Consider the following 51,410-nt stretch of genomic DNA (forward strand, 5'->3'; position numbering starts at 1 on the left):
CCACCAAAAAAATAAAATATTTAGGAATTGAGTTAACCCAGGATGTGAAAAATCTCTATAATGAGAACTACAAACCACTGCTGAGAGAAATTAGAGAGGATACAAGAAGATGGAAAGATATCCCATGCTCTTGGTTGGAAGAATCAACATAGTGAAAATGTCCATACTACCCAAAGTGATATACAAATTCAATGCAATTCCCATCAAAATTCCAATGACATTTCTCTCAGAAATGGAAAGAACTATCCAGACATTTATATGGAATAACAAAAGACCACGCATAGCCAAAGCAACGCTGAGCAAAAAAAAATAAAGTTGGAGGCACAACACTACCTGACTTTAAACTATACTACAAAGCTATAACAACCAAAACAGTATGGTACTGGCATAAAAACAGACACACTGATCAATGGAATAGAATAGAGAATCCAGAAATCAACCCACACACCTACAGCCATCTGATCTTTGACAAAGGCACCAAACCTATACACTGGGGAAGAGACTGCCTCTTTAGCAAATGGTGCTGGGAGAACTGGATATCAATATGCAGGAGAATGAAAGTAGACCCACACCTTTCACCACACACTAAAGTCAAATCAAAATGGATTAAAGAATTAAACATACACCCTGAAACAATAAAACTTCTTAAAGAAAACATAGAAGAAACACTCCAGGAAGTGGGAGTGGGCACAGACTCCATGAATACAACCCCCAAAGCATGGGCAACCAAAGGAAAAATAAACAAATGGGATTATATCAAACTTAAGAGCTTCTGCACAGCAAAAGAAACAACAGAGTTAAAAGACAACCAACAGAGTGGGAGAAAATATTTGCAAAATATACATCCGACAAAGGATTAATATCCAGAATATACAAGGAACTGAAACAACTTTACAAGAAAAAAACAAGCAACCCAATTAAAAAATGGGCAAAAGAGCTAAGTAGGCATTTCTGTAAGGAAGATATACAAATGGCCAACAGACATATGAAAAGATGCTCAACATCACTTAGCATCCGGGAAATGCAAATCAAAACTACACTGAGATACCCTCTCACCCCAGTTAGGATGGCTAATATCCAGAAGACTCTGAATGATAAGTGGTGGCTAGGTTGTGGAGAAAAAGGAACTCTCACACATTGTTGGTGGGACTGCAAAATGGTGCAGCCTCTATGAAAAATGCTATGGAGGTTCCTCAAACAATTGCAGATAGATCTGCCATATGACCCACTATCCCACTGCTGGGAATATACCCAGAGGAATGGAAATCATCAAGTCAAAGGTATACCTGTTCCCCAATGTTCATCGCAGCACTCTTTACAATAGCCAAGAGTTGGAACCAGCCCAAATGTCCATCATCGGATGAGTGGATAGGGAAAATGTGGTACATCTACACAATGGAATACTACTCAGCTATAAAAAAGAATGAAATACTGCAATTTGCAACAACATGGATGGACCTAGAGAGAATTATATTAAGTGAAACAAGTCAGGCACAGAAAGAGAAATACCACATGTTCTCACTTATTGGTGGGAGCTAAAAATAAATAAATAAATTCACACACACACACACACACACACACACACACACACACACACACACAAAACCGGGGGGTGGGAAGAAGACATAACAACTACAATTCCTTGAAGTTGGTACGACAAGCAAACAGAAAGGACATTGTTGGGTGGTAGGGAGGAGAGGGAGGAGGGAGGGAGGTTTCGGTAATGGGCCACAATAATCAACCACATTGTATATCGACAAAATAAAATTAAAAAAAAAATTTTTTTTGCCATTTCTTGGTTTTGCCCAGCAACTTGCTGAATATAAGTTTGGCTGCAAACTAATAACAAAAATAGCTAATGCAAAATAGCTAAAAATGGAAAACTAACAAAAATAGCATCTCTTGCAGTTATTTCACATAAATCATCTCAATTTGTCTGCACAGAAATTTCCATAGTTATCGTTATAATCCCCATTTTATAGATGAGGAAACAAAGGCTCCAAGAGGTAAATCTTCCTAAGGTCATATAAGTGAGCAAGTGGTGGAACTGGCCTCTTAGCACTGATGCCTGTTGGGCATCTTTGTTGCCTTGAAGGGCAGAATATGTTTCCATTTTAATTACAGGAAAACTGAGGTTAGGTGGTAAATGGCATATTCCAAGTCATGAAATTTTTAAGATGGAGTCAGCAAAAGACCCCTGGGTTTCTGGACCAATGCAGAATAATAAGTGCTCTTGTTCCTCACAGCATCGTAGTGAGAAAAATTCAAGGGAGACTGTACACATGCTAGCACTTTGAAGCTGGTAAAAAGCTACACAAATATGAGGGATTATAATTGTCGTGTGTTCGTACTTTGGGTATTAAAGAGATTCTGTTCTTAAGGAGACTTTTTATTAGCGCCTTTCCCCCTGCCTTCACTGCCAGTGTGTCTGAGGATCATGTTGAATCAACCTGAGGGGGGATTGGGAGAGAAGTAAAAACACTGATGGAGGTGATGCTATGTGTTGTTAATAGGATGTTTTGATGTAAAAGGGCTGCAGCAGTTCTAGTTTGCTCGGCTATGAGCAAGTAAGCATTGTGTGATTGGTCTTCTGCTTTATGGTGGCAATTTCATTTGGGAATCTCATTTTGCCCCCATATAGTTCATAGGTTTGATCACTAGTCATCCCTGCTAAAGAAGATCAATGTGTTCTACCCCTACATGCTTCCCAGAACAGAATGATCCGCCCAAGGGGAATGGGAGGTTGGTGGGATGGAGCCATGGGAGCCTTTAAATACCAATAGCTAGCACATATGAGCCAGGGACTGTGGTAAATACTTGCTTCCGTGCATTTTTCACTCATAAGTATTTATTGAGTACTATCTGTAAACTAGTTACTAAGGAAACAGCAAGAACAAAATTAAGTCCCTTCTCTCTTGGATTTATGAGGGTACTTCAAAAAGTTCATGGAAAAATAGAATTAAAAGATAATATGAATCTTTCCATGAATTTTTAAAGACCCTTCACATATTCTAGCAGACAAACTCATAAATATAAATAAGACAAACGCAGTAAATTCTCAAAATCTCCTTTTGTTTTAGGTTTTCACTGATTTTTAGTTTTTCTTCCTATATAAATTATTTTTGTAAGTGCCTATATAAATTACTTATGCTAATTGTTTACGATTCATTTAATGTGGAAAAACCTAAGAAAGAAAGTAAAAGTCCAATTACTGTGAAAACCATCACAAACCTTTTCGTGACCATCCTTTCACATACATGTATGTACATAATCTTAGGTAAACAGGATTATCTTATATATCCTGTTTTTAATTTTAAATATTAAGTGCTTTTATCATCTTCATTTTATAGACTATTAATTGGAGGCTTAAAACTTTAAGTATTAATAATATGCCTAAAATCCCACAAATTGATAGGATATAGATGCTAATCCCCAAATGAAATGTTAAAGAATTTTCTTTAAGCCAAAGTCTGGATAGGATTTGATTGAGATTTCAGACAAAGGACTCCAAGGGAAATACATTCCCTAACAGAAACTGGAATTAGGAGTCGACTAAAAATAGTTCAGTCTAGAAACGACTAGGGCGATGGGCGGGCAGCGAGGGCCGACTTGGGTAGTTATTTTGTTCTCTTCCCAGAAGGTAATTTTAGAGCGGCCCAGGATCCAGTTTCTAAACAAATGTTTTTCTACCAAGACTGATACGGATCAGGTATACCTAGGGTTGCCACTAGTACTCAAAACGCTTCAGGCCGTTAAAAAAGAAAAGAAAAAGAAAAAGTAGCTTTTAATCTCATCTGCATACCTTTTTGTTGCAATTGTACAGATCTGCCTAGATTTATAGCACATGGCGGAACAGTAACAGCTCCCGGGGTATTAATTATCACATTATTAAAACAAATTTTCGAGCGTCGACAAGTCCCTTCGGGGATGCCCAGCGGTGGGCGGCTTGGAAGCAGTAGGGGGCGTTCAAAGATTGTAAATGTTGCTAGGGAGAGACAAAATATGGAGGAGCAGGGGTTCTAAACACCTAATTCAAACCATACCAGAGTTCCGTGGGTTCGAGGACAGGGTGGTCAGCACAGGGTCCGCTTTTTTAAAACAGCCTCTGACCACGTGGCGGCCGGCCCACACGGCTACTGGCTCTCAGACTCTCACGCTTGGCTTTGGCGCCGAACCTTTCCCCCCGTGTGGACGCGACCATTGTCTCTGCGCTCGGAGGGAGTATGGGCCAACCTCACGGTCAAGCCTTCTCCGAATGAAGCTTCCTACTAAGTATAAGAAGAGAGTCAACTAAAAACTTCCAGATCCAAATGAAATCCATTTAAGGACCCCGTAGAAGGCTGGTTTTGCTAAAAAAAAAATAGCAGGCCTGAAGCTGACTCCCCCTACACTCTGTGAGGGCTGCGAGAGTGGCTGCGTCCAAGGCGCGGACTCCGCCTCCACGGGCGCCGCCATTTTGTTTGGCTGGAGGGGAAAGAGCCGCGCTTTCGGGGAGGCGTCTCGTGGACGCCTCTCCAGGTCCTGCGACCGCGCTGTGGGTGCTCCGGGGAGAGGGCTTCTCCCCGGCTAGGGGCGCAGAACCATGTACATAAAACAGGTGAGGCCTACGCGTCCCTGTCACCCTTCACGGGCAGGTGAGGACCGCTTTTTGAGGCGGGGGTGTCGCGGCGCTCCCCGAGGCCTCACCTCTGCCTGCCCGGTGGACAAGGCTCGCGGGGACGTGTAGGGGAGGGTCGAGATTCCATCTCTGCGAGCGCCCGGGCTGCGGGGACCGCCGAGAATTGGGGCGCCCTTCTGTGGCGCGGGCCTCCCCGCGGAGTGCTTGTCTAAGGGAGGCAGGACCTCCAAGAGGTTTGGAGGGGCCGGGCCTTCCCGGGCGGCCGAGAGCTGAATGGGGGCGGCAGCAGGCGGGCCCATGCGTGAGATGTATGGGAAGGCGGCCTCCCCGGCCCGGGGGTGCCTCTCGGAGCTCAGGCTGGGTTGTCAGCTGCAACCGGGGGCCTTTCCCCTCCCGAGATTACCCGAGAAGTAAAGGGGCTCCTTCTTCTTGCAGTAGGTGTATCGCCTTTTCATTCAGTTGTTTACTTCTCTATATAGCCTTCCCGCGCAAGAGTCCACTACAAAGATGAGCCTATTCACAGTTTTGGAAACATATTTCTATTGGATATGTCGGACTCTTAACTCACTTTCTTGAAACGTTGAGACTTTTTGGCCGGTTTGTCTTACTGAAAGGAGAGCTCACGGGTCTCAGAATCATGAAAGCTGAGGCCAGTCTGCCTGCTTGATGTCCTTTTACTATAGGATTGCAGTGCTTAGTGTTCCGGTTAATCTATGCGGTGTTCTTGATTTTGAAAGTCCCATAACAGGTTACTAACTGTAACTCCTAGGGGGAAAAAAAATTTGCAGTAGCAAAAGTTACTGAAAAAAGGACTGTTTTTAGCAGATTTTTAATCACCACTTTTCAAAATGAGTTTTTTTTAACATGAAACTGAAAGTTTTCCATCAGGCATAAAATGCAAAACAAGAAAGGAAAGAAATGCAAAAGAAAAATGTTAATTTAGAAGTTCTTCTCTTTTGTGTGTGCTCTCAAAAATAATCTTTTTTTTAATTAGGTGATTATCCAGGGTTTTCGAAGTTACAGAGATCAAACAATTGTAGATCCCTTCAGTTCCAAACATAATGTTATTGGTAAGTGTTCCTGGTTTACTAGCTCATATTTATAATCTATACAGATCTATAAATTCTGTCTATATATAGGCTTAAGGAATTGTCCTTGAATATTAAGTGCATTTATGTATATCTTCCTCAATGAAATAACTTCTATATATTTTATTGTACCGATGAATTGCTTATTTTATGAACTTAAAATATTTGGACAAGACAATGTTAAGTTACTGATTTTTATTTGGGTGGCCTTATGTGTGTCAGAGTATAACTTAATAGGTTTAAGTTTATAGTGAATGACACTAAATTTAATGTTTTAGCCATGCTGTTCTTCATAAATCCTATTCTAGTTCAAATGCCCACTATTGCCTTGTTTCAAAGATGGTCATTCTTTATTCACAAATTAGATTTTTCTCAGATTTTTTTTTTCTCGTCAGTGTCTAAGGATAGACCATGTACCTTGGTTGGAAGAAAATAAATTTTGGAGCATAATAGAATGGGGTTCAAATCCCAGTTCTGGCACGTATTCTTTTTCTTTGAGAAGCTTCAGTTTTCTAATTGTAAATTGGAGATGATACCTGTCTCTTACGGCTGTTGGGAGGATTAAATGAGAAAGCATATGCAAGTGCAGCGATAAAGGGCTAATGGTGATTGCCATTAACAATGTTTAGTCATGAGAGATTCTTCAGATTATAATGTTTATTTTGTTGATACAGCTAACAAAAATGTTTTCTGACATTCTGCTGAATTTTTAAAGGATAGGTGAAACAAGTGCTTGTAGACACCAGAAAAAGACTGTGCTGTTGATACAGTTCTTCTCTACAGTGTCCTCATTACAGGGAATATTAGTTTGCTGGGGCAAATCATAACAAAATACCATAGACTGAGGGCTTAAACAACAGTGATTTATTTTCTCACCGTTTTGGAAGCTAGAAGTCCATGATCAGGATATATCATCTAACCCTGATTACCTCCCAGTAGCCCCCGTCTCCAAATACTATCACATTAGGATTTAGGGTGTCAACATATGAATTTCAGGGGGACGCAATCCGGTTCATAGCACAGGGTAAGATTCATATAGAAAATCAGTAAAGGTGAAACTGAATGCTAATGTTCCTAGAAGACCCTTTTTTTTTTTGTATAAAATAATAAATGCTTACCTATTTATCTTTTTATTATTGGTATGGACTCATTGATTATTCCCCTCACCAATAATTCATAATTCATTTGATTTTTTTGGTGCTCACATTGCCCTAGATTTAGCCCCCTTCAAGTTGGCTCCTTTGTCTGTTATACTTCTTTTTTTAAAATGCACTTTCTTACTTTCTGGCATAACACAAATGATCTCTTTAGGATTTACTTTGCATTAAAGGTGATAACTTAAGGCTAATTTGCTCAGGATGTTTTGGTCAAGATTGTGAGAGATTGGCATAGTTGTTCATGGCTCTTAATCCCAAAATTTCACTTAACAAACTCATTAAATCAAAAGCTTTTCATATCCTTTTATGTGTAGAATTGCTTATATCTGAATTTAGATAGTAAAAAGTGCCTTAAATTGTTTATACTTTTGTGGTTTTGTGAGACTATACATGATATATAGGGTTGATCAGAAACAGTTTAACATGAGAACAGTTTGGGAATTTAAAATGATTAAGTATTTTAGAATGTTAGCGATATGTGAATCTTTAAATTGTTAAAAATAGTGTATACAATTACAGTAGAATTGTATATCCATTTTAATGGTTATAAATTATGAAAGTCAGGTGGTATATTTAGTTATTTCTATTAATTTTGAACTATTGGGAAACAGCATAAGTATCAACAATGAAATACCTTTTTGAAAAGACTATCTGAAGTCTATATAAGAATTGCACTTATTTGGTGATTAAAGCTGTTTTGTTTATTGGTTTCTTTTTGTTCACTTTTCTGTTGTATTTGATTTCAATTATTAAGATGTTATATTAGAAAATTGGATTTTAAAATTTTGAGTACTTTTAGTGAACAGTTTTAATTTTATTGGTTTTTATATAAAATAACATAATTTTAAAAATTTTATAGTTGGCAGAAATGGATCCGGAAAAAGTAACTTTTTTTATGGTAGGTATTGCTTTTTGAGTTCTAAACATTTCAAGACCTAGGTATCTTAATGTAGTTTATTAAAATCATTGAATATCTGAGATTATGTCTGCATGAAACTCAAGAAATACTTATATAGGGTTGCAGTTCAGTGTAGACCTTAAGGATCTGAGTGCTACTCTATATCCAGTGACTAATCAGTTATGAGAGACTGGGCAAAACACTTACTCTCAAATTATTTTCACTTTAAAAATGGAGATGTTTGCTCTATCTACCTTAGATGGGTTGTGAGAATCAAATGAGATAATACATATGAAAGTGCTTTTTAAACTTGGATGTAGTATAGAAATGTTATAAATGCATAAATAAAAAATATATAAATGCAGTAAAGGATGGAGGGATATAAAAAACTTAAGACTTTACAGAGACTATTGCCAGTTTGAAGATAGTGAATAGAGCTTTGAAAATTCTCTCTAAAGATAAAATGCATTTAAGTATAATAATGTTTCTGTTAACAATTCCTTTGGGGAGGAAGGAAAAAACATTTTAACAGAATTAGACTGATAAGGAGTAGGTTGAAAAATTTGAACTCCTTAGATGGGCAGTGCTTGAGGAAAATGGGGATTTAGAAGACTGATTTAGTTAAGAGCAAAGGTTTTGTCCCTTCTGTGTACACAAATCTGAAGGGTACTCTATACTCTGTATACACTATAGTGGTTGTAATTTGGTGGTGGTGAGAAAGTGGATTAGAGTGAAAGTATATATTTCAGAATCTCTGGGGGGCAGGGTGCTGGTGAGGGCAGTTTGAATCTATCCTTCCCCCCTCCCTTGATTATAACCAGTCTGCACCCCCAGCACGCAGATCAGTGTGCTCATGAATGAGCTTTCTGTCTATGTCTCTCTCACTCACACAGAATATCAAAAGTCTCTTTTGGGTGGACTGGGACCAGGATAGCTGAGTGTTTCATATCTTGGGCAAGGTGGTACTGTTAGGTACTCTATATGGAAGCAGGAGTTGCTCCTTACAGAAGATAAGGTCAGTATAAGCAGTGCAGTAGAAATTGGGAATCTGAAACATTTTATTTCCTTAACTTAATTTCTTTTGACAAAGTATCCAATTAAGCATATTGTCAGAATACATTCTATTTGGTTAAAAATTTTAATTTATATCATTTTTGTCTGGTAGAGTAAAAAGCAAATATAGTATTAACCTAACCAGTCAGTGTATACTGTATTTTGAGAGGCAAGAATTCTACCACTGAGCCATCAGTGCAATACTTTATTTTGATCAGTAGGTAGATATTCTGTATGTCTTTTTTCTTGTACCTCAGTGTTTTCTTTTTATTTTCTTGCCTGAAATGTTTTATTGAAAACTTCTTAATATTTTTCTTATATTATTTCCTACCAGATTAGTCCTGGTATGTAGGCAGATTTTCTGCATTCCTTTTGTCTGTATGAAATAGGTAACTCTATCTGCATTATTACCTGACACACTATTCTATTAGGGTATAAGTCATAAATCCTTTTTTAGACTATACTAATAGTTATCTTTTTGTATTTCTAGCAATTCAGTTTGTCCTTAGTGATGAGTTTAGTCATCTTCGTCCAGAACAGCGATTGGCTTTGTTGCATGTGAGTGAAACTGCTTTAAGACATTGTTGATATTATATATTTAAAAAAATACATTTGTTCAAGCTTCAGATCCTTTGTGAACATGACACAGGGTATCTCTTAAGTGTGCTATTCTGCTATTAAATTTAGCCTACTATATTAATGCTGGATAAAGACCTAAATTTTACAATATGTTTAGAAGAAAATTGGAAGATTTGCCTATAGATGGGTATGTCTTTTGTATAAATTTAAGGATGTGATCTGGTCAGGTTTAAAGCAAGTTTGCTAGAGAGAAAGTTTGAGATTGGGGATTAGGAACTTAAAGACGCAGAATCAGAAGTTAATTGGGGCATAGAGAAATAATCATTGCACACTAAACAACATACAAGTTATCTGTTGTTATTTTTACCATGTTTGTACTTAGATAGTAACATTTTCTAATATGAAAAACAGTACAGTGTATTTATAGTAATGCAAGTTAGAGTTTTTCATTAATTATGAATAATTAACTAAAGTAATTTTAGGATAAAAAATTACAAAAGGCTATAATAAAATGATATATTTTATCTTTTTTCTGGTATATCTTAACAGTCTCTCTCACACTTGTGTCTTTTTGCTTAATTATTATCTTTTTTTCCTTTCTTCTTCAATTCTAATTTGTAGCCCAGTAATCAGGACTGATTCTTTGTAGAAAAATTTTTTAGGTTTCTCATATTGGTATTAAAAAAATTAATAGCCTCATTAGGTATTAGTCTTCATTGTATTGAACCACTACCTAATAACAGTTTCCTAATAACTAGGTATCTAGGCTTGGTACCTAGTTGTGTCATAGGTTGGTCTAAATGTGATATGTCAGAGGTGTGTATTTCCATAACAGATTTAAAACTATATAGAATATCTCAGATGTTAAAAAAACAGATTTTCAGTAATTAGCACATGATTTCTAGGGTTTCTTTTCAGCATTAAGATAAGAATATGAGAAAAGCCTCAAGGTGTATTAGATATTAGCAAATAGGTAGAATTAGATGGCTGTGAGGTCTTGTGGTCTAATAAAGTGGTCTGCAGAATAAAACCTAAGTATGTCTAACTTTGACATCTCTTGCACAGTTCTTATTTTTTATTCAGAATCAAGAGCTCTTTGGTTGAGAAGTTTGTTATCGTATCCAATGTTTCTGCTCTTTTGGCAAGAGAGATACAAACTGGTCTGGAAGAAAATTTTCTCCTTTGAATCAGGCTTTTTACCGTGCACTAGACTTTAAGAAATGTTTAGACAATATGAAAATACCACTTAAATGGCATATTTCCCCATTTTTCTCATGTTTTAGGAGGGTACTGGTCCTCGTGTTATTTCTGCTTTTGTGGAGATTATTTTTGATAATTCAGATAACCGGTTACCAGTAAGTAACTGTTTTTTCTTTTTAGTAATAATGTTGAGAATTTTGTTGGTTTAGCTAATATTTTTCATACCTTGGAACATTTATACTTCTATTTAAGCTTTTATAATTTAGCTTATGCTGAAAATAATTATAGTTTATGTGCAGATTTGGTCTTTAAATTATAGTGAACATTCTTTTTTTTTTTTTAAGATGACCGGTAAGGGGATCTGGTGTTGTCAGCACCATGCTCACCCAGTGAGCTAACTAGCCATCCCTATATGGGATCTGAACCCGTGGCCTTGGAGTTATCAGCACTACACTCTCCCAAGTGAGCCACTGGCTGGCCCTAAATTATAGTGAACATTCTGAAAAGCAACAAATGAATGTGTGCAAGCTGTTGTGGAAAAATGTCTTTGTCATGAGTATTGAGTGTAGCATTGTCTTTAGTGAGATAATTGAAATTTTAAAATAAATAGTTATGGTCAAGGATTTTAAATGACCTTATTTAACTTAGAAGTTTTCTGTTTTACTGTTAAATTAACTTTGGGCTTTTACATTTTTTCCTTAGATTGATAAAGAAGAAGTTTCGCTTCGAAGAGTTATTGGTGCCAAAAAGGATCAGTATTTCTTAGACAAGAAGATGGTCACGTAAGCATTTTTATTTACATGTACAATTTCTTTAAAAACGGTAAAAGTTTTGTTTTTACTAGCCTCATATTCAACAAATCAGTATTTAAAGCATAAACATAAGAATCAGAAGGTTCTCTGAGGCTGGTACAACAAATCGTTTAATGACTGCTCTCTAGTCTCTAATGTGAGTTAACCCAGGAACTAGTGTACTCACTCTTTTGCTGATTGTTTGGTACCTTAAAATTATTTATCTGAAAAAATAATTTCAGTGTTTATCAACAGGAAAAATGATGTGATGAACCTTCTTGAAAGTGCTGGTTTTTCTCGAAGCAATCCTTATTATATTGTTAAACAAGGAAAGGTAAAAAAAAAAGTATATCTTTCTTTTTATTGAATTTGTTTTCTGAGTATATTCTTCACTTGAATGATGATTTTGGTTTGTTCTAGTAAATCTGGGATGAAAATGGACCTTACTGTCTTTTGTTTTCATTGGTTTATTTTTTGCTGAAGTTAATATTATCTTTTACATGCTTATAAAATACTAAATAGATCATTGCATATTGTGATAGAAGTATTACAGCAGATTGTTCAAATGGGTCATGTTTTCTTAGTGACTTGAATTACTTTCTGTACTGGAAGATATTGGTTTGTGGAAGTTAGTGATCATATTTAAGACTACTATAGAAATTCTATAAAAATTACATTTGAAAAAATTACTTTCTAAAGTTAATATTTTATATTATTCAGTTTATCATAGAATTAATATACTGAAAAGCTTACATAACCAGAAATTACTATAATGCTACATATAGAGATTATATTTTTTGTAATTTTTAGCAGCTAAGCTGTAAACATTAGCTGATTGTTCTGCTGCCTCCTCATAAACTTTCAACTGTATCTAAGATAATTTCTTTTTCTCAGAGCTTAGAGTGCAATGTCCTAATCATTTCATGTAGTATTATTTTGGACTAGGGGAAAATTCTTGAAAAATGTCCACTTCTTATTTCATACTGGAGGCTTTTTTAGATATAGGTTGGAAAGTTAGCATTCAGAAGTGATTAGGAAGAGTGTGGAGTTTCAGTTTTGGGAAATATGGTACTGGAAGAAAAGTTTTTGAAAAGACTGTGTTTACTCTTTACGGGAGAGAAACTTTTTTAAAAAGGAGGATGATAGGCTGATTTGAAAGAGCAATTATCTGAGTCTTCCTCCCCGCCCTGACTCAACTTAGGCCCTTTTATGTCATTTCAGTTCTGCCCGTATGTTATTTCACATAAGCCATTCACGAATACCTCATCTAAAAACGTTGCCTTCTCCCCAACCTTATATGCTTTATTTCCTTCATCTGTTTTATTTTTCTTCCTAACACTTAAATTATACTCTTATGATATGCTTACTTCCTATTTTTTCACGCTAAGCTCCAAGAGGGCAGGACCTTTTCTGCTTCATTCTTTGCTCTTTTCCTAGTGTCCCGCAAAGTAACACATATGTTGTAGGCATTTGATAATTTTTAAGTAAGTAATTGAATGAATAAACATGTTTAATTGGGGCGCCCAATGATGAGGATCTAAAGGATGATTCTTTGGGGGAGTGTGTGTGTGTTTTGTTTGTGTGTGTTTGTGTTTTGCGGCTGGTCAGTACAGGGATCGAACTCTGGACCTTGGTGTTGTCAGCACCTTGCTCTAACCAATTGAGCTAACTGGCCAGCCCATGATGTATATGTTTTTGATAAACCATTTTTTTTTAGTTCAGAGCTGGGGTTTATTAAATGTAAAAGTGATAGAGTAACTGTCACTTTAATTTTTTAGTGCAGTAGTAACATTTTTGACTTTTAGTGATGCTTGTTAAAGTTGCTTAGCACTTAGGTTGTACCACTCTTTATGTTTAAAGCATACCATTTTTATTGTGCTTTTAATATTATTGTAGCTTTTAAAAAATGTATAGTTAATATGATGTCCCCTTGTAAAAATACTTTGTTCTTTGAGAATGGAGCTTATCTTTATCGTTATCATATTGACTAAGAAAAAATGATGGTGTGGGATACTCCTTCATTTGTAAGTTAGTCTTATTCATTAAGGAGGCCTATGAATGTATCACTTCTATTTGGATTTTATTTGGTAAATTTCATTTAAGTAAAGCAGATATAAATATTTGGGTGTGTGTACTATACAAATTGCTAATTATGATTAGCCAAATTATAATCTACTTAAAACTTAGCATGTGAATATGTATATTAAAAATCCTTTCAAGGTAGACTTCGTGTTCTTAAAGAGCAGTCGATAGTTCTGTAATGATTATTTTTCTAAAATTTTTAGATCAACCAGATGGCAACAGCACCAGATTCTCAGAGGTTAAAGCTATTAAGAGAAGTAGCTGGTACTAGAGTATATGATGAACGAAAAGAAGAAAGCATCTCCTTAATGAAAGAAACAGGTAAAATAAATGTAATTCTGCTTATTTCTTTTTGTTGCAAATTACTTTGTCATTGTATTAGAACAATTAAAAAGCTATGTCTCTTCTCAGGAATATATTTTATAATAATTTGCCTGTGTACAAAATGGAGAGAAAATTAGTTTGAGGCAGTTTAGGGCTTGAGATTTCTAATAGTTCATCTTTTTGAATAAAGAGGTGGTACTGTTAGATAATAGGGACTTTGTAGGTGACCTACTTTTGCCTCTAGCTTCTTCATCATTGTTAGTGAGGACAAGAAATGTGGGTGCATTCCTCAAAAAATAATGTAGTATATGTTAGCACTAGGTTTAAGTCATTCAGGTACAATTAAATGTAAAACTTTGAACTTAGAATCTTCATTGGTACATTAATTATGGAAACCCTTCTCTGCTTTTCAAGTGCTGTGTCATATCATGGCTTAGAGTTAGATAGTCCTGGGTGTAAAATCTGACTAACAAGTAAGTGACATTATGACTTTAGTCTTGATCTTTGGACTAAAGTTTCCCCATCTATAAAATCATGTTTTGTAGATTGTGGTGGTGAGTAGAGGATCAGTGTAGCACTATGATGGTAATATAGTAGGTATTCCAATATATGGCAGCTATAGATTATGCTATTAATAAAAACTGAGAATTGGTAAAACCAATGATGCTAGTAGTTTTGTGGGATTTTTGGTTTTGTTTTGTTTTTTAACGTTGTGGGAAGGCACACTGACTTTTACAAAGGAAGCTTAAACTGAGAGCCTTACCACATGTAATATAAGAATCATTGTCACCATGTGTAAATTTGTTCTTTGATGCTTTTCATAATAAAGCATCTTAATTGCCATTTTAGTATCTTACATTTGATTACTATTTAATATCAAAGAAATATTGCTGTAGTTCTTAAGAGCAAATTTAATTTGTGGTATATTTTAGAAATGATGTTATAATCATAAACATTTTATTCAACTCCTCCACCTTCTCTCCATGTTTTTTTTTAAGAGGGCAAACGAGAAAAAATCAATGAGTTGTTAAAATACATTGAAGAGAGATTACATACTTTAGAGGAAGAAAAGGAAGAACTAGCTCAGTATCAGAAGTGGGATAAAATGAGACGAGCCCTGGAATATACTATTTACAATCAGGAACTTAACGAGACTCGTGCTAAACTTGATGAGGTAAAATATTTACCTTTGACACTTAAAATCAGATTAATTTTATTTTTATGAATATGTTAAACTCATCTTGTATTCACACTTTTGAGTGATTTTTTTTTTTTTCCTTGTCTTTTTCGTGACCGGCACTCAGCCAGTGAGTGCACCGGCCATTCCTATATAGGATCCGAACCCGCAGCGGGAGCGTCGCTGTGCTCCCAGCGCCGCACTCTCCCGAGTGCGCCACGGGCTTGGCCCCTTACTTTTGAGTGATTTTAATTAGAAACTTATAAATTAAAAAACTCCTCCATGAATTCATTAGTCAGCAGATTTTTTTACTTGACGTTTACTGGAAAATGCCTAGACCCATGTGGTTCTTGCTATGGTTGTATCTGAAGTATAATCAGACGATGGTGTCAGGCAGACCAGATGGGAGGAGAATTGCCTTTAGCTTTGTGGATTTTTTTCCCCTTGGCTTTTAAGAATGAATTTTATAATTAGTATTGCTGACAATTTGTACAAAAATTTGTTTTAGGTAATTCTTGAATTTTCTATTTAAAGAAAACTTTAAAAAATTTATTTGTAAATGTCTTTTAAGTGAATGGTTACTTTTAGGTTATTTTAGCAGACATAAAAAGATTTTACTAGGTATTATTAAATATTAAACAAACATAAAACGAGTTAGAAATGGTAGCCTTTTTTTTCCCCCCAGCTTTCTGCTAAGCGAGAGACTAGTGGAGAAAAATCCAGACAATTGAGAGATGCCCAGCAGGATGCAAGAGATAAAATGGAGGTAAGATTATAAACAAAGTTCAGGTTAGTTTATATTTTTTGACCATAGTAAGCCCTTTTGTACCAGAATTATGATAAGGTAACCACAAGGGGGACTCATATTGATTGAGTATTGGAAAGACAGAGTAGTAGTGAAAGTGTAAGTGAAAGAAAAAGAAGGGACAGAATTAATGGTGTCTCAGTTCTGCTGTTGTTTGTGTAATTGCCTGACTTAATTTATTTTCTCTTCAATACTTTTTGAATAGGATATTGAGCGCCAGGTTAGAGAACTGAAAACAAAAATTTCAGCTATGAAAGAAGAAAAAGAACAGCTCAGCGCTGAAAGACAAGAACAAATTAAACAGAGAACTAAGTTGGAGCTCAAAGCCAAGGATTTACAAGATGAATTGGCAGGCAATAGTGAACAAAGGGTGAGTTAAAATGCTAATAACAAAAGACATAAATGTTGAGGTGAGTAGGAACTGCAGAAGACAGCCCTCTTGTCACAGGGTGCATGCTTGCATTTTTCTGTAAAAGCTTTGCCACATTAATATAATTTGCACTAAAGTAGCAACTTAGTACTAGCTCTGTGTTTTACATTTTAAAAAATTTTATTCTGCAGGATCAGTTTTCTCATGAGTTGTTTTATGAGAAAATATTTTATACTAGATTTATAAGTTAAGCCAAAAATTTTAAGCAGATTGCATTTTCACTTACCTAATGCTTTATTTACAGAAACGTTTATTAAAAGAGAGGCAGAAGCTGCTTGAAAAAATAGAAGAAAAGCAGAAAGAACTTGCAGAAACAGAACCTAAATTCAACAGTGTAAAAGAAAAAGAAGAGCGAGGAATTGCTAGGTCTGGGAACTTTTACCAACACTTCAACTTTCCATATAGTTCCTTTATAGAACCTACATAGTTATGGTTTAAGAAGGTACAGTCATCCCTTGGTATCCATGTGTGATTAGTTCTAGGACCCCTGTGGATACCAAAATCCACAGATACTCAAGTCCCTTATATAAAATAGTGTAATATTTGTCTGTAACCTACACATATCTTCCATATACTTTAATGATACCTAGGTTTATAATACCTAATACAATGTAAATGCTGTGTAAATTGTTATACTGTATTGTTTTGGGAACATTGACAAGACAAAAGTTTGTACATGTTCAGTACAGGTGCAACCATTTTTTTCTCCCTGAATATCTTCTATCCACAGTTAGTTGAATCTACAGACGGAGAACCCCAGATATGGAGGGCCAACTGTACTAGCACGGTAATTAAGGGCAAAAGTTAAATGGCCACTTAGAAATAATAATAGTCAATGTTAAACAACTGCCATGGGCCAAGCATCACTATACATATATTGCCTACATTATTTCTACTCAAAAGTCCTAGGAGATTGACATTATCCCCATGTTATTTTATTTTTTGGCAGCTGGCTGATATGGGGATCTGAACCCTTGACCTTGGTATTATAATATGATGCTCTAACCAGCTGAGCTAACTGGCCAGTTGTATCCCCACTTGAGATTTGACAAACTTGAGGTTCTGGGAGGTTGAGTTGCCTGAGATAACATAGTTAAGGGTTGGGCTTTTTAAAACATGCATCATGGTTTTGGGTTTTTTTTACCCAAATGGCATCATATTGTATTTTTCATTCTGTAGCTTTTTTCACTCAGTGCTTTAATATCTAGACATTTTAGTACCTGTAGATTGGACTTGCCATTGTTGATTTCACATGATTTAATATGTTATGTTTTTATGCCACTTATATTTAGCGCCTGTTTATATCCTTTACCCACTTTTTCCCTGAGATATTTTTTTTTTTACCATTTTATGTAATCTGGACATTAATATTCTATTTGTTACAAATGTTTTCTCTCATCTTTCTCTTGCCTTTTAACCTTTGAATGTCTATATGTAAGGAGTTGAAAATGTTTATGTAGTTAAATATAGTTGGAGCATTTTTGAAAGTTCCTGAGATGGGGCGCTAGAACTGCCTACATTTACTGCCTAACCCAGACCTGGAGTGAACACAGGGTCTGCCTGAAATAGGGTATGGGCTATTCGTGATTTTGAAGTTTAATATTCTATAAAACTAGCTAATCCAAAAAGCTCTACTGTATAGTGATTGCTTTTTACACTTAATTCTTTCTTTGTGTAATTTTTTTAAATGGCTTATTATTTCTATGTACATTTGACATTATTGACTGCAATTAAGTTTATTTCCTGTTCTCCTTTTCAACCCATTCTCTTCTCTTATGTAGATTGGCTCAAGCTACCCAGGAAAGAACAGATCTTTATGCAAAGCAGGGTCGGGGAAGCCAGTTTACATCAAAAGAAGAAAGAGATAAGTGGATTAAAAAGGAACTCAAGTCTTTAGATCAGGCTATTAATGACAAAAAAAGACAGATTGCTGCTATACATAAGGATTTGGAAGACACTGAGGCAAATAAAGAGAAAAATCTGGAGCAGTATAATGTAAGAACTTTTATACCTGCTTTGTGAAAATCTTTCAGAAGAGATAAACATATACAGTTTTATTTACTTTACGTTTTATTTTTAAACAAGTTTACATTGCTACTCTTAAAATATACAAGACAAGTACTTATTTAGAAAAGGCCAGCACAATGTAATATATGAGGTTACTTCAAAAAGTTTGTGGAAAAATAGAATTAAAAGGTACTATAAATCTTTCTATGAACTTTTTCAAGAATCCTCATACAAATATAGTTCTCTTTTTCAAAGAATATTTTGTCCATGTTAGTAAGTATTCATGGAGATTGTTTTAAAGTTTATTTTTATAAATTAGTGTGTGTACCTGATATACTCTTAATTTTGGACATATTATACAAGCCTAAAAAAACTTTAACTTATTTTTTTAATTTTCCATTTTTTTGTATTCTATCATAATTACCTGTCAATTTATTTTATTATTATTTTTTTTAAAAAGATGACCAGTAAGGGGATCTTAACTCTTGACTTAGTGTTGTCAGCACCACGCTCTCCCAAGTGAGCTAACCAGCCATCCTTATATAGGGATCCGAACCTGTGGTCTTGGTGTTATCAGCACCAAACTCTCCCAAGTGAACCACGGGCCAGCCCTTACCTGTCAATTTAATAACTTATTGCAGGATATATTTTTTGTTAAAATAATGATTTTTATAAGCATTTTCTAAATGCATTAAACATTTATTATGCATGGTTAGCCAACATTTCCTGAAAAATGGAAGTAAAAGATAAAATCATCACTTCCAGAGTAAGAAAGATCTCATATTATTTCAAATGAGCAATGGAGGAAAATTCTTTCTTAAATGATATGCATAGCTACGTATAGGTGAGCAGAAGGTGATGGAATTGATGAGAAGGGGAGTGCGTACGACAGGTGCAGGGTGAGGGGGGTATATATTTACATACACAAAAGGAATCTTCTTACCCCATGAGATCTATACCAGTTGGTTGGCTTACCCAAAAAAAACCACTAAAAGCATAAAATCCTTAAAATATATATATGTATATGTGTGTGTATATACACATATACCTTAAGCATTTTATTTTAAACAGATAAATATACATTCATGTACCAATCTTTTGATGTAAAGCTCGAGTTTTTTTTTTTTTTTTTTTTTTTTGATGGCTGGCCAGTATAGGGATCTGAACCTGTGACCTTGGTGTTGTAAAGCTGTGCTGTAATGAACTGAGCTAAGTGGCCAGCCCCCAAGATGTTTTTTTTTTTTTGAGTATGAGTAGTGATTGGAGTTCACAGAACATTTTCTTATATGACCACACATGTAAATGAATACATTTCTCATTAGAGTTGGATGAGATGAGGATCCAGGATTTGATCTAGGATTATGTTATATTTAGTTGTCATGTTTCTTTTATTTGCTTTAATCTGAACCAGTTCCTCATTCTTTCCTTGACTTTTTGTGACTTGACATTTTAAATTATTTTATTATAAAGCACATGTATATTTATATATGCTTATATGTATTTATTGTGTATAATTATTTCTCCCTAATCTTTTATAGTTGATTTGCCCATTTAATTCAGGTTTTAGTGAGTCATCTTTCAGCATGTCCAAAATCTCAATCAGGTTTTTAAAGAAACAACTCTTCTTTGTACTTGTATTCTCAGTCTACTTAGTACTTTTTTTTTTTTTTTTAAGATGACCGGTAAGGGGATCTTAACCCTTGACTGGGTGTTGTCAGCACCATGCTCTCCCAAGTGAGCTAACCGGCCATCCCTGTATAGGGATCTGAACCCATGGCCTAGATGTTATCAGCACCACACTCTCCCAAGTGAGCCATGGGCTGGCCCTATACTTAATATTTAATATAATTACATAGCCAAAACAAAAACATAGTGGGAGCAAACACAACTAACTCTGTAAGCATAAACAACTCAACTGGTAGGTGAAGTGACCAGAGGTAATAGACAGTAGGCTATTGGTCTTGAAAGTCCAGTGTGTTGTGGGTCTTAGTCAGTATATTTTGTGCAGGGAGTGGAAAACAAGGGTTAATCTAGCTAGTCGGTTATGTGCAAACTGGTTAGTGTAGTTCCAACTGTGAGCAACACGTTCTTTTCTTTTCTTTTCTTTTCTTTTCTTTTCTTTTCTTTTCCTCTCCTCTCCTCTCCTCTCCTCTCCTCTCCTCTCCTCTCCTCTCCTCTCCTCTCCCCTCCTCTCCTCTCCCCTCCTCTCCCCTCCCCTCCTCTCCCCTCCCCTCCTCTCCCCTCCTCCCCCCTCCCCTCCTCCCCCCTCCCCCTCCCCCTCCCTTCTCCCCCTCCCTCCTCCCCCCTCCCTCCTCCCCCCTCCCTCCTCCCCCCTCCCCTCCCCTCCCCTCCCCTCCCCTCCCCTCCCCCTCCTCTCCCCTCCCCCTCCCCTCCTCTCCTCTCCTCTCCTCTCCTTTTCTTTTCTTTTCTTTGTGGCTGGCCAGTATGGGGATCCAAACACTTGTCCTTGGTGTTCTTGGTGTTGTTATAACACTGCATTATAACCAACTGAACTAACCGGTCAGCCCTTACATATCATTTCTTGAAATAACGAAAATGAGTTTTGTCTTGAGTTCATGAAACCACCAGCTTTAGCGGATAATCTTTTTGGGAAAGTGTGGTGATAAAACAAAATTTTCCAGTGAGAATCTTTATTCTTTCTCAAGCTTGAAATTCATTATTTTTGGATATTTCATCTGCAGCTTTGGTTATCAAATGACTATGACGATGAAGCCTGTCCTTTATTCTGGATAGAGATGATTTTACAGTGCTGATTGTATTATATAAAATAACCTTATGCTTTTTTGTATAATCCTTAATTAATTATTCCACAGTGTATTTTTAACATCTGCAGTGTGAAAAATGGAATGTCTTTTTTGTTGTTTTGTTATGCTTTATTTCATTTCTGTAATACAAGTGCCACATTCTTATCTAACTAAGTTTAGACTTTACTAACTGATGTTAAATTAGTATATCTTGACCCCAGCAACTGTTATGGAGAAGGGAAAGAAACTCTTAGATTCTGATGTAAACTAAATATTTTTCTTTTTTTTTTTTTTAGGCTGCAATGCATAAGTCTGCAAAACACATACGATTTCAAGAGTTAATATAGATAGCTTACTTTATTACTGGTTCTAAGTATCATATGGTGGTCTCAGAAAGGGAACTTTAATTTTCACATATACTTAAAAGAACGTGGGATTTTAGAAGTGCTGTATGCTTTAATGCTAGTTACTAACACTATAGTCTTTCAATTGTTTAGACCTATAAAAGATGAAACAATTTAAAAAGCAGACTCTTCTAGCATATAATCAGATGTCTTGGGTACTAATTAAATCATTGCTGCTTGAAAAGTTTAATTTTACAAAGGGAATTTGTTTACTTTTTATGAAAGTTTCAGATACCATGGAGTCCTAAATTTTTCATGTGCAGAATGTAAGGGTTATGAGTCATTCTGATTATCCAAGATTCTATGAATCAGTTAACAAAAATTTGAGCAAAATATTTTCATTCTATTTCGTCTGATGCAAGGTAAAAATCATGATAAATTTATATACATAATTAACTTTTTTTTGAGTTCATTAATTTTTTTTTTATATTCTATGATGTGGAGCTGTTGGGGGTCAACGGGAGAGGGGCAGGGGGAAGGAAATAAAGTGGGAGAAGGAAGAAGGAGGAGGGGTGGGGTTGAGGCCTGTGGTACCCCCCTTCATTCCCGAGGTGTCTTGGTCATTGCTGGGCTGGGTGCAGATGTCGGGGTTGTGGCAAAGCCCTCACTCTCCCACTGCCCTAGCTCGGGAGCCTGGGGTGCTTCTGGTGGCAGCTCGGTGGTTGTCGCTGGGCTGGTTGTGGGTGTGGGGAAGGCATGGCTGAGGCCTTTAGTGCTCCACCACCCCAGCTCTAGAGAGCCCAAGGCGCTTCCTGCGGCAGCTTGGTACTCTCGCTGGGCTGGTTGCAGGGGGTGGGGGGCATGGCTGAGGACTTTGGCCCCCACGGCTCGGGCTTGGGAGAGCCCAGGGTGCCACCTGCTGAGGCTTGGTGGTTGTTTCTGGGCTGGTTGTGGGTATCGTGTGATGTGGCTGAGGCCCCCAGCACTTCCTCCTCTCTGGCTTGGTAGCCCGGGGGAATTCTGGTCCTTCTAGATTTTATAGGTGTTCTTTGGTGATGTGAGACCTTTACTAGTTAATATCAAACTTTGACTCTGGTCTGTGGGTATTTTGTTTTTTCTTCCAGTTCTGTGTTGGATCATTTGCTGTTCCTGCCACTTAAACTCTGCACTGGAACTAATTTGTTGTCCTTTGCTTACTTCTAAAATGGGGGAACTTCTTGTGGGGACCAGCACTTGAGCTCTGTGGTTGAGCTAAATTGTTGCTTTGCTGCTGATTCCCTGGGGAAGGCTTTTCGTGCAGCTCAGGTTTTTTGTTTGTTTGTTTTGTCTTTTTTCGTGACCGGTAAGGGGATCGCAACCCTTGGTGTGGTGTCGCCCGCACCGCGCTCAGCGAGTGAGCGCACCAGCCAGTCCTATATAGGATCCAAACCCGCAGCTGGAGCGTTGCTGCGCTCCCAGCACCGCACTCTCCCGAGTGCGCCACGGGGCCGGCCCGCAGCTCAGATTTTAATGGTTGACTTTATAGGTACTTCGGGCTCTCGTGAGATCCGGTACACCTGGGTTGTGTAGAAACTCTAGTCTGGGCCTGAGTCTTTCCAGCAAATTGCACCCCCTGCAGTTCTGTATTCCTGACCAGTCTCCACTGAGTGGTTTTACACTGATTGGAGGGCAGATCAGCTGTCCATGCTGTGCCCCAGTGTTCTCCACCTCCTGCACTTCCCCACCGCCTGCACTACAAACACTTCTCATGGGGCGAGCTGCATACAGGTACCTTGCGGTGACTCACTGGCCTCTGAGTGGCTCCTTTTTTTCAGTTGTTATGGCTCCTCGTTCCTTTGTGGGTCTACAGAGCCCTGCTGGTCTGGGGGGCCACCAAGGCCCTCTTCTCACCTGCCACCTCCAAGCAACTTCATCCAAAGGGCACAGCTGTGGCTTTTGCCAGTTCCTGATCCATGCGCTCACCCTCCAGCCTTGAAGCAGCCGGGACTCGAAATGGTTGGAGTGGTTCTTTCTTTCTTTCATTGTGACTTCTCCCACCTTCATGCACTCCATGTGTCTCTCCTCCTCTTCTCCTGATCTCTAGCGGTCCCAGCTTGGCTGTTGTTGCTTTTTAGTAGTTGTAAATTGATTGATTTGTGGGAGAGAGTGACACTGGTGACCGTCTATTCCACCATTGTGACCGGATCTCTAAATTTTATATGTAATTTTTTTTTTATGTATTTCAGACTCTTTAGATTATTTTAATCTCTCACTCCATTTAATTTTATTGACATTAGAAATCTTCATAAATAGTTAAGTTGTCTTGTTTGACTCACCCCCACCCCTGCCCTTATTCCACCACCCATCCTTTGGCAGTGGTTCTGATTGAACAGAAAGATGCTAAGCATAAGATAATTGGTTCACATTGCCTGAGTGAGTTGACAGAAGATAAAAAAGAGTATTATATAGTATTTTTGCTTATGTTACTACTGAGGACTAATACTTTTTAGTACTCTGTGGGAGTATTTGTAATTATTTTGATGCTTGCTAATAACTAGTTACAAACAAATGAATGTTATCTCATTATGCACAATACGAAGTGTCCCCCCGCCAGCCCCCAAAAGGATGGTTGATCTTTAGATTTATCTTGCTTATTTTATTGCTCTTCAAGGATTTTTGGGGTTTTTTGGTCCTTGATTCCCCAGCTCTTGGAACAGTGTCTCTCGTACGTAGTGGTGGGCTTTTGGTAACTATTTACTAAATGGATGGGTGTCAGTGTCCTTAAACTTTAGCCAAAGAGAATAAGGGATTTTTTAAATTTTAATATAATTTACTAAATTAATGAATATAATTCATTAGCTATCCTTAAGAAAACAGTATCTTACTTTCTTATAGCTTCTACCTATTCAATGTTTTCTAGCTCATTGTTCTTGATTGTAAAATAGTCAAAGATATCTTTTGTGTTGTATATGGGTAGAGGGGGCAGTATGATAACTATACTCTATTATTTTGAGAATGAATGAATGTATTTTTTAAAAATTGTGGAGTTTATATTATAGAAGTAATAAGGTTTAGATCACTAATGGACAAATTAATTTCATTTTAGCAATGTTTTCTAGAGTAATTCATTTTATGGTTTGTCTTTCCTGGTGATGCACTCTTTTCCCTAAAGACAACTTTTAAAAATTGAGATTGGATTTTTCAGCAGCTTCATTGAGGTGTAATTGACATACAATAAGTTGTACATATTTAAAGTGTGTCATTTTTTGAGTTTTGACATATTTACACTTGTAAAACCATCACAACAATTAAGATAATGAACATGTGTATCACCCAAAAATGTTTCCCATACCCCTTGGTAATCCCTCCATCCCTCACCTTTTGCCTACCCCATCCCATTCTTTTGCAACACTGATCTGCCTTCTGTCACTATGGAGTAATTTGATGATATTGAATTTTGAGTTTGAATTATTTTTATTCCCATAGAAACTGGATCAGGATCTTAATGAAGTCAAAGCTCGAGTAGAAGAACTGGACAGAAAATATTATGAAGTAAAAAATAAGAAAGATGAATTACAAAGTGAAAGAAAGTTAGTATTGACTAAAATATGCCTTAATGTAGTTATGCTAGTTACTGGCTTTTACATGGTCTTTAAGTTATAAATTAACTGTTCAGTTTGATTTCAGTATTTTATTCTAAACTGTACCCTCTCTTATGTGTTTAAAATTAAAAGCAGTCTAATTTTTATTCATTAGTTACTTATGGAGAGAGGAGAATGCAGAACAGCAAGCACTTGCTGCTAAAAGAGAAGATCTTGAAAAGAAGCAGCAACTTCTTAGAGCGGCAACGGGAAAGGTGGGCAGGTTCTTTTCATTACCTCTGTTTACAATAAGTCATTGAGTCACTCATTATTACATTAGAATTTATTTGCTAAAAAGCTGTAGGTCACTGGTTCTGGGGATTAAATAGGAGAATAGAATTTCCAAATCTCATATCTATGAAATGATAGTAAGCAGCCTTACTAAGCACTTTTGATTTTTTTTTTGGTGGTGGGCTGATATGGGGATCTAAACTTGTGACCTTGGTGTTACAAGGCTGCCCTCTAACCAACTGAGTTAACCAGGCAGCCCAGCAATTTTGATTTTTAGGTGAAGTCTCTTTTTTAATAGTAGTGACATAGAACAGAACCCATAACATAAGGTGTTACATGTAGTTGGTATATTTCATGGAGATGATGTGTTTGTTGGGAAGGAGATGTTTAATTTAGTCTTTGGTATATTTTTAAATGTATGGAGGAATTGGCTTATTTTTTTATCAGCAGGGGTGCCATTGGCGACATTATTTTAATGTCTGTCACATAACAATTTACAGGCCATTCTAAATGGAATAGATAGCATAAACAAAGTGCTAGACCACTTTCGTCGAAAAGGAATAAACCAGCATGTTCAAAATGGCTATCATGGCATTGTGATGAATAACTTTGAATGTGAGCCAGCTTTCTACACGTGTGTGGAGGTCACTGCTGGAAATAGGTGAATTTTTTTGCTTTATATTTAGGGTTCTTACAGGAAAGAGGAAATAAGAATAACACAAGAAACATCTTTTTGTAGTTTTAGTACAATATGTCTTATCTTTGTGTCCTTGGTTCCTTATTTAACTTTCTGATTAAAGAAGCAGATGCTATGTATTTGTTCCTAATTATAAAAGCTAGAGCTTTCTCCTTTTTGGGCTCTCTTTTTCTCTCCCCCCATTGGAATTTTCTAAATAGCCTTTTTTTTTTTTTTTTTGCATACAAATTGTATTGCATAGAAAAATGAATTATTTAATGCTTAAATGTTTATAGCACTTTAAAGTCTAGCAATAAACATGTGTCTTATTCTGTTTATATGTAGGTTATTTTATCACATTGTTGATTCAGATGAAGTCAGCACGAAGATTTTAATGGAGTTTAATAAAATGAATCTTCCTGGAGAGGTCACTTTTCTACCTCTTAATAAGTTAGATGTCAGGGATACTGCCTATCCTGAAACCAATGTGAGTCAATGTGTGTTAAAGTATATCTCTTTTTCATTAAGTTACTTTTTACCATATAGTCTGTTTAACACATGCTAGTGCCCAGGCACTGTACATTGGGATTCACTGGTCTGTGAGATAAACATGACTTTCCACAGAGCATAGTGCCTGGGTGGTATTGGGGGGAGGGAGGTGGACGTCACAACCATGACATGAAACAAGTCATTGCTAATGTGTGAAGTATTAAAATGCATAAGTACAGGATACTTTAAGAGTATGTCTGGGAGTGACAAAATTAAGGTTAGGGAGTTGGAGAGGAATTCCCTGAGGAACTCTCATTTTAAGTGTATATTTTTAAATTTTCTGGATGTACTTTTAAAATAGTTTATAAACATAATGAAAAATGGCTATCAATATGATAGACTTTGGAGGCATAATGTTGCTTTTGTTACTAGCTAAAATACTCTAAATGGATTAAAAATATTCTTTAGACACCATTCTTTAAAAAATGTAATTGCTTTAAGGTATTTGATTTCAAAATGTTGATGCTAATTGCAGTGGTTTTTACCATCCTTTAAGGTTAAAGCTGAAGCCCTATGAGAATGATCAATTTAAGTGGAACATTGAGAATCTTATAAGCCACTAAAGGATCAAGGTTTTTTTGCTTTCAGATCTATAAATTATCTTTGAAGTTTTGGAGAGGAAAAATTGAGTCTCACTAACAGATGTTGTATGAATGAAACAAAAGAATGCTTGTTGTGTGGTTCCATTTACACTACATAAACAGAAGTAAGCTTAGATATAGAACTAGAAAGAGGTGCAAGGAAGTGATTAGCACAATATCATGATACTGGTTAACTCCAGCAGGTAAAGTTATTGTAGGTTACCACTGTGTGAATAGGAAAGGTGTACATTGGTGGTTTCTGGGGTGTCAGCAGTGTTCTGTTTCTTGTGCTGCATGATATATTCATGTTCTCTTTATAATCATTAATTTAAGCTTAATGTACGTACTGCATTTTTTTTTTTTCTGTATATAGGATATATTTTATAATTTAAAAAATTGTAAAAATCCTGTTCTAACAGTTTAGGAGAGAGGAAAAAATGGCAGTAAATTTTACCTGAGGAAATATAGCCATTCTGTGTGAGAAATACTGTTCTAAATGTTTTGTATATATTAACTCATTTAGTCTTCATAACTTTGTAAGGAAGATACTGCTACTATTGCAATTTTGTAGGTAACGTAACTGTTATGTAGAGAAGTTGATCAGCTTGTCCAGAACACACATCTAATGTGTGACAGAACCAGGATTTGAACTTGGACAGTCTGGCTCCAGAGCCGTTAAGCTCATTGTCACTATGTTCTACTATTGAAAACCTTGATAATTATATGAACAAAATTATCAGGATATTTGAGTAGAATGATTCTTGTAACCTCTTCAGTATAAAAACCAGTAGTTTTGAAGTATAAGGCATTTGTGTTTATTTATATTTCATAAAGATGTAGTTCGTAATTATGCTAACAGTTTTTAACTGTGTTGTGATCTTTTTGCTTGCTGACAAAACATTTATTTTTAGGATGCTATTCCTATGATCAGTAAACTGAGGTACAATCCCAGATTTGACAAAGCTTTCAAACATGTGTTTGGAAAGACACTTATTTGTCGTAGCATGGAAGTTTCAACCCAGCTGGCCCGTGCTTTCACTATGGACTGCATTACTCTGGAAGGTTTGTAATACTAATTCTTAGCTTTGAACAAATAAATTCTAATAAATCATTTCACACGTGTAATAATATGTCACTTGAACTGTATTCATGTCTGATGAGAGTATCTTATATATTCAGAGTTATTTTGGTTTTAATAGTATTTGAAAATTAATGTTCAATTATTTCATCTTTTTTAAATAGTTGGTTTGTTCAAGTGAGAGTCTAAACAGGGTCCATGCTTGTTATTTATTGGATTTCTCTTAGATTTAGTACTTTGGTCTATATTAGGGGTTCTTAAGGTTTTTTGCACTGTGGACTCCTTTGGCTGTTTGGTGAAGCCTATGGACCCTTTCTCAAAATTTTTAAATGCGTAAAATAAAATACTTTGGATTACAAAGTAAACCAATTATATTGGAGTGGTTATCACAGTATTTTTTAACATATGGTATAGTAATATATTCTTTAATGTATTCAAAAAAATTTAGCAGTGTGTCTAGTAAGTACCATAATTGTGAAGTACTAAAGCATGTAAACGGGAGGTTTTAGCATCCTTTGTTTATCCTTGCCCAAAACAGTTATTTCAGTAGGGATTTTAAAGTGGTGAATCTTAAATTCTCTCATTGTCTCTATATTTATTAACTGTCACTCTTTTGTGAAGGGGAGCTCTCTCCTTTCTTTTTGTTTTTAAGTAGCACTGTGATTCGTTTTATTCAGTGTGCTACCACATTGCATTATTATTTTGGATGCTGAAATTTTCCCAGATTTGGCAAGTGGGAATTCCAGGCTAGGTCCTGTGTCTATCCTATTGACATGTCCTCATTGGTCTTTAGCACTTCTTTGCTTTCTGGCAGATGTTCAGGCTCACTTAGAAGGTACAGTTTTTAAAGACCTCAAATTTTAACATGGGAAAGCAAAATTTTTTCAGGATAGCCTTAAATTCTTAACTTTTCTTTTTAATTTTCATTGTGTAGTTAAGGTCTGTAGGTTAGTTTTTTGGTTGTAAATCAGTTTATCATTTGATAAAAAGTTGTTATACAGAATTGCTGCCTTTCTTATGTTTTATATATAATAGGTGATCAAGTCAGTCATCGGGGTGCTCTAACTGGAGGTTATTATGACACAAGGAAGTCTCGACTTGAATTACAAAAAGATGTTAGAAAAGCAGAAGAAGAATTAGGTGAGCTTGAAGCAAAGCTCAATGAAAACCTCCGCAGAAATATTGAAAATATCTTTTTGTTCTGTGCTTAATGATTGATGTTGTGGGGAAAGAACCGCATTTTGGTTGCAATATATAATCTTTTGCATGTTGGCTGTGTTTTTTCGTAGGTATAGTGGGAGGGAACTTCCATGTGTTTCACTTTGACTTTTATTTAAGCACAGGAGCTTATGTTTGTTTAACTTCTGAAGACTAAGGTAAAAACTAAAGGCTATTTTGATATTAATCCTTTGCCTAACTAAGTAGCTAATACCATTGAGTATACTTTTTGGAGAAAACAACCCGAGGAACACCACAACATAAGGTTATCAGGCAAAGAAAGGAAACTGAGAAGGATTGATCAGTGAGTTATAGAAGGGAAAACCTGGATAGTGTTTTAAAGAGGAGGGTGGGAAGCATCAGTAATACCACATACTGCATAGAAGTTAAATATATAAGAATGGAAAAATGTCTATTAGATTTTACTGTCTTGAGGTTATTCGTTGCAGATTTGGTGTTAGTGGAGGAAATGGCCATCAAATATCCAAGTCTGGGTAATCATAATTGTTCTTTCAGTTCTTTCAGATAAAAGTGGTAGCTACATGAAGAGCAGCTAGTTCAGCTCACAACTGAAACAGCTGTGCATGTGCATTCTCTTAAAATAACCACGAAGCTTTGTATAAGGAGAAGTGCTTTATGTGTGCTTCCAATTTTGGCACACAGTATTAAAAATACAATTACTTGAGCATTGAGAATTAAAGTTAGTTTTTTACTGCTTCAAAGACTCTCTTAAATAAAATGCATTTTTTTAAAAACTGCGAGTTTATAGCTTCTGTGTCGTCAGCGCAAGCAGTAGTATGGAGAAAAAGACAAGCATCTTAGCTTTGACCTTGCAGGGGTCTGCATTATCACACTTTTGAGAACTGCCTAAATTTGGTGAAATGTTATCACAGAGAAAGTATGGGGAAATATAAGAAAAAGGAAGATGTTGGCAGTATATACACACACACACACACACACACACACACACACACACATATACATACATACATATACATATATATATATATATACACACACACACCAGCCATCTTCCTATATTCCATAATATAGCCAAGTTGAATTATTCTTCCACATTGGGAAAGACCTGTTCTTACCTAACTCCCTAAAGTAGTGCCTTAAGCATAATAACATAATAAATATTTGTTAAATAAAAAGATATTTAAAAATACATAAATGTTAGATATTACTTAGCTTCCTATAGGGTTTTCCAAGAATTTTTTGTGTGTAACTATTAGTAAAATAGTATAAATATTATTTTGAGAGCGAAATGGTAGGGTGAAACATTTTAAGCTTTTATGATTGAACATGTTTAGTATATTATATAGTTCAGCACTGTCATGGTTCATAAATTTGAGGAAATAACTTATTAGGGGTAAAGAAAAGGAGGGGGGATGCATAATGTTGTGTTTATAAGAACTGAAGAGAATTTAGGATATACAACCTGGGGAGAATTTTCCTTAGCCTTGTATATGGATTAATAATGAAATAGATCAGTTGATGAACCAAATGCAGCAGATAGAGACTCAGCAAAGGAAATTTAAAGCCTCCAGAGACAGCATATTATCTGAAATGAAGATGCTAAAAGAGAAGAGGCAGCAGTCAGAGAAAACCTTTATGCCTAAGGTTCGTAAGTATGTTTTGTGTTATAGATTTGTATTATATAGAATTAAGATGGATTATGTTATATGGGTTATCCTTGAATTTCATATGTTCCATTTTTGTTTGGACCCATACTTTTGTGTACCTATGCCTATCTGTACCATACTTATTCTCATGGGTATCCAATGTCTCCTGTTGTAGGCATCATTCAAACTTTTTACCTTCATTGGACAAATATGCATTTTGAGCTATGGCATAATAGAACTGTCTGATAGTGAATATTTAATATGTCAATAACCATTTTTGTCTGGAAGCACAATGGAGTTATTTGAATATTTGATTGCATTTTATCCAGATTGTGTTAAAATGAGTAGAAAGCAAACTGTTACAGTGGCAGTGTATTATTGATCTCATAAACTTAAGGCATTTTTGACAAATCTTATTAGTACATCAGCAGTACTAGAACAACAAAGAAATTGAAAAAGAAATGCTCACAGTTGTGCTGTCCCAATACATTCTGTCAACTTTTTTGTTCTTATGAATATGCCTGAAGATTTTTGTATAGTTTAATCATGGTAAATATGATCTGTTCCACACACCCCCATAATATTGCATTGTAAATATTTTTTTTTGTTTTTACTGAGTCGATTACCGAATTCAGTGGGCACCTAATGATTGAGTTAATATGATTATTTACTTAGCTTACTTTAATATCAAATATAGATTTCCAGTTTTTCATTATTATAAGTAATAACAGTAACTAATACCTTTGTTAATAAATGGATAATCTGTTATTTAGCAACGTAGCTTACAAAGTTTGGAGGCAAGTTTGCATGCTATGGAGTCCACCAGAGAGTCATTGAAAGCAGAATTGGGAACTGATTTGCTTTCTCAACTTAGTCTGGAAGATCAGAAGCGAGTAGATGCACTGAATGATGAAATTCGTCAACTTCAACAGGCAAGTACAAGTGACAGGAAAAAAATTTTCATGGATAATTAATTGGCTATTGTGAAAAGTACCTTTCTTGCTAAATAAAGGAATGTGAAAGAAAAGAAGACTGAGAAAATAAAAAAGTGAGATTTGGATTTTTAACACCCATAAGAGTAAATAAGGCTTTAATAAGTTTTTCTAAACTATTCCAAATATGTTAGGATTATACAAGAAAATTTCATTTTCTTCCATCTTTTTCTTCTCTGTCCCTTTTTTATTATTTTATGTGAGGGTACATAACAATTGATTTTTACTAGGTGACAAAATATCAATTCTTCTTCCTCCAATAAAGAATCTATAATTACTTTTATAGCATTAAGGCAGTTAAAGCTGTTTGTAAAAATAGTTATCATTTGAGACATTTTTACACTTACAACTAATCCATTATAAACAAATGCCAATCTTAAAAATACCCTTCCAGTATAAGTGCAGTTGTACCAAGTACAGATAAGAAAGTACAAGGGACTCACTGGCTGTGCTATGTATGCCAAATGGATGAAAAGCAAAATGATTTTATACTGTAGGTCTGTATAAATAGATAAATCCTATCCTGTTTTCTGCATGTAAGCTTAGATTTCTTATACAAATAACAGTGCTGTTTTTCATTTGTTCAGTAGGATGAACTCCTTAGAAAAAGATTCAAAAGGGTTTATAACTCCTAAATTTTATGTTGATTTTTTCCTACTGGTAACAGTTTCCTGACATTTAATATAAGCAGGAAAATCATTTCAGTAAATTCAGCACTTGAGTCTATAAATGTCTTGAACTCTGGCAGGTTACTTATATCCTGTGTTGCTTTTGATTTCCCATCTCTTCTTTGCTTCAAACGTACATGTGAGTTTCTTTTTTCAAGCAGCCTGTGAATTTTCAGCCTCCTTTTTGGCTTTTGCATGGTTGGCAGACAACTGCTTTGGCCGTTTTTACACCAGCTCTTCAGTAGCTGGCTGGTTGCTAACCTCAGCCTTCTTCCTATTCTGCTCCTCCACAGACTGATCTATCCTTTTTTCAAGGCCTGATGTCAATTTTTCTCTTTTTAATAGGGGGTTCAAATCTGTCATTGACTCCAGAATACCAAGTAAGCTCTGTCTACTGGGTTTCCTTTCAGGACTGTTTACTATGAGATTCTTTTTCATTCTTCAGTTTACCTTTTCTGGAGTGTGTTTTTCTTTCCCTCTGAATCTTGAGGCTGAGATTTTCTGTTCAGAATGTTTTTCATATAATTCTTAGGAATTTATTCCACATGTTTAAGAGAATTCTAGAAGGAAACTCTTTATATGCATTTATATTTTCCTCTGTTTCAGTTTTTGTTCTGTATCTGTTGGGAAATCTGAGATTTCTGTTTTTCTGATGGGCCCATCCTCTTTAACTTTCTGTAAGTTAAGTCCAGAGTTGTCTAATGTGGCTTAATCTTCAGAATCCAACTCAACGTCACTTTTGTTTAGGCCAGGAGGTAGCAGCCTGTCCATATCTTTTCTTTGGTCAGGAAATGGCTGCGAGGCAGCTGTCTTAAGACCCTGTCCTCTTCCATCTTGTTTAATATACACAATATTAAGATTAAGCTTGTTAGCTTTGCTGTATTAATGATGTGACCAATATTGCATATTTAATAATATTGTTTTGATTAAAGATTTTAATAACATTTGATTTTTTAATGCATAGATGTAAACAACCAATACTGAGTTCAAAAAAATGAAAGCAAAGAAAAATATTTTTGGCAGCATGCCTTATAAAAATTACCAGGCACAAAAATTTAGCATTCTGAATGGGTAAGAGAGAGAAAATGAAGAAAGTATATAAGGGCTTTTTGGAAGGGTATAAAACTTCATTTCAGCTCAGTAAAGCACAAGTAATGGAGAGGACAGCAGATTAACAGCATTTCTGTGTGTGGAATGTGCATGCTTATATAGACAACTAATTTTTCTTTTTCCTTAATTATAGGAAAACAGACAGTTACTAAATGAAAGAATTAAATTAGAAGGTATTATTACTCGAGTAGAGACTTATCTCAATGAGAATCTAAGAAAACGCTTGGATCAAGTCGAACAGGTATGTTCTTTTTTGAGGGTTTCTTGATTACTATAACCAATTGAAAACTGTTATATGAGAGGCTTTGATTGAAGATAAGGGCTTTAGGTACAGAAAGACAAGCAGCCAGCCTGACTATAGACCCTGGGTTGGTGTTATAACACTGCCACCTAGTGTGTGATTGGGGGCAAGTCATTTAATATTCTAAGCCTCAGTTTCCTTTTGTATAAAATAAACGTAATAGTAGTACCTGTTTTGATGATTACTGTCCTGGCACATTCTAAGTGCTCAGTAAATGGTAGTTAATAGTATTTTCTCAGTGGTTTTCAAATGCTGAGAAATTTTCTAGTAATTATGTATTACTTTTTTTCCCCTTTAATGGATACTTTAAGTGTTTGTTGTTTTATGAATACATATTTTTTGGTTTTCTTGAGTGTTTATTCAAACATAAAAAGAGCTATAAAAACTGTTGGTAGTTATAACATTTTGAACCAAAGAAAATTTGTATTTTCTGGCCTAGTGCTCATAAGTCTTTTCGTGTTGCAGGAACTTAATGAACTGAGAGAAACAGAAGGAGGTACTGTTCTTACTGCCACAACATCAGAACTCGAAGCCATCAATAAAAGAGTAAAAGATACTATGGCACGATCAGAAGGTGAATATTTACATAGAAAAATTTTTTTGGTATTTAATTAAACTTAATTTGTTTTATGAAATTGTGTACTACAAAATGAAATATCCAAATAGGCAGAAACATGTACTTAGAATTTTTTATTTTCCAACATTTATTTATAGTGAGTGGAATTTAGTAGGATGATTATAAATAATAACTTTTTGAAATGTTTGTGACAATTTTGTGAGATCATAAATGATTCATTTCATTGAAGTATGAAATACCTGAATCAAGTTTCTTATCACTTAGTTGCTGAGAAGAAAATAATTTTTTTAGGTGTTTATCAACATGAACATTAGATAATGAAAACTATATACTTGAGCCACTCATATACACTCCTAATTTTGTCCTGACTTGAGTAATTGTTGAATTTTAACAGTAAAATTTAAGCAGTGAAAAAACCTAAAACCTATTTATTTTAGGAGACTTAACTATTAAAATAAAAGCTTTGCTCAAATAACATTCTGGCTTTGAAATAGGTATCATAACCTAATTTTTGTTTTTTTCCCATCTTAGATTTGGACAATTCCATTGATAAAACAGAAGCTGGAATTAAAGAACTTCAGAAGAGTATGGAACGCTGGAAAAATATGGAAAAAGAACACATGGATGCTATAAATCATGATACTAAAGAACTGGAGAAGATGACAAATCGACAAGGCATGCTATTGAAGAAGAAAGAAGAGTGTATGAAGAAAATTCGAGAACTTGGATCACTTCCCCAGGAAGCCTTTGAAAAGTACCAGACACTGAGCCTCAAACAGGTAAATCTTGTTGATTTTAAATTTGAAGTCTCATTGCAAATTTCCCTGTATGTGAATTTATTTATACATTTTTTTTCTCTTTATAGTTGTTTCGAAAACTCGAACAGTGCAACACAGAATTAAAGAAGTACAGCCATGTTAACAAAAAAGCTTTAGATCAGTTTGTAAATTTTTCAGAGCAGAAAGAAAAGTTAATAAAGCGACAGGAAGAGTTGGATAGGGGCTACAAGTCAATCATGGAACTGATGAACGTACTTGAACTTAGAAAATATGAAGCTATTCAGTTAACTTTCAAACAGGTATGTTTCTATTTATAGTTAAAACACACAGGGCAAAAGTTTGAGTTCTTACTCAGTTTGTGAAGATTTTAAAGCTTTTTTCTCATTGATGGGGCTCATCAATACACGTGAACAAATCCAGCATATACGTTGCTAACATATAGTAACTTGAATCTTTTACACAGCTTCTAAAAGGATCCAATCTGTCTGTTCTTAAGATTAAAAAATACTTCTGATTGCATTTCAATATTTGTTTTTGTTTTAAGCAGTAATACGTATGATTCCACCTGAGCGAAATTTGTATTTGAATTAACTTTTTTTTTTTTTTTTTTTAAGGTATCCAAAAACTTCAGCGAAGTATTCCAGAAGTTAGTACCTGGTGGCAAAGCTACTTTGGTGATGAAGAAAGGAGATGTGGAGGGCAGTCAGTCTCAGGATGAAGGAGAAGGCAGTGGTGAAAGTGAGAGGGGTTCTGGGTCACAGAGTAGCGTTCCATCAGTTGACCAGTTCACCGGAGTTGGAATTAGGGTAAAATATCTTTATATTCAGTTTTCCTCAGAGTATTACTGAAGTAGAATTTGTAGACTCTTTTCCGAATCTAAATTGATGTGTTGTATGTAACTCAATTTAAAGAGGTGATAGTGATTTTACCCCCTTAGGATATTAACTCATAATATGTTTTCTTAGGTGTCATTTACAGGAAAACAGGGTGAAATGAGAGAAATGCAACAGCTTTCAGGTGGACAGAAGTCTTTGGTAGCCCTCGCTCTGATTTTTGCCATTCAGAAATGTGATCCAGCTCCTTTTTACTTGTTTGATGAGATTGACCAGGCTCTGGATGCTCAGCACAGAAAGGCCGTGTCAGGTACGGGTTTGGTTTTGTACTTAACAATGAGAGCTTGCTTAAAGATGATAGTGTACCTCTTTTATAGTGGTTTCTTATTGCCTGAGATATTTGAGAGGACTAAACAGGGTGTATATTCATTAAGTAAAATAACTTCTCTTAATAGGTTATTTAAAATATAGGTTTAGACTACAAGGTTTAGTTCTGTAAGAAATAGATGTAATTCTTTGAGTCAAATCCTACTTCAATTAATTTTTTACACAGAAGTCTCATTTTAAAACTTGTTTTTCTCAATGTTAGACTGACTAGTCTGTGCCATAACAATGTTTATTCTGTATTCAAAGAATCTGATTCTGGTCTCGGATAAGTTCAAAAGATTTTGGTGGAGGGGGGGGATAGGTAGCAGAGGCAAGGTTGTTTTTGTTTTTTGTTTGAGAAAGCTTATTCTGCTCTGACATTATTTCTAATGCTGTGTTAGAAGATGCTTCTTTATATTAAATAAAAACTTTATATTCTGTAACTTTATGATATGAAGTTAAAGGTTTATCCCTAATTTAAGAAGTTAGGTTGGTAATTTTTGCAGATGTCTGTATGAAAAATACAAGTCACGGGCTATTTTGACAGTTTTGAGTTTTGGATAAGAGTAAAGATAGTTTCTTTTTATATTTTCAGATCTGCTGAGAAAAGGATTTTATTAAATAACTATTTCTTTTCACAGATATGATTATGGAACTTGCTGTACATGCTCAGTTTATTACAACTACTTTTAGGCCTGAACTGCTTGAGTCAGCTGACAAATTCTATGGTGTAAAGTTTAGAAATAAGGTAATTTTATTTCACATGAAGTTTAAGTTTTTTAATAGTTAATCCATTATAATTGCTGAGGTCTGGTTTTATGTTACCTAAAAGTGAAAGAAAACTTAGAAAGCCATTGCTTATCTGATGAAGATGTCTTTGTAAAGAAAAAACTTTCCTGCAATACCTATGAAGTTTGCCAATTTTTTGTAACATTTATTGTGTTGATTTTCTTTATTTTCATCGGTATTGAGACAATATCTTCCTGTCCAGCTTATTCAGTGCTGCTTTAATGCAATCTTTACCAGTTACATACATTCATTTATATTTGGCTAGACCACACAGCTCCTTCTGGTGTTTTCCAGCCTTAAGATTCTTTGATTAAACAGCAAAGACATAAAATAGCAAAAATATAATCTGAACAAAAAGGTAATTCAAATGTTGAGGCGTTAAATACTTATCTATGTCTTTAGAGCATTAAAAGAATATTTTTAAACCCACGCATTGAACAAACACAGTTGTAAATAGTTTTATTAGTCAGTGCTTCAGAATCATTTGGCTTGATATGTATAATTGATAGATGATAGACTGTGTATTTTAAATATTACCATATGCAGTGCCAACACTGACATATTTATTTAAGATGGATCAGATTTTGTTCTTTTATTGTTCTTCAGGTTAGTCATATTGATGTGATCACAGCAGAAATGGCGAAAGACTTTGTAGAAGATGACACCACACATGGTTAATTGGAAAGTATTGCCCACTGGTTTGTATAGTAGTATGATCCTCATAACCAGGATCTGTAAATTTAAACCTGAATATTTGGTCATTATTAATAGTTTTCAGACTTAGACCATCTGTTGTCCTTTTATATTTCTGTCTTTGTATTTTATAAGATACTCTGTAATGTTACATTTCTACTTCTAGTTTAAGAATTTTATTTCCCACACAACTTTTTGTAAAGTGTCCTGCTCCTATTTTAAATCTTTTGAAACATGCTAAATATTCTTCCCAAATTATTTTATCAGCTATACTGCCTCTTTTTTTATAGCTTCAATTAAATAATTGGTTTTCTGACTAAGTTAGTGTTTTATGTGGCTTTTCATTTGTCATTATGTTGATTAGAAACAAATTTTTCTTAAATATCTACTTCTTATTTTTCATAATAAAGGGTCCCTTTCATCTAAAAAAAGATTTAAAAATATGGTTCCATGTTCTGTTTATTACATCAGTGATTCTCAATCTGGCTGCATGCTTGAATCCATGGGGATCTTTTAAAAAGGCAACAGTGGGGCAGGCAGTTATTAGCTCATTTGGTTAGAGCATGGTGTTATAACACCAAGGTCAAGGGTTCGGATCCCTGTACCAGCCAGCTGCCATAAAAATAAAAATGAAAAAAAAATAAAAAGATAAAAAGGTGACTATATTACTCCATTTTTGTGTTGCTGTAACAGAATACCTGAGACTGGGTAGTTTATAAAATACAGAGGTTTATTTGGCTTATGATCCAGGGAAAGTTGCATCTGGTGTGGGCCTCAGGATGCTTCTACTCATGACAGAAAACAGCAGACAGCTGGCGGGTACAAGCAAGTGAGAGGGAGGAGAGGTGCCAGGGTCTTTTTAAACAACCAGCTCTCGTGGGAACTAATAAAGGTAGAACTCACTACCCCCACCCCCAGGGAGACATTAATCCATTTGTGAGAGATCCACTCCCATGACTCAAACAGCTCCCAACACTGCCACACTGGGGATAAGATTTCCATGTGAGTTTTGAGGGGACAACACATCCACACTCTTATCAGTGACCCTGCTGAGGTTCTTCCCCTAGGACAGTTGAATCAAAATCTTAAAAGAGTGGGATTCCAGTCATTGCTGTTTCTAAAGTTCACCTCCCAGGTGATTCTCATCTTCACCTTCATCTTTAATCTTCAGGATTAAAGCCCATGCTTTAACTTAATGCAATAGTCCTTTAAAAATCATTTTTAATTCAGAATGGCAGTGTATTTAATAGAATTTCTGCGTTTGAGAAGGTAATTTCAGTGTAACTGAGAATACTAAGGCCAAAAAACTGAGCCATACGATTTCCTTGTTTTTCTGGATAAGTAAATAGTTTTAGAAGACTATTGTTACTGGAACATTGTCTCCATCCTGCTCCCCCTCCTCCCTCCCCAGCTGAGGTCTTTGGCATTTTTTTGTTTGTTTTAAAAATGGCTTTATCTCTCTCTGCTGTTTCTGCTTCCACCATCTTGCAATGTGAGACCCCTGGGTCACTGTTGCCACCACCAGGTGGACTTTGGACTTAGCCTCAGAAACGAACACAACTTAAAGGTGCCATCTTTGAAGCAGAGAGTGAGTCCTCACCAGACACGAAATATGCTGGTGCCTTGATCTTGGACTTCACAGTTTTCAGAACTATTTTCCCTCCATGTTGGAAGAACCACCAGATATTTAAAGAACTAGCATCTTTCATTGCAGTCCTCCCACCTCAAGCCAGGCACTTTGAAGTTCCAAGTGTTGTGATTTTCCAGAATCTTTTAGTGCACTGAGATATTGTGGCTGCCTCTCTGACAAAATTGATTTAAACTACTGGAGCTGCTAAGTGCATTCAATATGTTGGCTGTGATCTAGTCAGCTTCATTTTGTCCATCATCTTTGGCACCATCTTTCTAGACCTTTCCTATCAGTCATTAAGCAGGTGAGGGAAAGAGGACTAATGATGGTGGGTGACAGTACCCTTTAGAATTTACCCTAAAGAGAGAGACCAGAGAGCAGCTGGGTCCACGCACCCCAAGCCACCTGCACCGGAGCAGGTAGGCGCTACTGTGGGACTCCCAGGCCAGTGTGTGCTGCCCAGAGAGGCCCTAAAGCTGCCAGGCCCTCAGGGCCCCAAGCCACCCGTGCCAGAACAGGTAGTTGCTACCATGGGATTCCCAGCCCAGGCCAGTCCCTGCAGCCCAGAGAGGCCTGAGCCTCCTGCCCACAGGCACTGAGGCAGCCATGCCAAATTGGCAGTCCCTGAAGGATCCTAGCCAGACATTAGGGTTGAATAAGTGGACCATGAAATCCCCTGCCGCAATGACTAAACACCAAAGGAAAGATACCAAAAATATGAAAAATCAAGAAAGTACAACACCACCAAAGGGTAATAACTCTCAAGCTCTAGATCCTATAAAACAGGAAATCCTTGAAATGACTGACAAGGAATTTCAAGCAACAATTCTAAGGAAACCAAGTAAGATACAAGAAAACTCAGACAACACAATGAAATAAGAAAAAGTATAAAGGACCTGAAAGAAGAAATGTCCAAAGAAATCAATGCCCTGAAAAAGAATATAGCAGAGCTTGTGAAGCTGAAGAATTCATTCAACAAAATAAAAAACACAACAGAGTTTAACCGGCAGGCTAGAACAAGCCGAGGAGAGAATTTCTGACCTTGAAGATGGGCTGTTTGAAATAACACAAGTGGACAAAAAATAAATAAATTAAAAACATTGAAGAAAATCTAAGAGAGATAACAGACAACCTTACATGCTCAAATATCTGAATCATGGGTATTCCAGAAGGGGAGGAAAAAGGAAATGGCATTGAAAACATATTCAGCAAAATAATGGCAGAAAACTTCCCAGGTATAGGGAAGGACAGAGATCTTCAGATTCAGGAGGCTCAAAGATCCCCAAACATATTCAACCCAAAAAGGTCCTCTCCAAGACATGTTATAGTCACATTGGCAAAACTCAAAGACAAAGAGAGAATCTTAAAAGCTGCAAGAGAGAAACATCAAGTCACTTATAAGGGAGCCCCATCAGACTAACCTCAGACTTTTCATCAGAAACCCTAAAAGCGAGAAAATAATGGGATGATGTATTCAAAATACTAAAAGACAAAGATTGCCAGCCAAGAATCTTTGCCCAGCAAGGCTATCCTTCCAAAATGAAGGACAAAGAGTATATTTCTCAGACAAACTGAGGGAGTTTACTATGACATGACCAACCTTACAAGAATTTCTCAAGGGAGTACTGGGTTTGGTACCTGGAAAACAACCACCACTGCCAGAAACACTGAAGGAAAAACAAAACCCACTAGTAAAATAAAAATGCTAACAATAAAGAGAAAAAAAAGTTTTATCCCACCCCAAGAAACAAACAAATACAGAAGACAAACAGTAAATCAAAAAGAAAGGAACAAAAGATACTTAAGACATCCAAACAAAAATCAATAAAATGCAAGGAGTAAATCAATACCTTTCAATAACAACTCAATGTAAAAGGATTAAATTCCCCACTCAAAAGACACAGACTGACTGGATTAAAAAGGTGGACCCAACTATATGCTGCCTTCAAGAGACTCACCTCACCTGTAAAGACACACATAGACTTAAGAGTGAAAGGATGGAAAAAGATATACCATGCAAATAGAAATGAAAAAATGAGCTGGAGTAGCTATTCTTATATCAGATAAAATAGACTTTAAACCAAAAGCTATAAAATGAGATAGAAGGCCACTATATAATGATAAAAGGATTTATCCATCAAGAAAACATAACATTCATAAATATATATGCACCCAATGTCAGAGCATGCAGATTTATAAAGCAAACACAGACCTAAAGAATGAAATAGACACTAAATACCATAATAGCAGGGGACCTGAACACCTGTTTCTCAATATTGGAGAGATCATCTAGGCAAAGAATCAGCAGAGAAACACAAGATCGAAACAACACTTTAGGCCAATTGGACTTAGCAGATATCTACAGAACATTCCATCCAACAATCTCAGAATATTCATTCTCCTCAGCACACGTAACATTCTCCAGGATGGATCACATGTTAGGTCATAAATCAGTCTCAACAAACTAAAAAATTGGAATTATTCCATATATTTTTTCAGATCACAATGGATTGAAATTAGAAATCGATAATAAATGAAACCCTGGAAACTATACAAACACATGGAAATTAAACAGCATTCTACTTAATGACATGGGTCCAAGAAGACATTAAACAAGAAATCAAAAAATTTCTTGAAACTAATGAAAATAATGATACATCATACCAAAACCTGTGGGATACTGCAAAAGCAGTACTAAGGGGGGAATTTATCACATTAAATGCTTACTTCAGAAGAATGGAAAGATGGCAAGTAACCAACCTAACACTTCACCTTAAAGAACTAGAAAAGAACAATCCAAACCCAAAGTTAGCAGACGGAAAGAAATAATTAAGATCAGAGCAGAACTTAATGAAATTGAAACCCAAAAAATGATACAAAAGATCGATGAATCAAAAAGTTGGTGTTTTGAAAAGATGAATAAAATTGACAAACCATTATTAGCAAGGCTAACTAAGAAAAGAAGAAAGAAGATCCAAATAAAAATTAGAAATGAAAAAGGTGATATTAAAACTGATACCTCAGAAATACAAGAAATCATTAGAGACTACTATAAACAACTATATGTCAACAAATTTGAAAATCTGGAGGAAATGGATAAATTTCTGGACACACACAAACTACCAAAACTGAGTCAAGAAGATGCAGAAAATCTGAACAGACCAATAACAATTAAAGAGATTGAAGCTGTTATCAGAAGGCTCCAACAAAGAAAAGCCCAGGACCAGATGGGTTCACTGCGAAATTCTACCAAATCTTCAAAGAGGAATTGATACCAATTCTCTACCAACTTCCAAAAGATTGAAACAGAGGCCATTCTCCCAAACTCATTCTATGAAGCAAACATCACCCTGATACCAAAACCAGACAAAGATACAAGAGCAAAAGAAAACTACAGGCCAATAACCTTGATGAATAAAGATGCAAAAAATCCTCAATAAAATACTAGCTAACAATACAGCAACACATACACAAAATTATACACCACGATCAAGTGGAATTCATCCCAGGGGTGCAAGGTTGGTTCAGCATATGCACGTCAATAAATGTGATACACCACATCAATAAAATCAGAGACAAAGACCTTATGATCATCTCTATAGATGCTGAAAAAGCATTTGACAAAAATCAATGAATGAATGAAAATTCATGATAAAGACTCTCTACAAGTCAGGTATAGATGGAAAGTATCTCAACATAATTAAAGCCATATATGATAAGCCCACTGCCAATATCACCTTGAATGGGGTGTTAAGAACAGGAACTAGACAAGGATGCCCACTCTCACCACTCCTATTCAACAGTGTTGGAAGTACTAGCCAGAGCAATCAGAGAAGGAAATAAAGGGCATCCAGATTGGAAAAGATGAAGTCAAACTGTCCCTGTTTACAGATGACATGATCCTATATATCAAACGGCCTAAAACCTCTACAAAAATACTCTTAGAGCTGATAAATGATTTCAGCAAAGTGGAAGGATACAAAATCAACACATAAAAATCAGTAGCATTTCTATACTCCAACAGTAAACATGCAAAAAAAGAAATCAAGAAAGCTAGCCCATTTACAATAGCCACCAAAAAAATAAAACACTTGGGAATAAAGTTAACCAAGGATGTGAAAAGTCTCTGCAATGAGAACTACAAACCACTATTGAGAGACATTAAAGAGGACACAAGAAGATGGAAAGATATCCCATGTTCTTAGATTGGAAGAATTAACATTGTGAAAATGTCCATACTACCTAAAGTGATCTACAAATTTAATGCCATCTCCATCAAAATTCCCATGACATTTTTCTCTGAAATGGAAAAAATTATCCTAACATTTATATGGAATAATAAAAGACCACAAATAGCCAAAGCAATTCTGAGCAAAAAAATAAAGCTGGAAGCATAACACTACATGACTTTAAACTGTACTACAAAGCTATAATAACCAAAACAGCATGATACCAGCATAAAAACAGACACACAGATCAATGGAATAGAATAGAGAATCCAGAGTTCAATCCATACACCTACAGCCATCTGATCTTTGACAAAGGCACCAAGTGTCCACACTTGGAAAGGGACTGCCTCTTCAACAAATGGTGCTGGGAAAACTGGATATTCATATGTAGGAGAATGAAACGACTCATACCTCTCACTATGTACCAAAATCAACTCGAAATGGATTAAAGAATTGAATATACACCCTGATACAATAAAACTCTTTAAAGAAAACATAGGGGAAACACTCCAGGAGGTAGGATTGGGTACAGACTTAATGAATATGACTCCAAAAGCACAGGCAACCAAAGGAGAAATAAACAAATGGGACTGTATCAAACTAAAAAGCTTCTGCACAGCAAAAGAAACAACAGAGCAAAAAGACAGCCAACAGAGTGGGAGAAAATATTTGCAAAATAAACATCTGACAAAGGATTAATAACCAGAATATACAAGGAATCAAACAACAGCAAAAAAACAACCCAATTAAAAAATGGGCAAAGGAGCTGAATAGGCATTTCTCAAAGGAAGATATATAAATGGTCAACAGACTCATGAAAAAAATGCTCAACATCACTCAGCATTTAGGAAATGCAAATCAAAACCAGTTTGAGATACCATCTCACTCCAGTTAGGATGGCTAATATCCAAAAGACTGAGAATGACAAATGCTGGCGAGGATGTGGAGAAAAAGCCCTTCTACACTGTTGGTGGGACTGCAAAATGGTGTAGCCTTTATGGAAAATGGTATGAAGGTTCCTCAACCAATTACAGATAGATCTACCATATGACCCAGTTATTCCACTGCTGCGAATACAACCAGAGGAATGGAAATCATCATGTTGAAGGGATACCTGTGCTCCAGTGTTTGTTGCAGCACTATTTACAACAGCCCAGCACTATTTACAATTGCCAAGAGATGGAAGTAGCCCATATGTCCATCATCATATAAGTGGATAAGGAAACTGTGGTATATCTACACAATGGAATTCTACTCTGCTATGAAAAAGAATGAAATACTACTATTAGCAGCAACATGGATGGACTTAGAGAAAATATCAAGTGAAATTAGTTGGGCACAGAAAGAGAAATACCACATATTCTCACCTATTTGTGGGAACTAAAAATAAATATGCAAACATGGGGGTGGGGTGGGGAAGAAGACACAATAATCACAATTCCTTGAACTTGTTAAGACGAGTGAACAGATTATGATGTTGATGGGAGGAAGGGAGGAGAGGGAGGGGGGAAGGAGGATTGGTAAAGGGATACGAAAATCAACTACATTGTATATTGATTAAAAAAAAAAGAATTTACCCTAAAAAATTAAAAAATATATAAAAATGGCTTTGTTGAGATATAATTTACACAATATAAAATTCACCTATATGCATCCATGTGCAATTCAGTGTTTTTTAGTATATTCTCAGAATTGTGCAGCTGTTTCTACAATCTAATTTTAGAATACTTTCATAACACCCAAAAGAAACCCTGTACCTGTTAGCAGTCACTCCATATTTTTCCCTCCTCTCAGCCCCTGGCAGTCACCATCTGCTTTCTGTTTCGTACTATAGATTTGCCTGTTCTGAATGTTTCATATAAATAGAATCATACAGTATGTGGCCCTTTGAGACTGACCGCTTTCACTTCTCATAGTGTTTTCAAGGTTCACCCATGTTGTAGCATGTGTTAGTGCTTCATTTCTTTTCATTGCTGAGTAATATCTCATTGTATGAATATATACATCATGGTTTGTTTATTCATCATTTGGACATCTGTGTTATTTTCACCTTTTTGCTATTATCAATAATACTTTTATGCATGTTCATGAGCAAATTTTCATGTGGACATATGTTTTCATATCTCTTGAGTATATACCTAGGAATGGAATTGTTGAGTCATATGGTAACTCTGTTTAACATTTTGAGGAACTGTCAGACTTCCAAAGAAGCTGCAACATTTTACATTACCACCAGTAATATATGAGAGTTATGATTTTTCTGCATCCCTACCAACACTTGTTATTCTTTTTTTTTTTTTTTTTCTTTTTACTATAGCCATTCTTATGAGTGTGGAGTGGTATCTCATTGTGGTTTTAATTTACATTTTCCTCATGTCTAATAATGTTAAGTATCTTTTCATGTGCTTCTCACTTGTATACCTTCTTTGGAAAAATGTCTGTTCATCTCTTTTGCCCATTTTTAAATTCTGTTATTTGTATTCTTATAGAGTTGTAAGAGTTCTTTATATATTCTGCATATACATTTCTTATCCAGGTATATGATATGCAAGTACTTTATCCCAGCTTTGGTTTGTCTTTTCACTTTCTTAATGGTGTCTTTTGAAGCACAACATTTAAAAAGAATAAAGTTATGTGTCTAAATTTTCTCTTCCCGTGAGTACACTGGTCAAGTTAGATTTAAGGGCTCATTTTGACTTAGTCACCTCTTTAAATACCCTATCTCCAAACATATTCACATTTCAAGTATTGGGGGTTAGGGCTTCAACATGTGAATTTGGGGAGGGGACACAGTTCAGCCCTTAATGATTACCATAGAACATTTATCACCTAACATTGGTATATTAATTACTATCAACTACAGATTTTATTCAGATTTTGTTAGTTTTTCTACTAATACCCCCTTTATCTTCTAGAATCCCACAAAGTAGCTTTTTTTGTAGAGCCTTTGAGATTTTCTCTATAGACAATCATGTCATCTGCAAATAGAGGCAGTTTTATTTCTTCCTTTCCAACATATTTACCTTTAATTTCTTTTGTTGATTCTTCTCTCCAGAGTTTATAGTTGTTACCTGCAGGAACGTTTGTTTGTTAGCAGCTACTCTTCTATTAGTGGAAGCCAGAAATTCCTAAAGAGGCACTTTTAAAATAAGCAGTAATGAAACTTTAAGTTGAATTAAAAATGTATGTTCACTTTGCTTTCATTTTGACTAGCTGAATCTATAGTTTAAATGTTTGATGTATTTATACTCTATAGCTTTGCTGTAATATAACTGATCTTCTATAAAAGAGAATTTAGTGTGAGATATGTTCTAAGACTTCATTCAAAGGGTAGTATGTAACCGTAATATTTTTCTAATATTCCTGATATGTTTCTTACACTTCTACCTAATAATATTCATCATGAGTCACTAAATACCTATGGAAGTTGAAATGGTTGGTATATAGTTTATAATCTGTCGCTTTGTTGTGATATTACCAACTCTCTGTAATACAGAATTTGGTGTAAGTTCCATCTAAGACTCAAGGGATATTATAGGCATAGCATTATTCTAGAACTTCTTAATATTGTTCTTAAATATCTCCCCAAGGATATCAGTATAATGAAACCCCAGTGAATTTGTAACAACGAAGCACCCAAATAATAAAAAAATATAAATGGTTTTAAAAATCCACATTCTTTGCTATATCTTAGTTGTGAATTATTCTAATGAAATTGCATTGAAAAATGTAAATCCTGGGCATATTTAGTTAACCCAGAAACTTAGAGGAAGGACAGAAACTCACCCAAGGAATTAGCCATTGATTCATAAGGAAATGTAAATAAGTCCTGTTCTGTGGCTGGATAGTTCTTTCTTCAGAGTAATACTGATTCTTCCATTTGGTGATTTTGTTAATACTATTATAAATTTACTATATTCACCATAGTAGAGATGACGAATATATATTTTTTAATTGCCTTACCAGCCAGACTGTCACTATTAACATTTTGGGTCATTTCCTTCAAATATTTATAGAAAGTATTTTGGTTGTTTATTTTTATGTTTATACGAGGCATATAATTTTATATGCTAGATTTTTCATTTAGTAATACAATATAAAGTATTTATCTGTTTTTATTCTTCAGAAACATTTTAATAGTCGTGTTCTGTCAAATAGAAGTAGCATCATTTACTTAAATATCCTGTTGGAGGCTTAGATTGTTTCCTTTTGGCCATAGCATGAAAACCCAAAAGCCAATGAACATTTTTACACAGAACTTTGGAAATATAGGGTTATTTTCCCAAGATAGGTTCCCAGAAATCATAGTATGAATATTTATAAAGCTTTTTGTATAATTTTTATATCCTTTTTAAAAAAATGTGAAATATGGAATGATTAACCCATAAGTGGGTTAAGGATTTGTCTACTTAAAATAAGTGAAAAAATAGTAGCTTTCTTAGAAAATGATGTAATTTATAGAAACTAATTTTACTATGAATAGTATAAATAGTCATATAGTAGAAATGTAGAAAAAGGTGAAAGTTGACTTATGGAAAATTTCTTTTCTTTTTTAAAGTACTTAAGCAATAGTAAACCTGTTCTTGAAAATATTTGGTTAATTCTTAAAAGGAGTTTCTCTCTTAACTCTCTCGGTAGAGGATTAGTACTTTCAGCTGCCCAAAGAAGAATTCCAGTGCTCAGGAAAAGAGAACAGTATTCAGATTTCACTGTAATCCAGCAAGTGGTCTCCTTACAAGGGTGCAGCATCCAGTTGTTTGGATGTTTGCCACAGAAGTAAGGAGTGTTCTGTCTTAAGGATTTGTTATACTAGAAATAGTGTTTATTCTTTATCTTTCTTCACCTTTTACTCAGGCATATCTTCTTATCCCGGAACACAAATAATCCAAGTTTGCATATTAATGCTGAGCCAGATGTGTTAAGCAGGGGAAGAGTAAATGGAAACCAGTTACAAATTAATGCAGTTAAAAGTGGTGACAACAAAGTGTTAACCTGTTACCTAGAAATTAGGAGCATCTTTCCTTCCCTACTTGAGGATTTTTTTCTTTTTTATATTTAAGTTATATGTTAATTAGGTGGAAATTATCCTCTACTTTTGTGTGAAGATTAAACAGTAGTGATGCCCTTTTTCCTTTAGTTTCATATTTCTCTTGGGAGAAACAGGTAGCTCTTTTTTTAATCTGGGAAAAGTAATAACAGAATCTGATCTATTTCAATTGCCTATGACCTAGAAGTGTGTTATGGCTTTTATTTTGGTCACATGAAGTAATTCTTAATAAAGTGGGTAGATTGTGTTAACATTTCTAGAAGGAACGTTATTTTGGCAAGAACTCAGGTTTTTTTTTTTTTAAAGATGACTGGTAAGGGGATCTTAATCCTTGGATTGGTGGTGTCAGCACCACACTCTCCCAAGTGAGCTAACTAGACATCCCTATATAGGGAGTCGAACCTGCGGCCTTTGTGTCATCAGCACCACACTCTCCCAAGTGAGCCATGGGCTGGCCCTAAGAGCTCAGGTTTTGCAAAGCATGTTCTCTTTAATATGGCTTTCTTGTCTACACTTTGTCTAAGCTAAAACTATCAGGACCTTGCAGTTAGGATATATTTAGATCCAGAGATACAACATTTTTTAGTTTAATACTTTAATTTTACAGATATGGAGTTTGAAGCCCAGATTAGGTAAGTTTATTAGGTCTGTTCTGTCGTTTATAACAAAATATCTGGAACTGGGTGATTTATGAAGAAAATGAAATTTATTGCATACAGTTTTGGAGGCTGGAAGTCCAAAGTACAGGGAACACATTTGGTGAAGGCCTTGGTGGTGTTGACAGTGACAGCAGGGTATCACATTGTGAAATGGCGGAGCAGAGAGAGGGACATACTCTTTATGCTCCCCTTTTAAAGCCCTAAGAACCACACCCCTGACGACCATTTTTAATCCATTCACTAGGGCATGGTCCTACAACCTAATCACCTCCCCAAGGCCCCACCTTTCAATTACCATAATGGGATTTCCCACCCTCAACAGTTAACTGTGGGGATTAAGCTTCAATGAGGTTGTGGAGGCATCCATTCTACAGCAGTAAGTGACCCAGTGCATAAATGTGCACACATAGCTTAGTAACTTACAGAGCCAGAACTAAATTCAGGCTTTCCTGCCTCAGTAGAGCATACTTTCTAATATATTAGCTCTTTGTTTCTCCCAAGGTAACTCTGAGAATGGGGAAGATGTATCACATCTGCTGACTGGTCCTCCACGTTACACAGAGACACAGATTTTAAGGGTACAAATCACCATCTATAGTTTTCTTTGCCCTTTCCTTCCCCACTCCTTGCATTTTCTTTAGACCTCACCTATTTAGGTACACTCTGATCACTTGTCTCACATAATGTCAAAAGGGGACTGGATTACTCCTGGCTGCCAGTCTTCTGCACTGAAGATGCCAGTGTTGCTCCATAAATCTGCCACCATGTGGCACTCGGTCTCCCCCTCCTAGAGACAGAGAGTCTCCTGGGTGTAAGAGCCCTTGTGGCAGCCAGTAGTTGCACAGGGTTATGAGGCAGCATAGAGATTAGGTTTACAAGAACGACATGAATATGTTTACCCTTTCAAGTCATCACATTAGCGGTATAAGTCTATTGCAAAGAGACATTAACATTTGAATGTTATGTTTTATGGATTCTGTGTGGTTCAGATCAGTGCCTGGCAAGTTGATTATCAAACACAAACATTAAAGTGTGCAGTGATACCAAGTCCTGCTTTAGCCTCATAAACTAAGCCTAAAATTATTCAGCCATTAAAAATGATGGTCATAGGTTGGCTGATTAGCTCAGTTGGTTAGAGCATGGTGTTGTAACACCAAGGTCAAGGGTTTGGATCCCCAAACTGGCTAGCCGCCAAATTAAAAAAAATATATATGATGGTCATAAAGACTGGAAATGTGGATGTACATGTAGGTGAGAAGAAGAAAACACCACCATAGGAAATTGAACTTGAAGGAAATGGGTTTAAGGCCAAATCATTTGGGGCCAAGGTTTCAAAGGTAGTTAATGTGTAATGTAGTTAGAGGTCCATGCTTCTTTTAAAGCAGAGGCCTTTCCTAGGAGAGGTTTTCAAACAGGAATCCATCATACCACCTCAGAACTAAAAATAATGGCTGGAAAGGTTGGTAAGGCTGAGGCTTTCTTCAGCTTTGTCTGTGCTGCTTACATTTTTCTCCCGGTATCCTGAATCTGAAGTTACTTCATTTTTTTCCATGACCGCTAGAGGGGACCCTTGACATGTGCCATCTCCTCCTCCATTTTTTTCAGTCTAGTTTTTCAAACTCTAATTCCTTATTAGTAGAGTTCCAGGAGCAATGAGAAGGTCAAGGTGTGATATTCTTCAGATTTCTCTGTTGCAGGAGTTTATGTGCTAAGTGTTAACTGCTTGCAGCTCGGTCAGAAATTGGATGCTTTTAGCCAATGTACCTAGTCTTGCAACACGTTGTATTGCTGTTTAGAAAGCTATGCAGCAGCTGTTGAATAGGATCTTGTTAACAAAA

At 35.7% G+C, this 51,410-nt stretch overlaps 1 protein-coding gene and 1 pseudogene across 2 annotated transcripts; one reads left to right on the forward strand and one right to left on the reverse strand.

The window, feature by feature from the left end:
* The first annotated feature begins 4,454 nt into the window (after window positions 1–4,454).
* On the forward strand, window positions 4,455–38,272 carry SMC3 (structural maintenance of chromosomes 3). Of its 2 annotated transcripts, XM_063102526.1 has the most exons (29): window positions 4,455–4,597; window positions 5,613–5,688; window positions 7,723–7,761; window positions 9,305–9,372; window positions 10,677–10,748; window positions 11,296–11,375; window positions 11,640–11,718; window positions 13,670–13,787; window positions 14,789–14,964; window positions 15,653–15,733; window positions 15,978–16,142; window positions 16,447–16,568; window positions 17,984–18,197; window positions 24,784–24,887; window positions 25,054–25,153; window positions 25,670–25,830; window positions 26,191–26,332; window positions 27,887–28,037; window positions 29,089–29,241; window positions 30,746–30,897; window positions 31,673–31,831; window positions 33,803–33,910; window positions 34,436–34,544; window positions 35,079–35,326; window positions 35,413–35,625; window positions 35,941–36,132; window positions 36,292–36,469; window positions 37,167–37,273; window positions 37,921–38,272. In XM_063102526.1, the coding sequence occupies exons 1-29, from the start codon at window positions 4,583–4,585 to the stop codon at window positions 37,990–37,992; spliced, it is 3,654 nt and encodes a 1,217-aa protein (XP_062958596.1). In that variant the 5' UTR covers window positions 4,455–4,582; the 3' UTR covers window positions 37,993–38,272. The 2 variants fall into 2 exon arrangements, with proteins under 2 accessions (XP_062958596.1, XP_062958597.1); XM_063102527.1 differs by lacking the exon at window positions 7,723–7,761.
* LOC134382430 (protein FAM204A-like) lies at window positions 32,641–33,330 on the reverse strand (annotated as a pseudogene).
* Window positions 38,273–51,410: the final 13,138 nt, after the last annotated feature.

Source organism: Cynocephalus volans, chromosome 7 (assembly GCF_027409185.1).
Source record: "Cynocephalus volans isolate mCynVol1 chromosome 7, mCynVol1.pri, whole genome shotgun sequence".
Lineage (NCBI taxonomy): Eukaryota > Metazoa > Chordata > Mammalia > Dermoptera > Cynocephalidae > Cynocephalus > Cynocephalus volans.

Excerpts from the sequence above, each read along its gene's own strand:
- SMC3 (XM_063102526.1), top strand. Across the intron at positions 9,373-10,676 it reads AGCGATTGGCTTTGTTGCAT|GAGGGTACTGGTCCTCGTGT; the intron begins GTGAGTGAAACT and ends CTCATGTTTTAG. Across the intron at positions 25,154-25,669 it reads TTAGAGCGGCAACGGGAAAG|GCCATTCTAAATGGAATAGA; the intron begins GTGGGCAGGTTC and ends AACAATTTACAG.